A 70,313-nucleotide genomic window follows, 5' to 3' on the forward strand; every position below is an offset into this window, starting at 1 on the left:
GCAGGTGGGTGCCCGGCGCGGCGGCTGCGCAGCGCGGCCCCGGCCCTGCCGGGCACGCTGGGACTCGTAGTCCGGCGGCCGCCAGAGCCCGCCGCGGGCACCGGCACCGGCACCGGCTCCGACCCGGCGGCACCGGCAGCAGCGGCTCCAGCTGCAGCAGCTCCCGCAGCAGCGGCCCTCCCGCCCCCGGCCAGGCCACCCTCCCTTCCCCTGCCGCCCTCAGCCCTCTCTGTTTCTGTCCGCCCCAAGCCTGCAGGTGAGGTCCCGCCTAACCCACACAGTCCCTGTCGCCTTTGGCTTGGCACGATGCAGTCTGAGCCTTCCCCGTCACCCGCGTGGCTCACTAAAACAGGCTGCGCTGTGCCTTGGGTGCTCTGCCAGCCGCGGCCACCGCCCCCGCCCCAAGCACAGCTCTGCCCGCACGCCCTGCATGCGGTACCCGGTCAGCTCTGGGCACACTTGTCGCCAGCTGATCCCAAAGAACGCGGTTTGCTCCTCTCAACACCTGCTGCAAACTGAGCCAGCCAAACAGGTCCTGCAGCAGAAACCTGCTGGCCCTCACCCTGCACCAAGATGTGTCACCCCAGGGAGCCAGTTTTGGAGTAGAGGGTGCTGGCCTCTGAGACCATTTTGATATTTTTCCTTTCTTCTGGTAATTAGTGTTGGCAAGTCAATTAATATTTGTTCTATTATTCTAGTAAGGTTAACCATTGGTTGAAATTATATGTAATATTATTTAAGTGAACCGCTTTTAATTAAGCATGTCCATAAATTAACTTATCAGAATGCTTTCACTGGGTGTTGTGACAGAGACCCTTGGTTCTGGGCATTAAGTGATGAGTCACAAGTAGCAGAAAAGCTGTTCTGATGATTGGGATGTCTTTAACTTTTATTTCACATTGGCAGGAAAAGAAGACATTGCCTTATTAAGAAGCAGATGCTGCACTAGAGTTGAATTTTCCTATGGCAAAAAAATACAACTAGGAAATGCCAAACCCTGCCAAACACCACAGGTGTCTGTAGCAAGACTTAGAGCAGAAAATTCAGGCTAATATGAGGGGCTGAAGAGTTTTGCCACTGCTGTTAAGGAAAACACCTGTATACACAATAACGTGCAGAGTGTAAAATCCTCCAAAGCTGCAGTTACCTGCTTGGAACCTCCTTGCCTTGAACTTCTTGTAAAATGGGATATCCAACCATAAGTTAACGGCTTTTTTGCCAAACATCTAAAATGTTATCAGATCAACAGAAATGGGAAATAATCAGATCCATTTATTCTGCAGTCTTTTCTCTTTCCTTTCCTGCCTTGAAGCATTCAAAGAAAACAGGGTTTGCATCTGTGGTTTCGTTTGTTCAGCCCCAGAAGCATCAGGGAAGGTGAACCTAATTGCTATGAAATCTTCTGCTCTGTAACTTGGTGGCTCAGGCTGAAGAGCAACTTGTTGGTTTGGTGGTGGGGTTGAAGCTTCCCTGCAAATGGGTCTCATTCAGCCATGAGAGAGAAATGTGGATTTAATTATTGACATGGATCAAAACCTCTTTTGGGATTTAATCTTGGTCTGTAGGATCAGGGCTTGAATGAGTCACTCATAATTATACAAATACTGGGAAAGGGAAATGTATGCTATCTACACAGAGTGAAAGTTAACATTAGGGTGTTTGCTTTTTGATAAACTCCTACAAGTTTTTTCACTCAGATTTTCCTGTCATGCCTTAAAATGTATTTATTAAGTTGATATGAAAGAAAATAAACCCTCCCATGCTGACTTTCCCATCTGCATGCTTTATATCTGATGACAAATTCACTCCATATCACTTTCTGTTAAAAATGCAACAATCCTCTGCAAGGAGTATAGAGTTTGGCTGAAGTCAAGATTCTGCTCTTCTTGGCTGTGGTTTCATGTTTCTTTCTTCCTTATACTTCATGCATGGACTTTGCAATCAAGAAATTAGAAATATGATCAGTTTCTGTTTAAGAAAAGGTGCAGGTCACCTGTATTTATGTGGCACACCAACAAAACCATACACGTTAAATAGATTAAATGCAGATGTACAAGATGATCTTTCATTCTTCCCAAACTGCAACATTAGAAGACAAATGTATTCAATACAATTCATGAATCTGAGCTCTGTCCCATGTCTGGGCTGCAGGAGATCCCCTTTATGTGCTATGCCTGCTGTGATACATCTACATCAAATGACTGTGGCCACCTGCACTGACCATATTTCCCATGTGTGGGATTTCCCAGGCTGGCACATCTGGGAGGGCAGGGTAAGGCTCCAAAGCAGTCCTTTTTTTTCCCTGGAAGAACCTTTGCATAACATTTTGCCCACCTAGCCTTTTATTTTATTTTTATGTATTTGACCTGTTGAAAGAAGTGCAGTGGCAGAGTAGACTACCTAAGGATATAACATAAAAGGGGACAACTACTCTAGAAAAAAATTTACTCCACTCTGGGGGATGCTTTTGAGAGCTGGGATCCTGTGGATCCCAAAACAATGCATTTCCTGGCTCAGCCTTCCATACACCCAGTGACAGTTTGTTTCAGAGGCTCTATGGTGAATGCAGCATGGATGTTTGGCATTTTTTCAACTCTGTCTAAACCTGCCTTGCCAGCAGGTTGTACCAGTAAATCATTAACAGGGGCACCCAAAAGCAAGTTTTATTTTGCCAAACTGTTAGTAGCCAAAATGTGGTCAGTTGTTTCAAAATGTTTGTTGCATTTTTAAAATAAAAAGCCACAGGGGCTGTTGTTTCCATCTGGTTTCCTTATGACACAGCTTGTAAGACTTTGCTTAATTAATTCCTGCTAGAACTGGAGCTTGTCTTCTAGACAACATCTGGACTTGATTACTGGGTGGTGCATGTTTTGATCTCTTCCCTTAAAGACCAGATATTAATCAAATTCAGTGACCTGTAAATAAAACCCCCTGGTTCAATTCCTGATCAGAAAATTTTAGACCTAGGGTAGAGAAAATAATTGACTCTTGCCCACATGTAAAATTACTGAATTGGGGAGATACTTCTGAAATGGCCTTGAAAGAACATTAATCTATGTAAGCAGCCTTTATTCATAAGATCTTGATGGTTCAAGCCTTAAAATGTTGGCCAGCAGCATTTCAACTGGTCAATCCCCACCTATATTTGGATTGGAAATTTTTTATTTGCATTGCTTTAAAAGATAATAGGATTTTCTTGGACAGTTTTATAAGGTGAGGTACAGTAAAACACTAAATAACACTGTGGTCAAGTCCTCTGTTATTTCATCCAAACTTGCTTCCTGTGAACCCTTCTACATCCTTAGCACAAGAAATCTTGAATAAATGCATTTCAATTTAGACACTGCATTTGCTATGGCAGCAACACTAATATTAAATATCTTATGTGTACCAGTTAATTTGCAGCAGATACCCAACTGAACCACAATTTTCATTTTGCGGGTATGGAAGGTGAGACACAGAACCACATCCCTCTTTGCTGCTACTGGAAGAAATATGATTCCTCACACATTATTTGTTTTAATCTGTCTCATTAAAAAAAAAAAATATATAGGATAGAGGGTCAGGCATCACTTTTTGTTATCATCTACTTTACTGACAATGTCCTTCCTGTCTACATCCCATGTGAATTTCCTAGGCACGAAGATATTTCTGTCTCAAGCCACATACTTCGAACCAATATTCTTCATTTTTACCACATCAGCACTGTCGAGAGTATGTATAGTATGTTTTAATCAGTGTAGGATTATGTTGGAGGCTTTTTTCCCTGCTGTGCTCAGCTCAGTGACCAACAGTGAGGAGCCCTGTGCTGCATCTGCTCTTGCTGTGCATGTGCATTGTTTCAGCACCAGTGGAACTTCCACGGCTGTACAGGTCTTCTAGTCACATTATAAACCTTAAAAAAATTGTATACAGAATATTGTTTACTAACACGTGGTGCTTAGTAGGTAGCTGAAACATCCTCAAAATCCTGATGATTAAGCACACACTAGCATAGAGGGCTCCTTGGTGCTTGGATTCAGCCTGCCCCGGGAGAACAGAAGCGCGGAAGGAGCTCTGGCCCGGAGCTCCCCAGGAGCAGCCGCTGTGTCCCCATCCTTGCTCCCTTTGCGGGACAGGGAGTGACAGGGGACAGGGACTGACAGAGCACTGGAAGCCTCTGCCTGGCAGCGCACAGAGGGAAGCTGCATGTTTTGAACAGAGAAGAAACAAAAGAGCGGGCAGAGGTGAAAACGAGGAGCCTGAAGGGGCCAAAGAAAGAAAGACACTACAAGAGAGATCTGGAGCGCCGAAAAGGGACGCATGAGTTGGGCGGCCCCGGCGCTTTGCCCCGCGGGGGCAGCACACAGGCGGTGTGCCCGGCCGGAGGGGCCGCCACAGACCCCAGGGGCTGCCTCAGAAGGGACCTCGATCCAGCGCCCTAGCGGACAGGGGCACCCAGCCTGCTCAGAGCCCCTCCAACCTGGCCTTGAGGACCTTCTTGGCCGGAGCCTGGGCTGGTACCTGGACGGGACTTGGACCGGGAGCGGGACCAGCCCCGCCCAGGCCCCGCGGCTCCCAGCGGCCCCGCCCTCAGCCGCGCGCAGGCGCGGGCGGGTCGGTGGCTCCCGGCGTGCGCGGGGCGCAGGCGCAGGCGCGGCGCTGCTGGTCGGGCTGGGCGAGCGGGGAGCGGCGGCCACCCGGGTAAGGGGAGCGGCTGCGGCGCGCCGGGACGGGACGGGGGTGCCGGGCGGAGTCGAGCCGAGCCGCAGCGAGCCAGGCTCCGGCGGGCACAGCCCTCCGCCCGCCGCGGCGGGAGCCCGGTGGGAGGAGGAAGACGGGGCTGGGTTGACGCCCGCCCGGCCGGACCCCGGCAGCTCACGGGGGCCGGAGCCTCAGTGGGGAACGGGGGGGTCCGGCCGGGGCGGCGGTGGGCCCGACAGCGGGGGCCTGCCCGGGCAGCCCCTCGGGCGGTGGGCGCAGGGCTGAGGGGCCGGGGGAGCTGCGGGGCTGGGCTGGGTGTTCAGCCAGCGCCGCGCTCTGCTGAGCAGCCCGAAAACGGAGAGTTGGGAAACTTCGCCTGTAGAGCTGGTGCCCGTATCTCTTTCAGTTTGCTGCCTGTGTTTCCACGGCTCGCCCCGCGCTCGGGTCCCCGCGGTCGGTGACGGAGGGATGCCTTTCCGGGGCGGGGTGCGCTCCGTGCACCGACACCGGGCCAGCCGCTCCCGGAGCCTCCCGTGCGCCCCTGCACGGGGCTTGTCCGAGGGCTGCGCGGAGCTGTCGGCGGCCTGTTCTGAGCCTGGCGCTCTGCGGGTAGGCGCGAGTTGTGTTGAAATAAGTGATGTTCTAGGGAGGCTGCCGTGTACTTAAAGTTCGCTGCAATGTGGTGGATCAATCCTCGTAACTAAAGTTTGGCTGCGGTGTCAGGTGTAGAGAGCTTGAAAGGCAGCCAGTGATGTAAGGGAGGACCTGAAACTGACTTGTACTCGGAAGTTTTCCTGAAGTAATAGAATGGAAATGAATTCAATTTCTTCTGCTGTTCTGTTCCAGGCTTGTAAGTTTTGGCCCTTTTCTGCAATGGATAAAAGATAACTGAATGTTTCAATAAACGTTCAGGGAGCTTGCATCTGAAGTTTCTTTTTGACTAAGACACCAGCAGGCAGTTCCTCCAGGAGCAGATACTGTATATTAATGGGCAGCAGGTTTCTATCGAAGAACATCCAGGTATTTTCTGAAAAAAGTTATACCTAAACATCCCTCATCCTGGCCAGTCAGTAGCTTCCTGCATGTTGGGAAGGAGAATGGACAGCTGGAGTGGTGATTCCTGACTGAGGAACTTCTCAGGGCACCTGGGATTTTTATCTTTTCCCAGCCTTGTATTTATTTGGGATTGTAACACCTGCCCTGCAGCAAGTTTGGTGAGCATGCCTGGAAGTGCCATAGGTGTGCTGAACTGCTGCCACTTCCATGCCCTGTGCAGCTTGCCAAGTACTGGCTTTGGGGCTCCTGGCCCTGTCACCCCTGCTGTAGCCTGGGCTGACTATGTCTGTTTAGCCCTGCAATGTATTCAGGAACAGGCACACAGGAGTAAGTTTTTATGGGACAATGCCAGCTGGGCAGCTTAGCCATCACTCAGAGCACCCTGTCTGCAAGAGAGCTGTGTCCCAGTTAGGTGTTATTGTACACAGGATGCATAAAAGAGCAAAGTGGGCTTTGGTTGCAGGTGCCCTCTGATACAGAGGAGGAGCTTGCAGGAACTGGAAACACAGATGTGTTCAGATTTCTTTCCCTATGGAAGCATCTTCATGGTCTGTGTAGTTACTCTGCAGTAGCTGCCTGCCCCCCTCCACTCCCTGGGTCACTTTGTGGACAAATGTGAAATTAGAGAAGCTCAGTTTGCCATGTATAAAGCTTGGTAAAGTGTTTCTTTGAGCAAATGAAGCCTTGGGCTTGCTTTTCTGGGAAAATAGCCCAGAATAGTTGTGTCTTCCTGCCTGGAAAACACAGTTTACCCCGAGAAGTGTGGGCAAAGGCGAGCTGCCACCTGCTGGCTCCAGGAGGCTCTGGGCTGGGGGATGTCTGCTCCTTCCCGGGGCAGGACAACCTGGATCCTGTGCCCTACCCCAGGCTGGGGCTTTGGAAGCCTCAGGTGGGTTTCTAAAAGCTTTCTGCTAAGACAGTATTGGGCTGTTCAGCAGACTTATAAGGCATTACAAAAATATCCTAAGGAACCTGCTGGGATTATGGTAATATTTATATTTGCTCATTTTTCTCCTTGCTTTAGTAAGTAAAGATAGCTCTTTCAAGTGCAGTACATTCTTCATAAACAGTTCTGTATAATCTTGCACACTGGAAAATAGAATTGTTGCCATCGCAGGGGTTCCCTGGGGAAATGCTCAGATTAGGCTCCTCCAAGCAGCTGGGAGGGTCTGGGGCCCTGAGTGGTGCAGGAATGCTGACAGCCCTGCACACCCCCTTGCTCCAGACCCCTGTGCTCTGCTGGGGTCACCCAGAGGCTGGGGGGAAGGAGGCTCATGAGGAACAAATGAGATTAAAGTGAGCTCTGAATGTGCTGGCCAAACCCAGCTCAGTTTGTTTTTCATGATGTTGCTTCTATTTTAAAATCCAAGTCACGGAAGCCATTTACAGTGGGCTTTAACAACACTGTTGTTTCCTGTGGGCAAGTTATATCTAAAGAGTTTCTCCTGTTTGCGTCCCAAGAAATTATGTTCTTGAATATAACAGAAATTTCAGGGGGGGCAAGGGGTGGAGTTTTTGAAAGATAATTGGAAGCTTGCTATTTTTGGAATCTTCTGGTTTTTAAAAAATATACTTTCAGAGAGGAGGGGAAAAAGTATTTTGACTTGTGCATAAGAAGTGTGTGAAAGTTATTTGACAGTTTTTCAAGTGATTATTCAGGTAATGGCTTATAAAATGGCATAAAGTAAAGTTACTGTTGTTTTCTCATTTCTTTAGTTCTTCATTGATTTCCCAGGCCTGGGAATAATGGCAAGAGTTTTTCTCTGTGATGTCCCGCAGAATTTCTTCCTTTCTGATTTTTCAGCTTCTCTTCTGCTAGACAAACAGGGAATTTACATTTGATGGACTGGAAGTGATAGCTTTCTTTCCATTTCTCTAAATGTGACTATGAAGTTGCTGGAGTGAAGAACTTCATGTTACAGTTATATATCTGAGAAAGAATATTCACTCTTTGGACTTTTATGCAATGTTTTCATGGTAAAGCTAAGAAGGATACTTAAAAGTAAAGTAGTTCTGCTCATGAAAAAATGGCCAAGTATTTGCAAAGCCAAAATTGATAGTTACAGTTTTTCCCATGATTTTGCATTAAGAACGCACATATATATCTATATATGTGTGTGTGTATATATATATCTGTATATATATCTATATAGATATATATATAAAATGTGCCACAAATATTCTCAGGCCAAATATCTGCTCCTTCTAAAAGCTTGTAGTTTGTTATGCATGTGTCTCTATGCTGAACTGCTACAGCAAGTGATGGAAAGCAAATAGAGCACTAAGTGTGTTTAATGGGAGGTGAAAGGCTTGTTTGATTAGATTAGGGCTTTAGCTGGCCTTTATGCCCTTTTTAGGCAATGACAATTCCTTACACTATGTTTTAAAACCTGATTTTTAGCAGGTTGTGTGTAAGTGTTGTATATGCTGTGTTTGCTTTTGTAGGGAATGTTTCTAAGAGTCGTTACCACACAATCTCAATGTGCTCACCAGTGCTACCATCATACAATTTGAAGGTGTCTCACATTAAGGATGTTTTCACATTAAAAAAAAAATCCCTGATAGGTATTAGAAAATATGAAAACATAAACTCTTTAAATTTGTATTTGCCAGGCCACATGTGATTCTCTTCTTGCTGAAGTGAAGCCTCAGTTACAGAAACTGGATTTTTTTTGCTCTGCTGCTTTATTTTTCACTTTTGTGTGTGTTTGTGTGTGTGTGAACACTGTACCTGAGGATTTAATTTGGCTTCTTTGGTCGTATACAAACAAGTGAGACTAAGGGCTGTGACCTGAAATGAATTAATGTATTACAAAGGAAGAGTAGCTTTCCAATATGAAACATCCCAATGCAGTAAATAAAAGGTAATTATTTCTGGATGACAGCATTCTGTGGCAATTAATGAAGAGGAAATGCAGATGATGTTGATGAAGATAATGTATAGTTATGCAGTACAAGTCTCTTTCAGAGTAAGGACAGCATTATTCTGCAGCTTACTAACCATTCTGCTCCTTATAATTACCTGTTAAAACTGCACCTTTTAATATTTGAATGCAAATGGACATGCAGAAATGTGGTAAATAGCAGTGTCTTGGTGCAGGGCTCTGATGGTGCAGCCTGGTCACAAAGGGCGATGTGTAATGAGCTGCAGGAAATGTTTTTCTCCTGTGATCCTGTGTAATGGCTTGAACTGCAAGGAAGGGCAGACCATTAAGGCTCCAGGAATGAGAAGTTCACATGCAGATTGTGTGGCATCAGCTAATTGTCCATCAGCTGCTTGCACCTGGAGAAACAAATACTGCCAGACTATGAAAACTGTAGGAGGTGGTTCTCCAGGCCACAGAGTCACTCCTTTAATTACTTTTGGAACTTAGGAAAACATAGGTGTGCTACCCTCTGCGTTTTCTGCAGCCAGTAACTTGGATGGCCCTAGCTCTGTAGCCTCTTGCAAAAGGTCTGGGCTCTTCCAGCATGATTTGGTTTAGTTCAGAGGAAGCCAGAGTTCTTTTGATGTAATTTACCACAAAAAGGAGAATTCCTCCTAATGTTTGAGAGAGCTTTGCAAAGGTTAGCTTAGGTCCCATCAGTGTCAACTGTAGTTCACAATGAAGATCATCTGTTTATATTAGCAATACTTTTTTAAAAGCAGACATCCTGAAAATAGCTGAATATATTCCTCATTCAGGTGTAGATGTTGATAGGACCTGGAAATTCACTGTTCTTGCAAAGGCAGTTGTTAAAGCCAGATTAATGTTAGAGGTACACTTGACTGAATGGTGTGGATGAACCTCTGTGTGCTCAGGTCTGTTTAGTGTCTCTGAATTAAAATGTCACCATATGTAACTGTGGCAGCCAGGGAGACCTTTCTGGATGTAAACAGCTGAGGTGGAGGAATCCTGTGTGAAGGGTTCCATGGTATAGCATGTATGTATATACACCCTGCCTTTTCCTGCTGCTTAAGAGGCAGTGACTAAATTGATCTGGTTTTGAAGGACAGTGTAAGTGTGGATTTGAAGTAATGCAGTTGTATTTATGGTGTGAGCATCTCTCCTTGGATAGGGGCTACTGGAGAAAAAAATATTTTTACTGTGTACTGGTCTGTGTTGAGGATTTCAATAGAGCCAAAAAAAGGGTTTAAGGAGACTAATGAACAGAAATGTATACATTTAGCTTTTGCTAAATTACCTTTTCTTTGTCTGTGTGGTCAGCTTGAAGCAAGAATTTGGCTGAACAGAAGGAGAGTCCTAGAACTTGTTTCAGAAAAATGAGAGGAAACAACTTGTCTGCTTGAACACTGATGGGATTAACTGTTTTTCCAAGACAAATGCTCAAAAATTGTGGGTGTTAGAAAAGATGTTCCCTGCCCTCTCCTTGTCTGTGAGAAGTGCTATAGAGACTGTACATTTTGAAGGACGCTGGTTTCCTCTAAATTCAGTTTGTTCTTTATTTTTAATTTTTAAATATTTTTTTAAATTTCAGGTTTTTTATGGTCATAGGATTGACTGGAGTCCTGCCACTTAGAAGCTGTATTTCCTATGCTTTTCATCAAGCTATTGTAATTTTCCTTGGACAGAACAGAATGTTGTTTCAATGTGTAGTGCTATAATTAACTTGGAGGCAAACTTCCTTTGTTTCCTCTGTAGGTAATATGCAAGGGTATGAGTCAGTAATAACCAATTACCTTGTTTATAGGAAGTTATCCTTAAGTGCCCTTGAACTACTGTAGCAACAATAAATGTGGAGCATCTTAACTCTTCTTTTGGCTTCATTATGTGTAAAAAATGAAGGTGTTAAACTGAACTCATAAATAGTAGGATCTCCTCCCTCCTGGCCTGCTCTGTGGGAATTATGGCTTTGGTGTTCTTGTCAAGAGGACTGGGTATTGACTTTGATTTGAAAAGAGATGTAGCTTAATTAGGTATAGTTTGATTACTGATGGACAGAGGCATGTTGGGACAGGAGTCTCATCAGTGAAGAAGCACAGCTTCCATGTGCTCCTTGTCAGCTGAGGGATAACAGATACCAGTACTGGGTGACAAAGCTTTCCTTTCACAGGTGTACGTGGGGGCTGAAGATGCTTTGTGGTTGGGATAGTTACCTTAATTCTGCTTATTTTCTCTTAAGTTTTTCACAGACCTGGATAAGAATTAAGACTTGGTTTTGAAGTGCTTGAGCAACTTGCTACTGCCCAGTCATGACACTACCATTTCGAAAGGACTTGGACAAGTACAAAGATCTTGATGAGGATGAAATTCTTGGCAAACTTTCGGAAGAAGAACTGAAACAACTGGAAACTGTTTTGGATGATCTTGACCCCGAGGTAGGCATTAGCCAAAAGAAGTTTTATTTTTTTCATTTGTTCCATTACTAGTCTAAAATAAATTGAGACTTTGTACAGTATACTTTTGGACAGAGTCTTTTTCATAGCCTGTGGATGATCTCACAGATATATATGTGTATATAATGCTTATTTCCTCTTTGCAAGGTGGACACAACTGCAGCCAAGGAGAACATAAGAAGGGATAGCTGGGAGGAGCTTTCCGGGATTGATTTATAAATAAGAATTGCTGTTGTTCATGTTCTTGAAAAGAAAGTTTATTTAGAAAGGCCTGTTTAACTTTCCTGTTTCCAGCGCTGTCTGGTAAACAGCCTTTTTGCATCCATGTTTGTTTTATTTTTTCTGCTGTGGAGTTTGATGGGACTAGGAGGGTGCCAACTTCTTCTAATGACTCCTGGCCTTGTATCTGGTAGCTTATATCTATTCCTGTCCTCATGCTGACTTTGTGAAGAGAAGACAAGTAATTGTAAAGCTCCTGAATGATTATGTCAGCATGGGGTACTGAAAAAAGAATATTGCAGCTTTCTGCTACAAAGAGCTGAGTTGTCCTCTACAGATATTGGAGCTAATTTCAGACTTCAAGACTTGTGTTTTCACCTCATGGTTCTCTCTGGTTTTGCTTTAACAAAACCAGGATTAGTTTAATCTTGATGTTCAGGGATCAGTTCAGAATATTATGATCACCTGCTTTAAGGTGCAAGATATTACTGATATTTTAAATGCCTTTGACTTTATGGATGTTTTAACAGAGGAGAACTGGCAAAAAGGACTGGTTGTCTTTCATGGCAGTCGGAATTCCTACACATTCTGGTCATTCTGTACTAATATCTTTTTTTTTCCTCTTTAGTTGAAATATGTTGATATTATCAAAGAAACATCCCACCTTGAGTCAGATCAAAACCAGAAATACTGTGTTAAAATAATGTGTGGAGTCAGTTGTCTTAAAGACTTAAAATCACATGGATGTAAGTGACAAGAGGAAATAGTCTCTTGCTGAATATCTAAACTGTAAATAGCTGAGTTTAATTTAGTACTGCTCATTTAAACAGTGCTGATTCTAGCAAAGAAATACAAAGTAACTGGCAAATTGAATGCTGGGAGCAATTGCACTTAAAGAATTGCTTCTGTCCTACTGAGAGCACAGCATGCTGTATTTTCATTATATTCTCCATGTCCAGATTACCTTGTGTCCTTCCCTGCCCCAAAAAAAGGGAGTTGACAGGGGAATCAAAGATTGCCTACAAAAGATGATGTATCAGGGCTGAACCTTGCAGAGAGGGAGAAGGAAGTGGGAAATGAAACTAAGCAGGTGCTCACCCAGACTTCCTAAGCTTTGCTCCATTTGTTTTGCAGAACGCGCTGCTGCCTGCAGGCTTCCGGCAGAAGGACCAGACTGCCAAGAAGGCCTCGGCTCCCTTCGACAGGGAAAGGCTCCTGGCATACCTGGAGAAGCAGGCACTGGAGTACAAGGACAGGGAAGACTATGTGCCTTTTACTAGGGAAAAGAAAGGTAACACCACCCCTTCCCATGTGAGTGCTTATGAAATCTCTGAAGTGGAGAAGCCAGAACTACTGTGAGCTGAGTTTGACTGAAGCACTGGCAGCTGTAGTGCTTCTAACTTGCAGCATTTCCAAACGGCTGCTACTGTGCAGGGCCAAGAGGTTTCCTGTTCAGGCATTTGTGCTGCTGGTGTGCTCTTTGTGTGTAGCACAGGAAGGAAATAAGACTCAGAGATTTCATCATAAATTGCAAAGTTCTGATGGGCATGGTATCCTCAAAGTAAGAGGTAACTCTGATTTATGTCAATAATGACAAATGCTGTCATGGTGCCTGTGGCTTATGCCTTGTGTTGAATACAGACAGCAACCTTTGTAACACTGTGTTGGATTAGAGAAATTGAATGATGTTGTGGTAGGCAGTAATGTTTGAAGATGATGTAGGCTGACAAGGCCATACAAGTGGTGTATGCAGTCATGGTGTTTTTCTAGCATCCTTACAGAAAGGTTTAATAAGACTGCATAGTTACTCCTGACTAATTATATGGTTAACATCACAAGTTTTGAAATCTGACAGTGGTTTGTGGTCTTTTCTTAAGGGTTTGAAACCCTTTAATTCTGCTTAATTCTCTGGTGTGAATCATTGCTTATTTAAGAATTGAGTCTTCATTCATCCACTGAGTTTGTGTATATGATTGTGGGGTTTATTTGGTGAAAATTTTATTTGGGGTATTTGCATTTTCTCTTCCTGTGCCAGGTAGCTTTACCTGACAATGCTGGTTCCTCCCTTTTTTCTTGAAGTAATAGAGAGATTGTGACTTTGCAGTGTGCTGCACTGTGTATGAGGGACTTCCTTCACAGAGCATATTTTGCTTTATTTTGTAGTTCAACTCCCTTTGTGTTGAGAGAGAACTGTGGCACTCTTTGCTGACAGCAGAGTGGGAGTTTGGTGACTGAACCTGTGGAGTAACCAAGGGCAGGACCATGCAATGTATTGACTGTAGGAAGCAGAGGCACTCATAGCAGCAGTGCCATTGTACCCTGCTGCTGCCAAGTACCTGTCCATGTTGTGTTCAGCTGTGCCTGGCTTCTGCTGCTCTCCTGACACATCTGCCAGTCTGTGTTGGAGACAGACTGATGGTTGAATGTGATTGAGTTCAGTATATTTTTGGGGCTCACAGGTGATTGGGGAATCCTTGAATTCTGTGCACTGCTCCATCAGGGAGTGAGCTGGGCAGGGAGGATGTGCTCTAATACTGCATGTTCTGCTGACTGCTAGTGCTTTTCACATAGATGGCTCTCTAAAGTCAGCTTACGTCTACATGCACACATAAAAGTATTTGCTTGGGTAGATAAAATCTGTGAGAATCTTGCAGAGAAACAGAAGGGTCCAGCTGTAATGCAGAGCTTGGTTAAGAAAGATCAAATGTCATTTCCTTTATGTAATAAAATATTACTAAATAGTCTGTCTGCATGTTGCAATGAGTCATACCAGTGTAGTAAAATTTCCTGTATCTTGTAAAAAAAAAAACTTGCTATTTAGTAACTTCTGTCATTTATTTGAGTGCTATAGGAGAAGAGAAAAGAATATAAAAGTGAAATGTAGATTACTTTCATTAAAGCTAAACATTCATTAAAACAAATGTTTAGTATCCAAATTGATGCTCTGTTGGGTGGGCAGGAGGCAAGAAGGTCAAGGTCATGTTGTAGTAGGTGAGGGATAACCTTTTCCCCTCATGAAAGTATTATGGTTCAAATTTGACTTGCTGCCACATTTGTTGCCATTTTGCAGAAAAATGGCAAATGTAAATAACTTAATCTTTTAAATCAAGAAATTATGATAAGGATCTAGATGTAGAACTTGGAAAGGGCATAGGGTGCAACTTAATACTTGAGTAGTTTTTTGTATAGAGGGCTTGTATCCTAATGTGTTTTTCATTAATATTAAAACAGACCAACAGACAACTAAGCTGGGTTCTAATTTTTCACTTCTAGAAATACATGTTATGGAGAAACACTAGCAAGTTGTGGAATAAGGATAGGTGAAAATCTTGCTTGATTCTCCTCTTAACTTAGGAGAGATGTGACAAATATAACCTTCAGTTCCAGAGGTATTGGGAGGATAGAGATGGATTGGAGCTGCAGCTGGTTTTTTTGGTGCCATTTTTTAGGTCAGAATTTGCTAAAATATTTCTGTGTCCCTGGCTGGTCTCGTTGCTCTAACTTGTTCCAGTTATTCATTTCGTGGAGCAAGAAGAGGAAAAATCTACCCTTCTCTTTCCTTTTTCTGTTTTAGTAGAACTGATGTCCTGCATGGCAATTTGGTCTGCAGATTTATTAAAGAAGCTTACCCTAGATTAATTTTAAATATCCTGTCTTGCTACTGATTCTGGTAACCTTGTTTTCCTACTAGAGTTTGAAGGAAAAGACTCTCTTCCAGATGCCCCAAGTACCTAATTTTGGGGTAACATGTTATTAAAATAATGTTGCTACTCTTTCAGTGATAGATGATGTAATTGCTCCAGGTCTTTGGAACCTCTTTTGTTTTATGCTATGGCATGTCGAAGAGCTGAAATAATGTAAAGTCTCCTGCTGTGGTGAAATGAACAATGCTAAAGAAATGTAAAGTTTTATCCCTAAATTATACTGTATTCCATTTTCCCAGTGCCTTGATTTTGTTTCTAAAAGCATCCTTAGAAACTTACTTTATTTTAAAAAACGATTTAATGATTTAAGTCACATTCTGTTTCAATTAATTGTTGAACCATACAGTAAACCATTGTTCAAGAGATTCATGAGACCAGTATGGTAATAATTGCAACAGAACTAGCTTTGTGTCTATGTGTGTAAGTAAGTATGTCATAAAGATTTTACAGGGTATACTGCAAGGAACTCTCATCCAAGCAGTAAAGCAAGGCTTCAGCACTGAAGGCTGTTGCCCTCAAGTGTGTTCCACTCATCTGACTGAGTCTGACCAATCCTCCTCCTCCTCCTCCTCCCTTCTCTTGGAACAGCAGAAGACAATTATTGCTGCTGAGATAAAAACATATCTGAGATTGTAATGTACTTTGTCCTGTATAGTGCAAGGCATTAGCTAAGTGCTGTGTAAACTAAGCTTTGCATTTGTAGCCTTTGCACTCTTCTAATTCTGGCTCTCACTTCTCTTTGCATTCCTGCAGGGGTGTGTTTCTTCAGTCTAGATTTGCAGTTCGTGTAACCTCTGCTTTAGGCTTGGTTTGGTTTGGTTTTCCCCTTCTCTATCACCCAGAAAGCAGACTGAAACTGTAGCCACCTGGCTAAAGCTCTCTTGTTGGCACCCTGCTCAGTTGTTGCTTCAGATCACCATTGCCTTCTGTTGCAGCAGGATTTGGGATGCTGTGTTATCTGTTTGCCATTGAATCACTTTAAAGTCTTTAAAGGAAGTGTGTTACATGTTGTGAAGTGAAACTAATATCCTGTAGGAGCTTTGCAGAAACAGCTTGTCAAATTGATATTCTCCATACCAGAGCACTAGAACAAAACAACATGTGATACTCAAGTCTTAATATAAAACAGTTTTCTAATTTACTGCTATGTGGCCTGTAATCAGATCAGATAGCAGATAACAGCTCTGCTTCTGCACTAAGACATGGAGGAACTCACTTGTAAGATGAATTAAAAACATTAGTATAAAATTGTGCTTACAAGGGAATTGATAAACCTAAGTCTGTTACATGGTAAGAACTAGAGATTGATGAAGTGTGGATTATATAAATTTCTGAGCTAAGGAAAGTTTAAGGAACATAAGATGTAAGGAATATATCAGATGTTGCTCACTTTTCTTCATTAAGTCAGTGATGAGAAAAGATTGTATTCAGTTGTTCTCGGGTAGCACTTGATTTGTTTTCCCAAATGGAGTACCCCCAAAGTGGAATTTAGACTTTCTTCTGCTGTGCAAGGTGTGGCTGCCTGCTGCCTGTTAGTGTGGGGTGTGTGAGAATGGTACCAGCCATGTGCAGTGCATGGCCCCACTGAACAGACCTGATTTCTGCAAGGTACTGAGTCCCACCTTAAATACTGTGCATCTGTGTGGGAAATGTCCAGGGCACTTCCATAAACACCATCCAGTGTTCCTGCCTGTAGAGCAATACAGCTGGGTGGAACGTGCAGCTGAATGACCGTTCTGTAGCAGAGGAGGTCTGTGACTTAATCCTGGATGTGCATCATCTAGCATGATGCTTAAAGGCGTGGAACACCTGCCTATATGATTATTACAAAAATGATGTGAACGTCCCTGAAATTTGCCCCTTCATGTTGTATTACTTCATATTTGCATTATGCTGGCTGGCTGTAAAGGAGCTGTCATGTTCCTTCATGTAATCGAATCCCTGCTATTTGGAAATGTTCCACTCGAGGGCCAGGCAAGCTGAACAGATGTGTAGTGGTTTTTGGTTTTATTTAAAGCTTGCATTAGGAGGGGGGAAGGGACTTGCTGAACTGTGTTGGCAGCAGGCCTGGAGTGAGATCATTGTCCCCAGAGACACAGGGGTCTTACCCTTCTGGAAGTAAATTCATTGCTAGAAGGGAGTGGGGAAGGACCTACTTTTTTATGTGCATTGTAAACCTCTGATTTCTGTTCTAGGACGAGATGAGGCCAATGAATGAGAAATTATGTACACAAGGGTGTGACTTGTTTTATAACAAAAACTGCTCCTGACCCAGCTCATGTGACTGGAGTTGGCTGCAGTGAACATTTCTGGAGGGCAGTGGCTTTTAACATTTTTACTTTCTTAAAACTGGTTACAATTTCACTCTCTTTAGGTTTTCTAAAGAGTCAGGCATGTATGGATAAGTTTAGTATTACTCTTAAAAAGCAAATGTTTGAACCAGATATTTCTAACCTATGAATTTAAGAATTACTGAAAAGCAACATCAGGAAAAGTAGTTATTTTTTTGTGAGCACTGTGGGATGAACCAGATGGAAGGCTGAATTAGGTTAAAATACATTTTTGACAAGTTGCTTTTAATTGAGATTAATTTCTTTTTCCTGGTCTCTTCCTGCTGCACTGATGCTGCAAATAGGATGTCTGAACTAAGGCTCAGGTGCTTGAATCACACTGTCCTCCTTCCTCCAAAATCCTTACCTTTTTTTACTAGCCCATATTACTGAGGGAAAATAACACAAACATAGCTGCTGAAAGGCTTTTGATCATGTGTATGCTCCTCAGGGTGTTTCATGGATTGATGAAAAGCTTGTCAAACATTCTCTTCTGTAAACTACAGTTTAACTTAAAGGTTAATCTCTCCCCAGTAGGTGATGCTGGTAAAATAAAATGATAGAAATGTATTGCATCATCTATATCAAAACAACCTGAAACAATTGATACTTAAGCCTTCAATTTATGAAGAAAAAATGTGTAATTTCTGAAGGTTTGCTTTTAATCCTGAATCAATTTATGAAGGTTTTCTTTTAAACCTGAATCACCAACAGTTTCTTTTGCACTGTCCATCAAATATGAGGTAATGCATGTCAGCTGCACTTAACTACTGTTTGGAATCAGTACAGTTATGTAAGGAGGTTTGTTTTCTGCTTCTAAATATGGATAATGACCATTTACACAAGTTTCCTAAGAGATAGCAACCCAGGAACAAAGATACCGTGTTGCTAGCAACAGCTCTTGGTCATCAGACTGTGTTGTCAGAGAAAAACCTGATGTGCTTCTCTGTAATCTGTGCTAGTAGGAATGCATGAACTTCCTTTAAAAGGAAATGACCACAAACTACTGTAATCTAGAGAAGATATGGAATACATGATTTTGGGTTTAGTGATGCTAAACTCCACCTACTATCACTGTAACTGGGACATTGGGACAACAATGATTCCTCTGTGGAAATACTTTTTATAGCTATGGGTATGGCAGAGGGTGGGCTCCTGAATTAGGTCTGAGACTTCATAGGATGCTTATCAACACCACTTCCTACCCCAGGAAATAACAAAAGGAAGCTGGAACTCCTTTTCCATTGCTCTTTCTGCGGATAGCTCAGGCAACTTGGAAAGTTTGAAAAACTTGAACCTTAAATAGCTGTTAAGATTTGATTCACAGTTGTGTAGGTGGGAACAATTTCTCTCAAATGCATCAGCACAAGAGCTTTTGTTTGCCATGTTAATTTGTCCTGAGCCTAAGCACCCCTTGCCTGTCCTGGCTCTTACCCAGTGGAAGACTTCTTCGTTCTGAAGGACCAGTTCTACACCATTCACAGCTGAACTGTTAGAAAGACTTTCTCATATTCTGATTTCCTACCCTAAAGGTGTATGCAGGAATTATGATAACTACACAGACCTCTACCTAATTCATGTCTTCTAAAATAGGTTTTCCTATTACCTGCCTGTAATAACTTAAAGGTTGGTGCAGAATGTAATATTACTCCTGGTTCTTTTGCCATTGAATCGTCGATGACCTTCCTAAGTATCATTTTAGAAAACTGTGTCACTGGCAGAGAAATCCGTTACCATGTTCTGTGCTGTTCACAAACCATGGCTTTCTCACTCAGCTTTGGTTTTTTGCTTCAGAATTGAGGTTAACATCTGAAATCAGAAATACCATGTATGGTGTAAAAACTGCAGTGAATACTCAGGTGTGTGATTTCAGATAACTCTGTGATATTCTCTCTCTGACAAATTCCCATTACAGTTCTGCCTGGGACCCTTTTACCCTTGAGTGGAAACTCAGCCTTCTCTACTGATACTAAATCTTTCTTAGAGTCCTACTGTTCAAAATGTATAATGCAGGTCTCTGTGTTACTTTCTAAGGAGAAAGTAACATGGAATCATGATCCAGAGGCCTGGAAATTCATTCTTGTTTATACTCTTTCCTCATCTCTGACTTGCAACAGCAGAAGAGCCCTTTATGTTGTCTATGGTTCTCCTTGTATTCACTAAATGTAATATGTATTCTTTAAGTACATAGTATCTGAAACATAAATAGTGATATCATACAAAGTAACATCAGACTTTCCATTTTGTTTATTCTAGGGAAAATATTTATTCCCAAGCAAAAGCCTGTACAGTCTTTCACAGAAGAAAAATTCTCTCTTGATCCAGAGCTGGAGGAAGCCTTGACCAGTGCCACAGACACAGAATTGGGTGACCTCGCAGGTGAGGATTTTTTGAAGGATGGGTGGGCTGGTACATATTTAGAGAAGGAAGATCTATAATTAATGTGGTGGTGTATTGATCTGACTACAGGCTGTTGTAGTTGTGATAGAAGCTGGATTATGTTGTTAGCCAGTTTGCTTTAAGTGTTCCTCTTCGTTGATTTGTGATAATTTGTGAGGAAGTTAATTATTTTGGCCTGCAAAGGGTACCTGATTTTCAGACTCAAAACCTTTCAATCCATTCCTCAGACTGGCTGGTTTTTGATGTGTATGTAACTGCTTTTTCTTGTGTTTAACAATGTGTTTGTATGGGCCTGTATTCCTAAAGCTTCATTTTTGTGATTGAGCTGCACTTTTTAATGTTGGTGCTTGGACCTTGTGAGGTCAGAACTTTCTAAGACGTGAAAGTTAACTAAAATGTCTATAATTAATTATTTTTCCTACTTTTTTTCCAAATAATTAAGATATTGAATGGCTTTTTATACTGATAAGTATTGTACAAACATCAGGTTTTGTTATTTAAAGGAACCCTGCATCTGAGCTGAATTAGTCAGGAGCAGAAAAAACTGTTTTTTGCTTTTTTTTTTTCCTTTTTCAGCAATACTGGGAATGTCCAACTTGATAACAAACAATCAGTTCTGTGATGTAGTGGGAAGCAGTAATGGGATTGACAAAGACAGCTTCTCAAGTAAGTGTGTACACAAGTGCTAGAAAAATCAATTCTCTGTACTGCACACAGTTCCTATAGCATTCACCAACATTCTTTTATACTCTTCAGTCTTAGACTGGAAATGTGTATGCCTATAAAATGGCTAATTGAGTTCTGGCAAGAGTGGAATTGAAATGTACATACACTGAAGTGTCCTCTGCATTTAAGTCACTTTTTGGTGAAAAAATAGGCATAAGCATGCATTGTGTGTGTTGGTTCTTAGGTTTTATATTTGTGTTTGTAATTGAACTCCTACGTGCTTTCTGGGGAAAAAAAAGAGCAGAAAGGCTGTGAGGACTTTTGAAATTGAAAATAATTGAACTTTATGAAAATATGGTCAGGAGAGGACGGTATGCTTTTTTGGTGGGGGGGAGATGTAAATACTGGTGAAATGATCTTTAAATACAGTAAATATTTAGAATGTGTATAATTTATTCACAATGGATGTGTGCAACCTGTTTGATTACATTTAAATGCCTTACTTTTCAGATATAGTAAAAGGTGAAAAAATGTTGCCTGTTTTTGATGAACCACCAAATCCCACAAACGTGGAGGAAACACTGCAAAGGATTAAAGATAATGATTCTCGTCTGGTTGAAGTTAATCTAAATAACATTAAGGTAACCTGAATAATAACATTAAATAACATTAACATTACCTGAAGGCTGCAGTAAATATGCTGCTTTTTCTCAGTAGAAGACACTTGTAGCTGCAAAACTCTCTAAGAGACCATGATAGGCTTATTCTAAGTACAGCAGTCTTTCTGCTGAGTGTTGCAGTGTGTATAAGCTCAGAACCTGCAGCTAAACCAATAAGCCATCTTGGTTTCTCTTGCCAAATGTGCATTTAAAAAGTCTTAGACTTTCTCACTGCAGCCCAGATTTCTGTGGCTGCCAAGCTGGCAGCAGTTCCAGCAGCTCATTATCATGGAGTTAACTACTTTGTTGAATCCTTTGTCCTTGATGAAGAAATGTGCTCTCAGTTTCTATTGCAAGCAAAGGGATATTTGTCCCTTTCATCCTTCTGATTCTTGTACAAAAGGGCTGGTGGAAGTTAGGGCAGCTTCTGCTCCTGAGTCATGTGTAAAAACACAGTTGTGTTTTTACACATGACAAGCTTTTGTATATTTGCTTGAAAGAAACCAGAACTGCAGCACCCCCGACTTGCAGTGCAGACACCAGAGACAGCCTTGCCAGCAACCAGGGCTGCTTGTTCCCCTTACTAAATTGGGGAAATAAAATCCATGGTTTAAGAATACTGTGTAACAGGTACATGCTAGCCAAAGTAACTGCCTAAATAGGCAACATCAAAGTTTCTGATACAGTAAACTGAGACATTTGCTATCCTAACTAATTCTTTAAAATTATTTCATTTAAGCTCGGTTGCTACTATTATGTAAAAATTATTGCTTTATGGAATTGGTGACTCTTACAGCCATTGCATCTTAGGGTAGGTCTTCATGTGAGACTGCTGGAGACCAGTGGTAGTTAATATTGGTGGGCATTTTGCTGTAAAGAGAATAAGATTGTGGGAGAAGTTGAGGGGATGTGATAAACTGGTGTATCTCAAGAGAGTGAAATGCTATTTTTAATTGAAGAACATACCAATTCCTACGCTGAAAGAATTTGCAAAAGCCTTAGAAACCAACACACATGTGAAGAATTTCAGCCTGGCAGCCACCCGAAGCAATGATCCTGTTGCTGTTGTAAGTACTCATGATAATGGCTTTGAGTAGCGTGCAAGGGGAGTTAGGATGGAAAGGCAATGGTAAGGGATTGAATTTAATCCAGTTTAAATGATCAGGGATGAAAATATTTCCATTCTGCTACACTGTAAATTATGTTTTCTTTAACAAGCCTTTGTTGTATCTAAGTTGGTAAATGATTACTAGTAATTTAATATGCAGCAATGCTTCAGATGTGTGAGGGAGAATTCTTTTTTCCAGTCCCTTTCCCTGATTTTTCATTTTGCTAACCTCCTTCTGTTTTTTCTTTCTTTCCTAATTGTTTGGTTCCTGCTGTTCATTCCAGTAGCCAACAGTTAATTCAAAATTAATTTGCAGGAAGCACATTTGAGGACTTAAAAACACCCATAATATTTTTCAAATAGGTAGAGTTTTAGTTAAAGTTGTAAAATATGTGGTTTTTTATCTCCCTGCTACCAAAGATTGGCTTAAAATATTGGTATGTAAAGCATAATATTGGTCAAAGTATCTAGCTTGATACAATTGAAACTTAAATATAATTTATTATGAGGTTGTTTTTTTCTATGTTGAATTAAAACTGTACCTTATTTAATTACAATAAAGAGGTAAGAAAACAAAACTAATTGTTTTGCCAGGACAGTCCTTTGCACTTGTTTTAAATTCAGGTTAGGAAAAAAGCAACTAGTGTGAAAGACTCTATTAAATGAACAAATAAGCATTTGAAAGCTTTGGGTTTAGGTCAATTAAAAAGTTTCTTTTCAGCAGGACTAAAATGTGTAATAAAAATCTATAAAGTCTTCTTTTCTCAGGTGTGGTTTTGTTGCATTTTTTGTATTGTGACTTGATAAAAAAAATTTCAAAGGGTACAGTTTTTCTGCCAGTAAACTAAGCAGTTAGCCATTCCTGTTTTCTTCCTTTCTCAGAAATAACATCAGGTATAAAAGTGCCCTTAGCTACATGCTGCTGCTATGCTTAGAGCTTTGAATTTTAGCTTTTCCTACCAAACCTGTAGACAAAAGCATTTTCCAAGTCAGATCTCCTGTTTACAAATTAACCATATCTAATTCTCCTCTCAGTTGACTAATGCCCTTTCTTTGGCCTTTGCTTAGCAGCCTGCATTGCTCGTTGTGTGCTGTGAAGGCTTACAAAATGGAATTGGTCCAATATGCTAATTTCAGACCATTTATATTCTGTGTAGCTTTTTAGTTTGTAACAAGAGAAAGACAGGCCTTCTCTTGACTGAATGCTACTTAAGAAGGCAATGTAGATAATGCCTGGCTAAAGAGTCATCCCAGTCTCAGTAAATGAAAGCTTGCAAAGTTACACTTGCATTTCTGAACTTGCTGGTTCCATGGAACTAGTCAGTGGAAGTGGTTATTGCTGTGTCCTATGAGGGACTGCAGCAAAATTCAAAAGTTTAATGATGCTTTCTTATATTCAAAGGCTCTTGCAGATATGCTGAGAGTAAACACAAAATTAAAAAGTTTGAACATAGAATCAAACTTCATCACTGGAGTTGGAATTCTGGCATTGGTTGATGCACTGAAAGACAATGAAACGTTGACAGAGATAAAAATTGATAATCAGGTAAGTGAGGTGGTGGTGGTACCATAGCTAAACCCAGCAATCCTAATTGACTGAATATTTTTACAAGACAGCTTGTGATAAGCACTTCAAATATTTTATGTTTATCTAACGCCATCAACAATTGCCCTTAAGATTGTCAGAAGCATCCAGCTGAGGTTGATTTCTGTGCTTCCTTGTGTTTTAAAGTGTACAAATAAATTTTAGGACCTTCTGCCTATTTGATTAACTAGAATGAAGCCAAGTGTTTATTGACTGATATGGGGAAAGTATTTTGATCTCTTTCAAGATGAGCACACCTAAGCTCTGTTGTCTTTGTGTACCTTTTATTTTAACAGAGGCAGCAGCTGGGCACAGCTGCAGAAGTAGAAATTGCCAAGATGCTTGAAGAAAACAATAAGATTATCAAATTTGGATACCATTTCACACAACAGGGACCTCGAGCCAGGGCAGCTGCAGCTATCACAAAAAACAATGATTTGGGTAAGACCTGTCATTAATTGACTGGGTGTGTGGCACAGGCTTTAAAAGTGTCTGGTTATTCCCCTTCTCTCTTGACAAAACCAGGATAGCACAAGATTAGTAGATCAGTTTCAGGTTTCTCCTGTGCTTTAGTCCTGCTTTTTTGTTGCTGCTTGATGTATTCTGTTTTGTTGCAGGGGTTCATGCGGGGAGAATTTTTAGCATAGTCTAGAACAAGATCATTCAAATTTCTTGTGAGTTATGGGAAAGGGAGTGAACACAATAGTTTTGATCACCCAGTTGTATTCAGATAAGATTAATTTCCTCTTTAAAAGCAGTACTTGAAATTAACAGTGTAGGATGCCCTGTTCAATGCCAGTATCTCAATGTCAGTGGGATTGCTTGAGCAAGGCAACTGAACAGGCTGTCATGAACAGAGGCTGGGACTGGGTAATCTCTCCCTTGGTGGTTCTGTTCATGCACAAGTAGCTGATAGCAGTGGCATCTTTATTTGCTGCAGTCAGGTTTGCTGGAGCTCATCAGTTAGAATCCTAATTAAATTGATCAGCAGAAAATTAGTTAACATAGCACATGAACGGAAATAATTTGTATAATAATGTCAAATACTTGAGGCACTCAGCTACAAAATAATGTCCATCTATTCAAGTAGAACTTAATTTTAAAACTCTATTTATATTAATCTTTTTGGTGTAGATGCTTTGTGGTAACCTCTCATCAGTGTGAAAAGGGGCCAGGCAGTTTAGTAGTAGTCACAGTAGTTAAGGACTGTATTAGAGGGAATGACACAGGAAGTTGGAATTTGGTTTAAAGATCTGATTCCTCTCTGAATAAAGGTTAAAGTGGAAGAGAACAGTTCTGAAAGATATGGATGAGAAACTAGAATAGAGCACAGAGAGATAAGAAAGGCACTCAGACATTGCATATCTGTTTCTCAAAATAGATCCTAAACCAGTTGGGTTTTTTATCATAATGCTTCAGGTGTTTCAGAGCTTTTTAAGGTTTCCTCTTTCACTAGTTCTCTTACTAGTGCTTGACTGTTCAAAATCTATGCTTCTATTGATATCTTGCCTTTTTTCCTTTGCTTTCTTAGTCTGGAGTATGCGAGTAAAAGTTTCTGCAAATACCTTTTCATCTGTCCAGCCCTGAAGCTACAGAGGTTACTCTGAATACCCACCTGGGTATTGAGCACTGAAACCAAGATGTTTGAGGTCTCTAATTTCTCTCTCTGTACGTTCCTTCTAAAAAAAAAAAAAAAAGTCTATATTGTTTTCTTTTTCCTTGCTCACACTGTGTTGTACCATTTCCCTGTTCTTTGTGTACTTTTAACTGCATGATTGGAGAAGTCTAGGGCTGGAAATTCTGTTCTTGCAGTTTGATGAAAGAAGGTATGAATAACTTGCCACCTACTTCCCTTGGAGTGAATTTGAGAACACATTCACTTCCTTCTTATATAGATGTGCTTGCTTCACTTTTTTAAACAAAATGGAGATGTCCTTTATATTTTGTCCTTTATATGTCCTATAAGACCTTTAATGCCAGTTGCTTTGTCTGCACAGAAAAGGAAAACATAATTTGATAGTGTGAAAAGAAAACATCAAAAATAATACAAATGTTGAGGAAAAGTCCAGTCATTCAATCAATATTGCATAGTCTCAAATCTTAATAACATGTGAGCTTTTAGTTATTTTATTCACAAATTTTTATTGTTCTTGCATTTTCTGACAATTGAATGTTTTTATTAATAAATGGAAGGTTTCAGGCTGATGATTGTAACATCTGTGTGTGTATTAATTGTGTTAGATCTACTGTGAAGCTCTTGTAGTGTTTCTTTTGAAGCCGTGTAAATTAAATTCACCTCTAAAAAACTGCAAAAACTGTAAAAAAAGAATCCTAGCTAAATCTGCTTATCAGACATAAGATGATTAATGTTTCCCACAAGTCCTTCCTTGGAAATATTTGCATCTGTGTGTGAATAAGACAATAAGCTCAACTTATTTGCTTAAAATGCTGTCTAATGCTAAGTGTTAGCTACCTTAATTTGTGGTACTTCATGTGACAAAGTAACTGTTCATGTTACAGAAACACAAAAAAATAGTCAAAATGCTAATATAGCAAAACTTCTCTTTTTTGTCTCCTTGTTGCAGTTCGGAAGAGAAGGGTTGAAGGAGACAATTAGCAAAGCTTCTGCCAGAACTGTGGAGTCAGCACGGACAGCACCGTGGGCTTCAGCAGTCTTGGACTACATTGGCCTGGGTTAGAAGGGAAAAGACTGGAAACCCCCTTCCTTTTAAAGCAAAGCAATAGGATCATCTGCTGGTATGCAGCACGGTTTTGGGATGGATGGAGACACAGGAACTGTGCCACTCTCTGTACCATAGGTTTTGATGGGGTTTTTTTAAGAACTTTTTTTTTGTATTTCAAGACTTTGGCTGTGCTTTCTACTAAAAATGTAATTGCAAATCAATGGTATAATTTTCTGTAGCCAGAGAATGGGACTTTTAAGATGATTGGGCAGATACTGACCCAACTGAAACGTTTGTAGGGAAATCTGGGGGTGTGTATCTACCAGGAGGGGTGTGTATATTCCTGACAACAATGCTCTAGAGAAAAGGGATTCTTCACCCAGCAGCTGCACTCGTGTAGAGCAGTTCAGCTTTGTTCATCTGCACTGAAGAGAAATCTTTTACAGCAATGTTATTTGTAATTCTACTGGTTTATTTTTTATTTGTTCTTGATACTGTAATCAAGTTCAAAGACATCCTTTTAAGCCGAACAAAAATAAATTTGCTAAGGACTTCTCCCAAGGAATTAGAGGGACTTATACAAAAATGGAAGCCCTGGAAAACAAGGAAAAAATTCTGGGGCCTTGCAAAATGACAGTTTTTCTGTTACATCTAAATTCTTAAGGTCTTTTTCTAAAGGTCCCATAACTGTGTCTTGCTTTGTATCTAAACTAGATACGGTTTTAGACTGATTTCATGTGTTCATCAGCATTATTTAGTTTATATTCTTTGTTTAAAAATTATTATTTACATTCATAAGTATCAATTTCTCTAGAAGTAGTGGACATTCATATTTAAAATTCTGTGTAACTATACAGGAAAAGCAGCCTTAACTGTAGGACCACTGGCCTAAGTTGCATTACATTAAACTATTTGTACTTCATACAAATCTAACAGTTTTCAATAATGAAGTAACACTTTTAAGGAAGGGTTTTTCCATTCTCTATCTGTCTTGATGTTGAAACACTACCAAAGACATTCAAAACCCAACCAGTAATGTCATGTCAAATCTTTAGGGCATAGTCATTTTTAAACTGTTTAAAGTTCTATAAGCAAACTATTAAGGCAACAAGAATCACTTCAACCTCTGTACATAATCACAGTACACTTTGAAATATGAAAATCTAGGAGCTTTTCCATGTAGGTCTGTTTGGACTGTCTTGTATTAGTTTGCTTGGAGATCACAAAAATGTTCTACAGGACTGATTGGCTGTATTTATAGCAACAGAGAATTCAACTGACAACTGTTTTCATCCAAAGATCATAATGTGGTGAGCATTTATGTGTAGAAAACATATGGGACTGAGAATTTTGCATCAGGTTGTATATACTATAAAAACAGAGCAAGTCTCTGACACTGTGCCCACACTGTCATTTGCTGCAAGTCTTGGTTTGGATCTTTATAAAGACAGACTTTATTCTAAAGGTGGCTTCAAATTTTACTGCGACTGTACAGAGAATTTGGAACTATAGTGCCTTCAGTGGGGATGTGTATAACTGGTTTATGCTCATGGAAGAGCCTTTTCTCCCCCCTACTTCTAGATCGATGTTTTATTAGAATTACAAATAAATAATGTGCTCTGAAAACCAAGTTGGAATTAGTTCAGTTAAAACCAAAGACCGTAACCTCACAACAACACCAGAACTGTTCTGATGAGTATCAAAAAGGGCTTCTTTTGGTTTGGGCTCTGTAAATTTTCAAGAACTTTTTAGATTTTGAAATAAACTTTGAAATAGTTCTAACACAATATGCATACAATCAGAAGTTAAGGGTATTTTAACAGACAGACACTGCTGTACAAACATGGTCAAAGCATGTCATGTGCTGAGTTGCCTAAAGCTGTACTTTACTTTTGTTTTGCTAGGCACCATTATCATTTTGTGTCAAAAAACAGGCTGTAATGTCTTCCTTCGTTTGTTGAAGGGCTGCATGTTCACAGAATCTGTTCACATATTGGGGTTCTATGATGAGCTGTTTTATCACTACCTAAAAAGATTAGGCAGTTATCTCCTACTTGAAAATGAAGGAGAAAACTGAAAGGCTGGAGTATGGAAATAATAGCCCAAATCCCTTTCTTGCTTTTACTTAATCAACTTTGGCTGTTTAATTATTTATATTCCAATCAAAAGCAGAGCCATTTAAGTTTGAGCTCTCAGGTCTCCTGTCACAAATGATAGTTTAACTCTGTAGACAACAGAAATTTGAGTGCTTGTGACTTTCAGGACAGATACCTAACAGGCTGGGCATGGAAAACAATTTTCTTCAACCAGAAGGGTTTAATCATCCAAATTGTAGCAAGACCTTTGGTGTGGTGCATGGAACAGTTAATAGCAATCACTTTTGTGCCTGCAGTGTGTATCCTTTTTGGAATAAATGAAGAAATTCCGTCTGTAGCCAGGAATCTTCAACAGTCTCAACAAACAAGGTGAACATTGATGTAATGCCATTGAGTGTGGTGAGATCTGCGAATGATTTCACTGATTGTGAGTGCTGGGGTGGTGTTACTGTGATAGCCAGTTCCCATAAACACAAGGTCTTTTTCTGAAAGAGATACTGTTTTCTTACTGATTACTTTTCCTGCTTAATGCAGAAATCAAATGACTGCATATGTTGATTCTGTTGGTTCCGAGCTAAGCATGGAAACATAATATTTCAGAGCAATTACCTATTTACTCTTGTATTTTTAAGAAATAGCCTCACTCTCTCTGCAACCTGAGTAACCCTGCGTTTGTAAGCTACAAACGAGCAAGTGTTCCATTTAAGTTTCCATTGGGGAAGCAGGTATTGAGTATTTTAGCATATCAGCACTATATGCTGTCAGATTGTAAAACAGTTACTAATCTTTGGATGATTAAAGTACTGTATTCTTGTTGTGGTTTCGGGGTTTTGTTCGTGTGCAGTTTTTAGTAGTCGACTGAGTTGCTTGAAGCCCTCGTGTCAGTATGAGAACACCACGTTTCCTGCTCGGGCCGGGCAGGGAGCGGCCCGGTTCCGCTGCGGGGAGCGGCTTTCCCTCAGCGCAGGGCGGGGCCACAGCGGCACCTGCGGGGCCCCAGTGAGCGCCGCCGGCAGGGGAGGGCGGCTGCTCTGTGCGGGGCGCTGCAGGCACGCCGGGAGCGTTGTGGAGGGGCAGCCGGGCACCCACGGCATTGGCCCCGGCCCCGCGGTGCCGCTCCCCGTCCGGGCCATGTCCCCTCACGGCCGCGGGCGCGGCTCCTTTAAGAGGAGGTGCCCCCTTTGGGAGCGGCCCCGGCCGGGCTGCGGGCCTGCGCGAGCGGCGCTCCGTGTGACGTCACTGCGGGGCGCCGCTGAGCCCGCGCTGCCGCCATGGCCGACATGGCGGATCTGTTCGGCAGCGACGCGGACTCGGAGCCGGAGCACAAAGGTGTGGGCAGCTTCTCGCGCTTTCTCTCTTTTGCTCTCTCTCGCTCGCTCTCTCTCTCTTCCTCCCTCCCTCTGCCCGGGTGCCCCTGCCGCGGGCTGCGCCGCCCGCCCCGCCTCTGCCGCGGCCCCCGAGCGCGGGCGGTAGGGAGGGAGGAGCCGCGGCCGGGGGTCCGATGCCTGCAGGGAAGGTTGTTCCGCCGCGGCCGAGCCCCGGAAACAGTGGAACACCTGGTTTAGGTCCCTGACGTTTTAAAATTCTTGTACGCGTTCCTGTAAATTACTGTTCAAGGCAGGAAATTTATTTTCCTGTTGGAAACCGCATTCACCAGGCACTGAGGAGTAGTTCCATTGTCATAAACCTCCCTGCGTAGATGACTTGGATTCAATAGAGACTGACAGTTTTGGGTTTGTAGGATTTCATAAGCCGCATCTATCTAGTTACTTGTTTAAGCTCTCACTATTTCAGTTGTTACCTTCGTTTGTGTAATTCTTAATTCCATCTGCAGTTTTCGAATCTTAGGTCACAGCTTGTGGTTTGAAACTTTGTGGGCCATCGATCATTTTCCATTGTGCCTTTCTTTAGCTGTGCTTTTATTAGCAGCCCATTTTATTTTACTGTTCCCGCGAACTTTGTTGATCTTGCTGGCCGTTCTCTGTAGGTTCTCTCAGGGGGTTGGGTTGTGTTTTCGGGGTTTTTGTGAAAGCAACGCACACACATCCTCGGAGGGGCATCCTGACCGCTGAAAGGGTGGTGTTTGTTTTTCAGACTCCGATTCCGGCTCCGACTCCGATTCCGAGCAGGAGAATGCCGGCTCTGGGAGCAACGCCTCCGGCAGCGACAGCGACCAGGACGACGACAGGGAGGCCATAAAACCCAGCAACAAGGAGCTGTTCGGGGATGACAGCGAGGACGAAGGGGCGTCCCGTCACTCGGGGAGCGACAACCACTCCGAGAGATCCTACAACCGCTCCGAGGGCTCGGGGCACGAGGACAACGAGCAGTCGGACGGCGAGCAGCACAGCGCGTCCGAGGCCGCGCACGACGACGACGAAGACGAGCGCGAGCGCGGCTCCGAGGAGGGCAGCCATCGCTCCGAGGGAGACGGCTCCGAGAAAGCGCACTCCGAGGATGAGAAGTGGGGCAAGGAGGACAAAAGCGATCAGTCGGATGATGAGGAGAGGCAGCAGAACTCTGACGATGAGGAGAGACAGCAGAACTCTGACGATGAGGAGAAGGTGCAGAACTCGGATGAAGATGAGAGGCCACAGGTGTCTGATGATGAGGAAAGACTGCAGAACTCAGATGAAGAGAAAATGCAGAACTCTGATGATGAGGAAAGGCCACAGGCCTCGGATGAGGAGAAGATGCAGAACTCTGACGATGATGAAAGGGCCCAGCGTTCCGAGGAGGAGAAGATTCAGAACTCTGATGATGAGGAACGGGCCCAGCACTCTGATGAGGAGGAGCAAGAGCACAAATCTGGTAGGAATTAATACAGAAATAATGATTTGCTGCTGGTTTGGTCTCTCTTTACTGTTCTGTTCACATTGGCCTGAAAAGATTGAATCTTCAATGTAAGGGCATTGATTTCATAGTTTTTAGCTATAGTCATCTTTGCAGTTTTTTTGATGCAGTGCTTTCAGAGCTTATTAATAGAAAGGAATTTTTAAATTTGTGGACCAAAATTTTTAATTTGCTGAGAATAATTATGCTCCTTATTAGAGTCTGCAAGGGGCAGCGATAGCGAGGATGAAGTTCTGCGAATGAAGAGGAAGAAACCAATTGCATCAGATTCGGAAGCAGAGAGCGACACAGAAGGGCAGAAAGGTAAATGCTGGGGGGTTTGTGGGGTTTTGGGTCCTTTCATCCTCGTCTTGAGCCTGCCATTCATCAGCTGCAAGGCTTGATAGATTTGTTAGCATTACAGTGTCATGGAAATAACTAAACAGACATCAGGAATTCTGTGTGGGATGCACATGCTGATTCTCTCCACATAGCTCTGGCAAGTTTTCTCTTCTGCAAATATTCTTTCAGGTATTTTTACTGAATGATATTGAAAAGCCTCTAATCAGCAGCCCAGGGAACCTGTACTATGTTTCATGGTGATTTAGCTGGCTGAGGAAGAGATGTTTATTTTCTGAGAAGTAAAACCTCCATAATGCGTAATGAAATTTCTTTACTTCCGTTCAGCTACTTCAATAATCCTTATTCTCTTGAATAATCCTTATACTCTTCTGTTTCTCAACTTGATTTCCTTATTTGATAAATAAATCTTGCATTAGGCTGTGTGTGCATATATATGTGTGATTTAAATGGTAATTTTTCTGCTGAAGAGCATGCAGATGTCATGGACCTGTTTGGAGGTGCTGATGACATTTCCTCGGGGAGTGATGGGGAAGACAAGCCACCGACCCCAGGACAGCCCATTGTGAGTGGACTTGACTTTTGAGATAATTGCCATGCCATTGCACTCTGAAATGCAGAACACCAATTGAAGTGGGTAATATTCTAGTTAAAAAAAAAGTAGTGACATTTAGTAGCATTACAGATAATTTTGTCCCAGCTGAAAGAATTATTAAAATTTTATGCATAACAATATCAGATTAATCTGCCTTCCCCCATCCCTGCTCCACTTTCTGAACTCTAAAAAAATATAAAGAATAGTTTGATTGCTACCAAATAAAATACAAAGCCGTAGGTGTCTTTGGTGCCTTATTGCAGCAATTTGAGAAATACTTTTGGTTTTATGATAATTTTTCATCTTTTATTGATAATAGATCAAAATACCTTCTTTAATCTTGTAGAAAGTGTCCCCCAGTCTCCAGTGCTCAGCCAACTCTGTTGGCTCCTTTGCTGTTCTTTATTGTCTTTGGTCTCTTGAGTTTGCACTGATGCTTGAAGTCACTTAAAGTGCCACATGACAATGCTGAGTTGAATTCCTTTCAATGGAAATGCCTGAACTCTTTTATCCAAATCTTCCTGACCTCTCTGTGCCCATGAATGACTTTTCTTTAAGCAAAATGTAATTGTTAGAGCAGCAGTAGCCAGATAGATTTTTTCACTTATGCTCCTGTTCTTTCTTTGTCACTAGGATGAGAATGGGCTGAGTCAAGAACAGCAGGAAGAAGAGCCTATTCCAGAGACCAGAATAGAGGTAGAAATACCAAAAGTAAACACAGACTTGGGTAATGATTTGTATTTTGTGAAGCTGCCCAACTTCCTCAGTGTGGAGCCCAGGTAATTGCACATTAAATACAGGATTGATAAAGTCTTTTAGTGTTTCCCTATATTGCATTTGTTTAGTATGTGTTTACTCTGTTTAAAGTTGTTGACATTAAGATGCATATTTTTGGTTGTGATTAATCAATAGTAATGGCTGTTGTTTTTTAATCAGGTAATTTTAGTATGAAGGTGGGTTTCAGCTTGACTGAATAACTTATTGTCTGTAAAAACCAGACAAAAATGTAGTTTATTTGAAAGCACATGCTATCAGTTGAATTGTAAGCATAAGTTTAGGCTCTCAGAGATGTGAAAGGTGAATCTACCGACCCTTATGCACTTTCCAGTGATTAAAAACATCATTTTGAATTTCAGAATAAGGCCTTTTTTATTCATGTTTGTTAAATGTACTGTTTATGAAGAGGCTGGCTAGTTGTTTTCCTATTCATCTAACCCAAACTGAAGACATTTACTGGAATGCCTAAGGAGCAGCAAAATCAATTATTAGAGTTGTTTGTGATGTTAGGTTTGGCCCTAAAGGCCTCCTCAACACAGTGCTGTTGAGTCTGAGTGTTCTGCTGAGCAGCTTTCTTTCTGCCTTGTTCCCAAGGTGCAGTTTTGGCTGGCAGCACAGCCTTGCTGGAGTCACACCTCAGCTCAGTCATTCTGCTGGGCTGGGGCTCCAGGCTGCTTCAGGGGAGAACTGTTCCAAATCTGGGTAGTGGCTGCTACCTGTGAGAGAGTTCCTGGTGAGCTCTGGAGGTCAGACTGGACTGAAAATAGAATTGTACAGTTGCACAGTCCATCACTTTTACCTTGAGCAGGAACTGTTAGGAAGGAGGTTAGGGAAGGGGTTCCCTGCACTCACTCACTTGGTTCTGCAAACACTTTGTGTCATCAGATTTTTTGATGGAAGAGAGGAAAAACAATTTCATCTTCCTTTCTCTTTGGTTGGTTTTGAGATTGAAATAAAGGAAAAAACAACAAAGATTGTGCTCTTAGAAAATCCCCAATTCACCTCATATATTAGATACTTCTTTCATTTTATTTTCCCTGTATGATCTCATATACTTTTTGTTCCATGCTTAATCCTGACCTCATCATGCTGGCATAAGGAAACAGAATTTTTAAGGCAGACTTGTTTTCTTCACTTGGAACCTTCAGAGAGTATGAATGTTACCCTGTAGCTGATGGTAGAGAGGACACTTGGGTCCCCAGGCTGGGAATTAGTGCAGTGAATTTCCTGGCTGCAGAAAGGGCTGTCCCACACTGCAGTGCCTGCTGTTGTGGGCAGGGAATAATCTAAGCCCCTCAAGCACCCGTTAACTTGCACAACTCTGCAATAATCTGGATTAATTTTCTTAGAAGAATAAAGAATGTGTTGTAAAATTCGTTGCAGACCTTTTGATCCCCAGTATTACGAAGATGAATTTGAAGATGAGGAGATGCTTGATGAAGAAGGTAGAACCAGGTTAAAACTCAAGGTATAATACTAATTTTCTTTTTGTCTTTTACACTCACCTAGGCACTTTCCTTCAAGGTCTATTTCACATCTTTTGGAATGATGTTTTGAGTTTTCAGATTATGAAAGTGTGGGCACTGAGGAAAGTTGATCTATTTTAGTCATAAATTTTTAAAAAGCTTGACAGCTGTGTTTCACCTGTAAAAGCAATACTTTTCACCTTTATTTCTTTGTATTATGCCACAAATTATCAAGCCTTTCTAACTGCAATTCTTGACCTATATAGGGTATATTTTACCACAGTATTCCTTAGGAGCTAGAAAAACTCTTCTGTTTTTTCCCCTACAGGTAGAAAACACAATACGATGGCGGATGCGACGGGATGAGGAAGGGAATGAGATCAGAGAAAGTAATGCACGGATAGTTAAATGGTCAGATGGAAGGTTAGTTTGCACCCTTTGTTATTGTAGTAATGCAGTTGTTCTTGCAGTGACATGCAAAATTGGAAGGTCAGCAAACTTTGACATCAGTTCTGCACGGTACAAATTATTTTAGTCTCAGTGCTTTGAAAGGTTTATGCTCTGCTTAGTTTAGATTGAAATATAATTATTGGCTAGATATAAAAAGGAAACATGAAGGCTTTCTCCATTTAGAAATGAGGCAAAAAAATTGACTGCAATGGCTTTATCAAGTTACTGATGTGGGAATCTCTTTTAAGCATGTCCCTCCACTTGGGCAATGAGGTCTTTGACGTGTACAAGGCACCGCTACAAGGAGACCACAATCATTTGTTCATCAGACAAGGGACTGGCCTGCAAGGACAGGCTGTATTCAAGACCAAGTTAACCTTCAGGTAAACTGCTGTTCTATATCAAATGTTGATACTGTTTTTGCAGTTAAGTGTTGTTACTAGTTTATGAAGATTAGATATACCAGTTTGTAAAGCTTCAGAGCTTCACTGGTTAGTAACAATGTGCTATTTTCCAAACTCAGTTTTTCAGTAAGATTTATCCTACATTAGGTGTCTAAGTTGTGAGTGTTAATGTGCCATTTCCTGCATTATGTAGGCTATATAGGTTTTTTGTATACGTGTTTTAATTTGCATTTTTACTTGCAAGTCCTCATTTGAATCAGAAAAAATATTACTATTCCCTGAAATTAATCTATTGGCTGAGGTAGTACAGTTGCTATGAAGATGGCAACTGCTTCTTCAGATACTGATGTGTGCTGTGAGGAAGATGTATGTTTAGGTTGATAAGGGTCAAAGGTGGTAGCATACTAGCATCATTAAGGGTAAAAAAGGCCTTAGAGATCTTTGAGTCCAGCTGTTAATGTCTGGACTGGTGATTTCACTGAGAGGACACTTGCTGTCTCCAGCAGCTGTTACAGTGCACATAAATACTTTTTCAAAAAGAGTTGATGCTTTTACTTTTGTGCTGATGAATCTCTGAATTCTCAAGTATGCTGGCCCCACCATTGTCTTTTGAGGATGGATATGTTCCTTAAAGAAGTTTTTAACCCCTAGCAATTTTTTACCAGGCCACACTCTACAGACAGTGCCACTCACAGGAAGATGACTCTGTCTCTGGCAGACAGATGTTCAAAGACCCAGAAAATTCGTATTTTGCCAATGGCAGGCCGTGATCCAGAGTCTCAGCGCACGGAAATGATCAAGGTATTGTGGCATGGAACTCTCTGATCTGCTGATTTAAGCTTAATTATCACAGCTGTAATAGAGCTGGACATTTTTGAACATTCTATGATTTGTGAAAAACAGTAATGTTTTGGTGTTTTAAGCAAGAATTCCAAGCCATGGGTGTGGCTTGCTTAACCTGGCAGATGGCAAAACAAGGAGAATATTTGCAGCCTTTACACTGCTGTGTAAAGAGCTACAGCAGTTTTACAGTGCTGTGTAAAAACCTACATACGAGGTGCTCTTGAGGTGGTTTGGGGGTTTTTTATCCCTCAGTTCATTGCTTGTGTGTTTGTCCAGAAAGAAGAGGAGAGGCTGCGGGCTTCCATCCGCAGGGAGTCGCAGCAGCGGCGCATGCGGGAGAAGCAGCACCAGCGGGGGCTGAGCGCCAGTTACCTGGAGCCCGACCGCTACGACGAGGAGGACGAGGGGGATGATGCAATCAGTCTGGCAGCTATCAAAAACAGATACAAAGGTGGCATCAGAGGTAATCATAAACCTTAACAGCATGTCATTAAGGCCTGTGTGATTCAGCAGGGTAATTGCACAGGAGAGCCTTGGTGAGATAGGATTTTGCCAGTTCGTTCGATACGTGAAGAGACGTCAATTCAGTTCGTATAAGTTTATTTTGTTTACTCTGGACTTAGGTTCTGCAAACATTTCGTGGCACTGAATATAAGTAATTTTTAATATTCTCTCTTCCACACCAGTTTCAGATAAACATATTTGGTTTTTTATTTTTTTCTGGAATGTGCAGAGGAACGTGCTAGAATCTACTCTTCGGACAGTGACGAAGGCTCAGATGAAGATAAAACCCAAAGACTACTCAAGGCAAAGAAACTTAATAGTGATGAGGTAAGAGAAGGACTTTGTTCTTAAGCTGCTAATTTTTAATGAGGAACATTTCCTTCACTAAATCTAGTGTTTAAACTTGGGACTTGTGTGGTTTCATTTACGCCATGATAAATGTCTTATTTGACTTGGCATGCTTTCCATGGTAATTAATCATCAATTTCTTATGCACTGCATTAGTTCACAGACCTGAGTGATTCCCAAAGGAGGACACTATTGTTATTGCTGATTTAAAGATGAAAAAATTTATGCAGAGTTAGGTAAAATGAATATACCAAAATTATTCAAGGAGTAAGAAGACTTAATATTTGAATCCTAGTGCAGTGTTACCTAAGTTACGTGGTCCTCTCCTGTTTATTATGGAAATAGTGGAAGCTTTTTCACATAGTATTTCTGTTCTTTTTAAATAGAAAAGTTAAAAAAACTGAGTTGAGAAGACTTATTGTCCATTGCTAAACATATATTTTCCATCATCCCAGCATCATCTGAAACATTGGGCCCTGATCAAATTAACTGTTAGCTACAGCAGTAGTGCTGTTTCCTAATCTAAAATGGTGTTTTATTGGTTTGTAATTTATGACTGCTGGGTCTTATTAAATGAGTCTTTGTGACCATTGCATTTGAGGATTAGTTCAAGTCTGTCACTGCTGATACAGCACTGCAGTGTTACACAAGGAGTAAGCTGCTCTCATTTTCATTTCTGTACTGTGTTTCCTGTAAAGTCTCTGGGAGGCCTCACCCCCCAGCCCCTGGGGTGTTTTCTGTGTGCTGAATGCCGGTTCTTGGTGCTCTTAGAGAGTCAGCTGAGTTATTTGCACTAACAGGTGTTGTAATGTGAAGTGGAATTAGTAAAAGTTAGTTTTGTCTTCTAAAGACATAGATTCCTGGCTTTTTCTTATATCAGAAAAATTTAATATATCAGAGAATATAACAGCCATAGTGAGCCATGTAGACAAAACTGTAATTTTGTGAGCCCTGTGAGCATTTGTTAGTAGAAATTGAATTGTTTGTTTTTAAGACTCTTACTAGATGTGTTAGTTCATGATACAGCAAGGTGAGGACTTGTCAGTTCCATTCTCTCAGAAGAAAAGGTCTGATCAGCAGCATTTCTCTGCTGCTTGAGGAGCTGCAGCCTCCATTTTAAAGAGTGTCTGGAAGGTAATGCTCCTCTGGGGCCTTGGAGTGGTGCTGCAGTGTCACAGAAAACCTCAGCGCTGCTCCAGTTCTCCTGCTCAGTCCCCACAGGGGGAGTGTGGTGCTCAGTGCATACCCACACACGGGGAGCTCTGGCTTCCTTGTACACTCACTTGCTTTTACCTGCTGTCAGTCAACAGCCCAGCACAAATCTTTGTGCTGATAGCAATTTGTTACCGTTACTGCAAATGTCAGTCTGTCATTAATAATATACTTTATCACCACACAGCAAGTAGTTTCACAGTTGCTGCAGTTAATGGGGATATTCTGCTGAACAGGAAGATGACTCACTGAACAATAGCCCAGCTAGATTACAAGAGAATGTTTGTTCTGAGGAAGAAGCTATCATTGAGATTCCCACCCCTGTTAATTTCTGTTTTCCCTGCTTAAAATTCCTTCGTAACTGCGATTCTCCCGGTACGTACTGAACACGTTCACATAACATCAAATGCTTTTGGATGAATAGTTGTTCCTTGGAGTTCTGAAACACTAAAGTTCTAGAACTCAATCTTTCCTCCTTAAAATCCAAGCAAGTTGCTTTAAAAAAAAAACAAACAAAAAACCCCAAAACTCCACTTCCAAAACCAACAAATGGAAAAAGGGATGAGGTTACTTAGGCCTGAGAGTATTTTTAAAGATACACTTCTTTTTCAACCATAGTTGAGTTACCACTTGTTCCTCCTGTCACTATGGATGAGTTTTGCATGAACAACTCCTGACTTAAAATGTTGTTTGGAAGGATGATTTAACTGAACTGGTGGAAATGTACATGGAGCAAAAATCAACCTGTTGACTCCATGACCTAAAAACTGAAGATCGGCCCTATAAAAGTCTTTATGGTATTGCTTGTAAGCAGGTAATTGACTCAGTGATTTGAGTTCCTTTGACCAGCTCTTTGAAGCCTCATAAACTATAAACTGTTACATTTCTTGCACTGTTAACTGGTGTTGATTCTGAGTGCCAGTGACTCCTCCTAATTTTTTTTTCTTTATGCCAGAGAGCAGTTAGTTTAGCTTTGTCTTTCTGATGAGCAAAATGGCTGCCCACTTCCTGAATTCCTTCCTTGCTTCAGTAGCTGTGATTCAGGCCATACAGGTATAAATAGTCTGAAAACTTGGCAAAGCTGCAGGAGCTGCCTGAAGGGAATGTGTCTGTATGCTGGAGAATCACTGCTCATGAGACCTGCTGGGAGTGCCCCTCACATGCTGTAAATGCAGATAATGCAGAGAGGGACTGTGTGCATGCCATGCTCAGGCAGAGCAGGTGTGGATGCAGGGCCAGTGAGGGGATGGAGCTGCAGCTTCCTGGACCCTCCTGGTCTGGAGTGTGACACTGGGAGCAGCCACTTAGTGCTGAGGGCAAGGATTGGCACAGAATCAGCCCTGCTTCACAGTAGCAGAGAATGGAAAAACTAGAACTAGTAATTCTGCTATTCTTACAAGAAAGACTTTGAGGTCTTTTTGTTGTTGGTCTGTTTTTTTCCTACTTGAGCTGGAAATATGGTAGTTTATTTTTATCCTTTTTTTGCCTTTAGGAAGGTGAACCTTCTGGAAAGAGAAAAGCAGATGACGATGACAAAGCAAGTAAGAAGCCTAAGAAATACGTGATCAGTGATGAAGAGGAAGAAGATGATGATTAATATTAAGGAAGCGCAGCAGCTGATTTTTTTTTGTTGTTGTTTTTTCTATATATATGTTTATATATATTGTACAGTTCTGTTAGAGCACAGATGTAAGTAACCATAAGGGGCTTATTTTGATAAAGGAAAATTCCTACGTCTGCGTTTCTGGTGTGAATAAAGTTTTTTTGACTTCCTTTGGCTCTTCAGAGTTTTGTCTCATGGCAGCAAATGTTGCACCAGGGATCATCACAGTGCTGATTTTAATCTTGCACAGTGCATTTCAGTTTTGAGAACTGCAGTAGCTGGTTACCAAGTGAATTGGTCATTAACTTAGAGAGTTCATTAGGAGAAGCCGTGCTAATCTCTGTGGAATGCTTCAGTGAGAAGTTTGCCCAACAAGGGTGTGATGATAGAGCAGGCTAAGGACATACAGTGGTACAGTGCAACTCTGTTTCTTCCCTAGATATTCCTTGTTTCCTGTTTACTTGACAGTACATTGCTATGCTGGTATAATTTGCTGACTAAAAATATTTCTTGCCATGTTTGAGTAAATCATTTTAACTGCATGAACTTCACAGTTAACTGATCACATAAGGCATTTATTTTTCATGCATTGAAGTTCAGAATGAATATCTGCATCTTGCCAGAGCAGTAATAATAATAATAATAACAATAACAACACTAATAATAGTCATGTGCTAGTGATGTAAATGTCAGAGTAAAAGCATTTATTTCAACACAACTAGCAGAGCTGGAAGTCTCCTTTAAAAGGTGAAATGAATCACAGTGCAAAAAATGCAACATGACAATTGTGTCTCAGAATCTCATGTAATTCTTATGGTGCCATTTCCTCTTGTTTCTGGTAGGTTTTATAAATGGTTTTGTTTAGCTGGGTTGTCACTGGAGGAGAATGTTCTAGACAGAAGCATTGCTGTGTTTACACTTTTTAAAAACACCTTATTTGACAATACAATACCAGCTGTAAAACAGTAGAAGAAACAGCTGAACTTTTCCACTCTTTCTTTCAGAGATGAAATACCATGTGCAGTTTTTCTCACTGATGAGAGACCATTCATGTGTTATCTGTGCTGCTCTTTTGGCTGACACAGTCCTGCAAGCCTGAATGTGACTTGAAGTTAAGAAAGCAGAAATAGCTGAACTCCCCTACAAACAAAACCTTTGAGTTTTTGATGCTGTGCAAAGTTTATGATGTGGATTTGTGTTACATCAGCTGAAATAAAGTAGCTGGTAGTTATTGAAGAGGGACTGGTCCCCATCTTTCTCCTGCCAAACTGAATTTGGCTTTTTTTCTAAAACAGAAGGGAGAATGTGCCTCAGTGAGCGTTCTGCTTGCGACATTCCCTGGCTCTTAGAGCTTTCAACCTGCACATCTTGCTTTGGACACCTTTAACTAGGGTAGTTGTTTGCCACAATGCTCTGCCTCCACTTCTGTCTGGAAGGCACAGGAGCATGGTGGCTGCAGAGCACAGAGCTCTGCACGTGTTAATGGATTCTGCTGAGCAGCTAACTGCAGTGGAGACTGCGAGTAAGAAAAGGTGAAAAATTTCAGCTTGGAAGTCTTAGTGCCTGAGAAATTTCCTTTTTTTTATACCTAAATACTTATCTGAGAGTTTCTGTGCCTCTTTAATGTGCAGATAAAGTCCCCCAGCTGCTGGAATTTTGACCCTGTAATCCTCTTAGTTTAGACCTCTGCTGGGAGACTGGTTCCTTACATGAGGTTACCTGCTCTCCAATGGTAACCTCCTCAGGAAGAAGCCAGCTGTTCAGGAAGGGACTGATTCTATATGGATGTAACATGCTGTACTTTCACATAAAAGCCTCACAGATACCTCTAAAACAACAAACTTGGCATATGGAAACACAGCCTCATTTCACTGGTAATGTGTTTACTTTTATAACAGATTAATGGAAATGTTGGCTATTTTTATTTTTATTGCACTCCTAAGAGTGAAAATGTTTTAATCACTTTTGTGAGTTTGATGCTGACTAAGCCTTTACTAAGTGGTCCACTTTAGCTTCCAAGAATGAGGCTTTTTGTGGATTACAAAGATGAAAAGAAGTCATTTTTTACACTGTCGTCTTTTGTAAATTGCTCTTTTAAAGTCTTACTTAAATGTGGACTTGAAGAAAGTGTTTTCTCAGCTTAAATTGGTTTAACAATCATCTTGTAATTAAAGTCACTTGAATGAACTTAGCCTTATCCCCAGCATTTTTTCAGCTGTGGGTCTAATGTGTGGTTTCATTTAACCTGAAGACAGTTTTTGCTCTCTCTTTTCCCAGCCTCCCAGTCTGTCTGTGGATGGAATGAGGTTCATAAAGCCCATTTTAGTGCTGCTAAGTACTTATGGTGTCTTGGTAAAGGATTCAGGTGTGTTGCACAGAGTCAAGAGAGCTCATCCCTGACCTCTCACTGCCTGAGTGGGCACTGCTGTGAAAGCAAAATACTCCTGCTTTTTAGGAATGGAGGGGGGCAGACTCCCCGAGGAAATGAGTTTCCTCCTTCCTAAGCAGGATGTGCAAATGGAGCTTTCTTGGGAAGAAAGGCAAGTATCTCCAGTGGAAGGTACAGGAATTGATTACGAGATGTTCTCTAAAGTTACCAGGACAAAATGGTCTTTATTTCAGCACTCAGGGCAGTGTGCAGTTACAGGCTGTGCCTGGTCTGTCTGTGTCATTTCAGGGCTGGACTGAAACCTTCCCAGGAATTTGCCAAACAAGCCAGGAAGCAGCAACACAGCTGCACAGGGCAGGTTTGAATAGGGCCTGTCAGAGCCCAGGGATGTCACAGGGAGCCAGCCCTGGCACTGGGATGTCCTGGGAGTTTGTGTAGCCTTCAGGTCAGGGAAGAGCAGCCCAGCTGAGCACAGCACCCTGAAGGCATTGCTACCCACCGACCCAAGTATTCCATCATGGAATTACATCTTCAAATAAACCCAAGGGCACTTCCTTCTCTTGCAGTCATGGATAGTGGGAATATAGAAGGAATATATTGACTTTTATCTTGACAGCCAGCTAATTTGATCTGGCTGCCCTTACTGTAGACATGATGGGTAGGATGTTGCTGTGAATAAAAGTGTTTGTTGGGTATTAAAATAACCACATCTAATTTTAAATATCCTTAATTCCAGTGAGATGAAAAAAATATGGGGCAGGGGAATGAATATTCAAAGATATCAGGTGTTGTCCTGTAGTGATTGAATGAGCTCCAGAGTTTTCTGCAGCTCCAACTGCCCCTGTTCTTATCACAGAGGTAACATCTGTGCATCTATTTAGGTTATTTATGGTGCTTGTCTGGTTGGTAATTAGGTTTGTGTCTGCTGTGACTGGTTAGGTAATGTTTTCCCAGGCTCTCCACTTGCAAATGGCTGGTTTTGTTTTAGAATAAGAGTGCTGTAGAGAGCTCCCTCAGAAGGGTTCCTTCCTCCTTCAGCTCACATCAGCGGGTTGGTGCTGCAGGCAGGCAGCTCAGCCCACGGCACTGTGCTCTCCCATCATCCCAGGGGCTGCAGTTTCCTTTGGAAGCAGGGGGCTCACAGCTGCCTTGGGTGGAGGCTTTTCTGTCGTGAGCTGAGTGACTGATGAGCTGTTTTCACAGCATGTCAGGGCACAAGGAATTAAGAGCAAAGACGTGGAAGTTTCACACCAAAGCCCTTGTTAAGACCCTTGCTGACAGTGAGCTCTGGGAAGCTCCTCAGGACAGGCACTTGCTGCAGCTGCAGGAAGGCTTGGGCACATGGAGTCCCAGGGGATCCCAGGCTGGGAGGGAGCCCCAGGGATTGGTGAGTCCAGCTCACTGCTCCTCAGAGCTGCTCCAAACTCAGCCATGGCACTAAGAGCTTTCAAACACTGCTGGAGCTCTGTCAGGCCTGGTGCTGTGACCACTTCCCTGGGGAGCTGCTCCAGTGCCCACCCACCCTCTGGGGGAGGAACCTCCTGCAGTGTCCAAGCTGAGCTCCCCTGACACAGCTGCCCCATGTCCTCGTGCCCACCTCCCCAGGGATCAGCCCCTGTGCCCCTCGAGCTGTGGGGGGCTGCACAGGGCTCCCCTCCATCCCCCCCATGGCTCTGCTGCCTGTGGGCCACTTGCAGCTGGGCATCACTTCAGGTTCATTCCCAGTTCACTGCAGGTGAGTCCAGCTTGGGCTGTATCTCTGTAAACAGCTGCTGCTGCTTTGACAGTGTCCTGAAGTTCCTTCTCCCAAAGAAAGCCTTGTTTAGAGAAGTCAGTCCCTGGAGAAGGTGGATTCTTTCTGTGCTAAGGAGATGCTGTGAGCTGTTGGTGGGTTCCCTTTGCTCATAGCAGAAGAACCTTCCTGTGTGAGTCAAAATTCATGAGGGGTACATAAGGAGGGATTGGTGTTTTATGAATACCATCCCCAGGTTTTTTTTTCACATATAACCATCTATATATATATGTATATATATGGATATATATTTTTTATATATTTTATATATATTATGTATATATATTAATGTATATGGAATGTGCATTTTCCACTTCTCATGTCTCTCATGGTCAAAACTTCCTTTAAGCCTACAGATGAAAATACTCACTGGACATGATTGCAAAGTGACCACATTTAAACTGAGAACATTTCACTAATCTGTGGATATGTTACCCTTTTGCAAATCCTGTTTGATCTCCCAGAAATAAATAGGATTATTCTGGCTCTCAGACTTTCTCAAACACTAAACTTGAGTAGCTGCTGGCATACAGCAGGCAGCACCATGGAAGTGTTTGTCTGCTGAAGAGTTAGTCCTGCCACAGCACAACACTGCTAGATACTGGGAAAATAAATTCCTGAATGCTGCACTGCCAGCCTGAAGACTTGAGTCACTTTGTAATCTGGTACTTTGCTGGACATCAGGGCTGCTGTTTTCCTCAGTTATTTACTGCCTCTGCTCCTGCTTTTTCTTGGGACAACTTTCCCTTCAGTTTGCCAGCAACATTTTTGAGTAAGCTGGATTATCTGAGCTTTTTCAAGCCATTTAAGTGTCCTTAATACATGTGCAATGCCATTTATTAGGGGCATTCTGGATTTCCACGATGGGAATTACATAAATGTGCAAAGCATTGTGACTGCAGTGTGCCCTTACAAATACTGACACCTCTGCATAAGTCCCACACTGTGTGGAGCAGCATTTTTAACTTGATTTCTGGCTCTGAAGTTACTTGCCAGAGATCCAGACTGGCTGGAAGGCTGGGAAGAGGCTTCTGTTGGAAAAGCAGATGAGCTCATGCTCATCTGTTAAGAATTGAGGCTGTGGGTTGGAAAAGGTTGAGAGTGCTGCCCTGGATGTTTGGGACAGCTCACAGTTTGGATACAGCACTGGGTATGACAGTATTTACAGCTGACACTCACTTTCCTGCACAAAATACAATTCCCAGAGAAGCTGGAAGGAAGCTTGTTTAGGGAAAGAAATTATTTTGTGTCATGGGCTCCTTTTGAGCCTCTCTTTACCTCTGTATTTGTTTCCCTTCTTGCCTTCCTTTCACAATTTATTAAATCTCTTCAGACTTTCCTGGGTCAGACAGGTTCTGCTGTTACACAACATCATCCAAGGTGTGCTGGCAGAGCAGCTCCATTGCCAGGGGTCTAGAAATGACATCTCCAGCTTTTTGACACAGTTCAGTGTCACCCTTGAGCTGTGTGAGAGGATCTCTGGCAGTGCTTTAGGACTGCTGTATTGCTGAGCTCTGAGCAAACATTTTTTTCCCCCAGCAGACTGTGACTGTTAAATTTAGAAGAGTATGTAGCCTTTCCAAAGTTATCAGAGATTTTAGGTAGATTGGCTTTTCAAAGGACTTTGATCTTGAACAAGTCCAGCTTTTAGCTTCTTCTTACACCACGTCATTTCCAAAACCTGAAAAGCTTTAAGATTAAAGGAAACCTGAAATTAAATAGGGGGGGAGAGTCTTGTTTTGGAAGCAGGGAAGGTGCAGAACTCCTGGCAGGTGTTTGATCTGACAGAGGGGCTCTGCTGGGTGAAGCTGGGTCTGTCTGAGAGGGCAGCTGCCTTCTGCAGGACCCAGCTGCCCTGGGGCAGAGCTGCAGAGGAGGGGAGGGTGCAGGAGGGATGGGTGCAGGAGGGGAAGGTGCAGGAGGGGAAGGTGCAGGAGGGGTGGCAGTGCCTGCTGTGGAGGTGTGTCAGACCCTGGCCTCTCCCACGGGCCAGGCTGCAGCCCAGGCTCAGAGAGGCACGATGCTCTTTCTTGCACTTGAGAAAATGTGGCAATTAAGGAAGAGTGGGCTCACAAATGAAAAAACCCCAGGCATGCCCTGGCTTTCTATGAACACCCTAATCACTCAGGACACAAGCTGTCTGCCAGAAGGATGTGTTTTTCAAGTCTTTATTCCAGATGGTTCTTTCCAAACCATATAAATATATGTGGTTTAAAAGTGGCAACAAGGAAGGCTATAAAATAAACTGGAAAATTTGCATTAAAAAAAAAATAAAAAGAGGAATACATACTAATGCAATTTAGGCTGGAAAAAAAAATCTGTATTCAGCAAGGGAGGCGTGAGGTCTCTGCCTGTCCCCACAGCCCTGAGCTCAGGGAGGGAGTGGAGCAGCCCCAGGCAGGAGCTGGGTCAGGAGCTCCTGACTGAGCCCGTGCAGCTCCAACACGTGCCTGCCCTCCCACCCCTACAGCCCGAGCCTTCCACCCCAGGCTGTGTGCCCGCCCTGTGCTGCTGCTCCTGCAAGCCAGGGCTGCACTTCTGCTGTTGCCTGAGCTATGGTGTGCTCAGCGTTTCTCAGGCCAGGTGTAATTTTATTCTGCTCCAAGACGGTTTATGGGAGGGGTCCTGTGAGCTGTGACCAGTGCTGGGGTCTGGCCTGTGTGTGAAAGCTCCCTGAGGCTCAGGTGTGACTTTGGGGCCACGGTGTGGCATGGCAGGGCTGGTGCTTGCCTTACAAACCCTTTAAAGGTTTAGAAAGCAGGCAAATGTTTGCTGAGATGCAGAGAGTAGCAAATCTCTAGAGGCAGAGCTCTGCAGTACAGAGTGCTGAGTGCCTTGGTCACTGGGTTGCTTGGCACGAAACACCAGTGGGGTTGAGTTCACAGAAAAATAGGTTTGCACATGGACCTCTGTCCCCTGAGACAGGGTGAACCCGATCTAAGCTTTTCTGACAGATTTTAACCTGTGCTTTCACAGGGCTGATTGTGCTGCTCAGCTGTCTCCAGTTTCCCAGAGGTTTTCTGAGCTCACCTTTTGCTGTGGCTTCAGTCCCTACATTTTCTACATTCTGCAAGCAAGGCAGGGCTGCAATTTTCACAGCTGCTTTTGGAGCATTTCCTACATGTGGTGGCATCTCTGTCGTTCAGTTGTGGACCACCAAGTGCTTGTCAGCTCCCATTTGCTCAGACCTCTGGATTATTCCTGCTTCTGGAAAAAAAAAAAAAAAAAAAGGTGCCTTTAGGCCTTACAGCTGGAAGTTCTGTTGTGTGTCTGTATGTGGGGAGTCTGTTTGTGCAGATGAAGAAAGGCTGCACATTGCATGAGGTCATTCAGAGGTGGGAGATGAAATATCCTTGTGCTTTAGTGTGACCTTGAAAATGCAGAGCTTTGATGTGAAAAGCTGAGATTGCTGCTTTGGGCCAGCTGTAACTCGTTCATGTTGCTGTTCATCAGTTTGAGGGTTTCAGAAGGGAACAGGGCAGATTAGGAGAGAGCAGCACAGAAAACTCTTGTCATTGGGCAGTTTTTGGTTCTTGTGACTGGTTTCCATAGCAGGGAAACAGGCAGCTTTGGCTAAACCTGTTGGGTGTGACTCTGGTGTGCTCCAGAACGATTCCTGCACTTCACAGCAGCGCTGAGCAGTGTCAAACCTCCTGCTGCCAGCGAGAGAGTGGATGTTGTGCCAGGCTGTTTGTGCAGAGAGGAGCTGCTCTGGCAGCTGAAGGGCAGCTGGCAGCTCTCCTGCCTCGTCATGTGTGCTGGCAGGAGCTCCTGGGCTGATTCACCTCCCCAAAATAACCTGCTGGGCCAGGGTGTTCTGGTGAGCCCCATGCACCTCAGCGGGGCCAGGGGACACAGTGAGCTTCCCTTCTGCAGTGCTGCTGCATTGTTCTGTGACAGATGAGCAGTGCAGTGCTTGACTCTCACAATTAATGGACAAATATCATGTGTATAGGGTAAGAAAAGTGTTATAGATTCATAGTTGTGCTGTACCCCTCGCGTGGTTATCAAGGGACAGCTGGGCTTGGGACACCCGGGAGGGCTGGCTTGTCACTGTGGTGACACCTGACCTCCACTCAGGATCTGAGGAAGACATCTCCACCACTGGGCAGTGAAGAAGGGGTTGATGGACAGAACTTTGGGAGGGGTTAAAGGGTTAAAAAGGGCAAACCTCCATTGTGAGGGGGCTGAGCACATGGCGGGGAAAATCTTTCACTTTTTACTTAATTCACTCTTCTGTTGTATTTCTGATAAGGTTTAATAAACCTTCCTGAACTATGAAAAGTGAGCAGCTATTTCTCACAATTCATACCAGAAATGAAGGGGATTCACGTTCTGAGCTGTAGATCCCAGCACACACTGGGAGTTCTCTTCTCCAAACCTTGGGGCACAGGCACTGCAGTACAAACCTTCTGGGATACAGGTAAGTGGTTTAGGTGTCAAGTACTGAGGGCACTGTGTGCAACTGCACCTAAGAAAGATCCTTGGTTATCTTCCCTCTGTGGGTGTCCCTGTCACCTGTCTGGTTTGGCTGGGTCTCACCACAGGAGCAGACTTCCCATCCACAGGTCTGACAGTGGGACAGGCAGTGGGACAGACTGCAGGTCTGTGTTTAAAGGAAACACAAAGCTGATTCTATGTTACTTGCTTTTAATACTACTAATTTTAAGGCATAGATCAGTCCCTGAATTAGTGAAACCCCCCAAAAAGTCAGGGAGAGCTCCAGGAGCAGCCAGCTGTGAGGTGAGGACACCAGGGGAGGTTAGCCACACCTTGCTGCAGAGCCAGGCAGGACTTCACCCCTTGGAGAATGACCATCCCTAGGGGAGGTGGAACTCCCAGCGAGAGTTTCACCCTGAGCACTGAAAATCCAGCAAGTTGTCTGGAGAAGGAAGGATGTAAAAGTCACAAGGCAGGAGCCAAATGTCTCCTGTGCCTGTGTCACCACCCCTCATGTGCCTCCTGGCTCTGCTGGAGTGGGAGTCACCAGCTCTTCATCGTGGCCTGTGTAGGGAGAGCAAGTGGGAATGAACTGCAGCCTGTGGGAGTAGTTCATGTACCAAAACGTGACTCAAGGTGCAGCTCAGTGCCATGTTTGCTTTAGCAACAAACCTTCTGACAAAACAAGCCAAAGCCACTCGACAAAACTGTTCCTGCTCCAGCAGCTGGGTTTTTCCTCTTGTCACTGACCTACCTGTGGGGCCACAGTGTAAGTGGGAGTACTGAAATAGTCAGAGTAAGGTTTAAAAAAAGTATAGGTTTAAACAGAGGAAAATTTGTTGCTGAAGTGATCTCCTTCAGTGGGGAGCTGCATGGTCCCTCAGCATCTGATACCACTGCAGAGCAGGAGAGAGAGCACTGGCCTTGCAAGCGTGTCTGAGGAATCTGCCTCCGCCCTGAAACCAGGGGGAGGAGAGGAGGAACTGTATTTTTGGCACAGCTTACTTTGTGTGTTTACATTTTCTGCTGAGATGAATCGCCTGTAATGGCCAAATATGAGTGATTCAGTAAATTTGGGGCTCTTTTCCTCATCTAGCCTCATGGTAGCTTTGCAGTGCTGCACAGAGATGCAGATCTGGGGCTGTTTAAATACTGCTTACTTTTCAGTGTATCCCACTCCTCCTGGCAGTGTGTAAACGTGTGTCATTGTGTGCTGAGCCTTTGGGTTCATTGTTAGGGTAAATTGGCTGTAATTGGCCGAGCAGGCCGTGCTGGAGTGCCCCAGCATCCTCGGGGCAGTGGTGCCGATGGAGCTGGGGAGCTGCAGCTGGGACACCCGCCCAGCAGGAGCTGGGATACCGGCAGGGATGACTGAGTGGGTCGGCTTAGCTGAGCCCCACGGGGCCTCATCAGGGCTGCAGTGCTGCTCTGCTTCCTCAGGTGGGTGTTCTGGAGCTGCTGCTGCACTTCCCCCTTGCAGGAATCCCTGTCCCAGCCCGCAGTGCCAGGCTCCCTCTCTGGCAGTGTGTGTGGAGCCAGGGCACTGCAGGGATTCTGCTCTGGCTGCTCAGCCAGCCCTGAATCAGGGTGTCCCTGCCAGCCCTGAATCAGGGTGTCCCTGCCAGCCCAAGGGCTGCCTGAGCCAGGCTCGGGGGCACCGAGAGAAGCACAGCCGTGCCAACGCTCAGGGTGCCACAGGGTGGGGCAGCTGCTGCCCAGCTTGGGGAAGGATGGTTCTAGAAAGCTGGGCCACCTTCCCACAAGGCTTCCTGCTGCACAGGTGTGCCAGGTGAGCTGGGGTGGGGGCTCCTGTGTGGGGTCACCTGTGAGAAACCAGGCTGGAAAAGGAGCTGCTTGTGAGTCTGGGGGTTGCAGGACAAGGTGTGAGGCACAGGCAGGCACCACTGCAGACCTTCCAGCTGTGCTCCAGGCATTCTGACCTGCAATTTACTACCGAGATGCCACTGAGACAGGATTTCATTTTTCTCTTCTTTTAGTAGCTGAACAAACGTGTTTCTCTCAGGAGAATGTGCTGCACTAGGCAGAAGGGAGTTACCTCTCTGGAGAGACACCAGCCTGGGCAGTGCCAGGTTTTCAATGTCATGGCAAAGGGTTTGAAGTGAGGTGGAACATGCCACCTCTCTGTCATGGAGCTCAGCAGTAAAGCAGCATCCCCCAGGGACGGAGAGTCCCGGGATTGGTTCTGGGAAAGGCGGGGACGCTGCGGGGCCGGGCTGGGCACACACAGGTAACAGAGCCCAGCTGGGCAAAGGGGAAACTGCAACTCGAGAAGGTCATGTTGTGCTGCTCCTCTGCTTTCCCAAGCTAAGGCCTCTCCATGTCCCTGAAAGACCTAGGTAAAGCTAAAGTTAAGTCAGTCAGATAAATATTTATAGTACAAATGTTGGAATATAATCCTCGAGGGGTCTGATTGCTCTCTCTGTACTCCAAAATGTACTAAATTGGGGAAATAATAGTGCTATAAATAAAGCCATGTTTAGCTGGGTCACTACCTTGGGGTGTTTCTGGCCCTTCTCTGGGGACTGGAGTTGCAGCAGTGAAAAAATTAGCAGGGAACTGAAAAGCCAGTGGAGGGTGATCCCTTTGCCAGCCATACTTCATTTGCAGGGCTCCTCAGTTATGCAATGATTCATCAGTACAGTGGCAATCAGGTTTAAAGTCCACGTATGTGCTGCCAAGTCATGGCAGCAACCAGGGCAGCCCTTGCACAGGCTGGTCAGACCATTTTGTTGCAGATTTCTCTGGAGAAGCCTTGCCCATCAGATCTTTTGTGTTGTTTGAGGTGGGGTTTTTCTAGTTTCTTATTACCTTGTATTAGACAATACAGCAGTGCACAAGATTTGAGGATTCAGAAAAGAAGTAATAAAATTATTATTGTGTTTTTCAACTGCCAGTTTCCCACATTAATTTACAGAGACATTCTCCAAAATAGTTAATATCTATACACAGAAAAAGTGCATCTTTGTCTAGTAGAGGAGTTTGGTTTTGCTCTTTCTCTTTATGGGAGCAAGACTTGGTGCTGCTGAGCATGTGTTTCTCCTGGACCAGGCTGCTCCAATTTCAGTAATACAGTGGGGAGAGTCTGCAAGAACTGAAACCAGCTTGCACAGAAAGTGAAAGGACCAAGCTTTCCTAAAGCCACCGTCCCCAGCTCTGTGGGAAAGACCTGCAGGTTAGTGAAGTTCAGGTGCATGCAAGCCTTGCTGGGAAGTGCTGAGTGTTTGATTTGGTCAGAGATGCCCCCACGGCAGGGGGAGGCTGGCTGGGGATGTGGGGCTGTGCCTGCTGCCGGGGCTGCACCAGCCTTGCTGCTGGTACCAGCTCCAGGAGAGTCAGGAGGGAGCTGTGGGAAATGGTGCTTGCCTTGTTTTCTGAGGGGAAGCCAGTGTACCTGCAAGAATTCTTCCTCCATCCCTTTTTCTGCCTGGTAACTCGATCCCATCTTGTCTCCTTCATGTCATTTCCTTTGTGCTCGCTGGCCCCAAGCAGCCTCGCTGCTCTAACTCCTGCTCCTGTGTTAACTCTGAAACTGAGTTTGTGCAGCACAGCAGCCTGTGCAGGAGTGCAGCAGCTTGGGATGAGCAGGTATTGGTTATCCTGCACATGACACCAGCCAAAGTCTGCCCAGCTGGTGCACACACCACGCTCTGCAGACAGTGCACGGGCTGTATTTAGGGCCAGGGCTATATTTATGGCTCTGAAACATCTGACAGCCAGCAGGTCTGGGCTGTGGGTGCCAACAGCGAGCTGGAACTTTCTCCTGTGCTTGGGCTACACACCCAGCAAAGAATTGGTTCTGCTGGAATTTATGCTGAATTTTTTCTCCTTGAATTTTATGCTCCAATGCTGATTTTCAGCTTCTCTGTGACAACAGGAACTCTGAAAGAGAAGGAGTAAAATCCCTTTCCTTTGCCAAATGTAGTAGCAACAATGTGCAAGAAATCAGTGGACAAAGTGAGGGGTGTGAGGCCAGGGTTCCTGTGGCCAGCAGGTCCCAGGATGTCTGAGTGTGTGTGCACCTCTGACTGTCTGTGACCCTCTAAAACAGGGACCAATCTCACCCAGAAAGAGAACTCAGTTTCTCTACTGTAAATCACGTTTGCCACAAGTTTCCTCTATTGTCATCATTCATCTTCACACCTACCTTCCTGCTCTCTTGTTCCCTTGCCTGCTGTTCCAGATCCTTCTTTTGTGGTTGTGGTACGTGGAATGGGTGGCTGCAGTCACTGCCCAAACACCTGCTGAGCTCTGGAAATTTTATCACACAACAGTCAGCATCATGTGGTAGGGCTAGATTATACTGAGACAAAATCATGGGTTGGTTTTTTTTTTTTTTTTTTTTTTTTTTTTTTTTTTTTTTTTTTTTTTCAAAACAGCCCTCCCACAGAAGTCTGTATGAGTCTGGCAGACACTAGAGCTTGAAAAGTGCTCCATGAGTTCATTTTGACTTCATAATTTGTATCAGCATTTGAAAAAGAGTAAATAATGCTGCCTCTTCTTCACTGAAGAGCTTTCAGCTTTGTGCTTGACAAGTGCATTCATCTGATCATGTCCAAGAAGACTTATTTTCAGGTGATTTCCCTCTGATTCAAGCCCTAAAGCAGCCTGGAGCCTGATCCCAGAGGGCCTTACCCTGCACTGCTGGCTGCAGCAAACAGTCATTTCTTGCAAATAATTAAAGCCCTGTGGAGCATCAATAGCTGGGGTGCTGATATTGCATTCAGATGAGAAGGAGGAACTGTAGGTGATGCAGGACAGTTACTTTGAAGTATTTGTTCTCTCTCTAAAGCACTTTCTAACTGAAAGGAGATGTCTATCAAATCTCCCTCTTGCCAGTTAAATTTAGGTCTGAAATTGCTGCTTCTGTGGAGTTTCAGGAGGTCCAGCCCTGACATCAGCTGTTGCTCCAGTTGTGCTGAGGAGTGGTGCAGGCTGAGGCAGTGATCAGACATGTCCAGCAGCCCAGACCTGGCATGTCCTGCCCACTCCTTAACTGCAGGTACCAGGGCAAGAGCTGGAATCAAACCTTGCTTTTCTCAGCCTGTTCCTGTCCCTGCTCAGGGCAGCCCCTGCTCAGGGCCCATGGCCACACTTTGGAAGAGGTTTCCCTGAGCATTTACTCACACCTGCCCCTCACTTCAGGAGTTTGAAGCTCACTGACTGCATCTGGAGCCTCCTGCCAGAGCCAGGGCGTGTGCCCTGCCTCCCCTCATCAAACTGCTCTTTTGGAGGAGCTAAACACTCACAGCTTCTGCTGCAGGAAAAGCTCAGCAATCATGGAAAACCAGCCTTCAGCTGCACTCCTGGGAATGGAGATGGCTTAGCCTGTCACGAACCCTTAAAAGCCCTGGTAGTGCAGTGGAAGTGGTTTATAATAGCAGGAATTCACTGGTTAATAAATTTCCCCTTGCTTGCCCTGACACTAATTCAGTGGCCTTCAGCTGCAAGGTGCCTGGTGCTGGCACCAGGGAAAAGCAGCTCAGGGTTCCAGGGATGTTGGTGGGGTCACAGTTCTGAGAAAAGCATCCTGGCTCATTTCATGGTACAGATGGGTCACACACAGCTTGCTCAGCCTCTGGTTTCCTTCTGGAGTATAAGCTGTACATAAGGAATAACAACTGGGATAATTTTAGGAGAGCAAGTTTAAAAAAAATACATGGGAAAGAGGGGATGACTATAAAAAACACTTGCAGGAGACAGTCTTAGAGTGGCAGGGAGAAAAAAGATGTTTTAATAGGCTTCTCTGATTACCACTACTGACTCAATAGAACCCTCTGCTCTGCCTAGTGAGGGCAGGTGAGCTCTCCTGACTTTAGCAGTGACCTACCCATGACATCTTTTCTGGAGGCTGGAGCCAGGCTGGTGTTCCTGGAAGAGGTGGGAGGATTCAGTTATTTATGGCTAAGCCTTTTCGAAGAAATTAAATGGTACTGCATCAGAATAACTCACTGCATCTCACCTGGTATTTATCCTGTCATGGAAATAAAAAGTTAAACATGTAATCAGAAATTTCAAAAGTAGTGTTTCTTTTGTTAGCTTGTTTTGAGTAAGCACTGCTCTTAGAAACTAGAGGGTCAGGAGGCTGCTGGTGTTCTTGGAGAGGTTTGTCCATCTGCAGCCTGGAGAGGTGCTGCAGAGCCCCTGGGACAGGCAATGGATCCATCTCTGAAGGATGGCTGAGCACAGCCACAGGAGTGTAAGGTGCAGCAGAGGAAAAACAAATGGAATTCTCTGGAATTCTCTCTCTTATCATGCTGAACACTGAACAGGCTTTGTGCCCTGGGTCCTGCACAAGCTGAAGGAAGGTGGCCTCCCATGTCCCCTGTGGCTGGGGGGAAACACCAGCATGCTTTGTCCATGTGGTCATAGGAAATCTCTTCTTGGAATAGATGTAAGAGCCCTTGTTCTGCTCTGCTCTGTTCGTGCTGTGTGCACGAGCCCCTCCTTGGAATGCTGTGCTGTTTCCTGGTGCTACTGGAAAGCAGTTTCCTGCCACTCCTGGAGAACAGTTTTCTGCCCTGAGATAACCAGGAGCCCTTCACTTTCTCTAGATTTGTCCACACATCCGATTTCCCAGAAGGGCCCACATGGGAGCTGTGGGAACTCAGGAGGCTGTTGGTGTGCCAAATTCTTCCAGGGGCCTCTTCCAGCAGGAGCAGGACAGGCAGTCTCTGCTTAGCTCATGCTGGAAGAGAGGAGGAAGAGGGGGAAACCAGAATACAATGTCTGTCTTTTCTCTCCTTCGTTTACATGTATTTTCTGGATGGGTTTTCCTGCTCTGACTCACCCTCAGTGAGCCCTGGGTGCCCAGTGTGTGATTGTTCTCTGCTGACAGAGGAGGAAGGAGGCTGCTGTCATGTGCCCTTGGTCAAATGGCCTCTGACATTTCTCTTAACTTGTTTAAACAAATACATCTCAGAACCAGTTCTCTTTAAGAGGGCAGCACACAAAGGTTAACTCTGTGTGTGCTATGAGTACTTTTATGTGATATTATGCTTTTTCAAGGAGCCATAGGTATGTTCTCATTGAACCTGAGCTCCTGAGTTGTTTACCAATATGTAGCTCCATTGCAAATAAGTTAATGTGAATGCATTTTCTGCTGGTTGTGGAGTTTATTTTGTTCTTTAGATTAATTATAATGAAAATATTCTGTTTGTCTATCCAGACTTGTGGGTATTTTCACTCCTGCTTGTGAAATTGGATAGATTACATCATGATAATATTTTCTGGGTTTTAAGAGGGTTGTGACGTGGAACTATTATAAACAGACAAAAATTACCAAGTTACCTCTGACAGTGTTTAATAGCAATGTCTGTGTCTTTTGTTACTGCAGGCTTGTAGTCTGCTTTCTCCCAGTAAATTCACAGCACTTCAGTCTCATGTTCATGCATGTCTTGGAGAGTAAAAGAAGTCTCACCTGTGCAGGAGCAGCTGGGAATGAGGAGAGATGTTAGGAGTTGTTTTCTGTCATTTTGGTTTCACTGACCACTTCCAGTCTACCCAAGGGAGCTGCTGCCACCTCTCCAGGACCTCACAAAGCCTGGATGTGAGGAGCAGCATGCTCCAGCTGGAGCCCCCTGCTTTCCATGCCTCTGGAACAACACACTGAGTTTCCAGATGACAGGCAAAGGGTTTCAAAGTGAAATAATGCCCAGGCTTGTTCTGTTCCTGACATCAACCCCCTGAGTTCTCTCTCTGGCATCTCAGACATTTTGTGAAGCTCAGTAGCCTGTGCTGTGCCCTGTGTGCAGCAGGTTTGCCAAGGGCTCTTGGAAAGTCCCTGACAAAGACCTTCCTTGGTGTGCTGAGATAGAGAAGTCTTTTAAGGACTGGAGTTAGCTAAATTGTGATAAGCTGCCGGAAGAGATTTTTGGGTTGCATTGAGCTCCAGGGAAAAAACTTTAATCCACAAATCATACCCTACTGAAGGAGGTTTTGTTTTGCATAGCTGGTCAAATAGCAGTTTGTCTATGTTTCCATTTCTGTTTAGAGCTTAGGAAAAACACTGACCTATTTGAGCCCTTGAAAGGGCTGTGCAGAGTCCTACAGAAGGAGAGGCCTTCTCCCTCTGAGCAAGGAGCCACTGGAGCTGGTGCTGAGTTAGGTAAAGGGCAAAAAATGGCTCAGTAAAGGTGCAAATTCAGCTGATAAATTGGGACCTGGAGAAGAGAACAGTGCAGAGAGCTGCTGGTGATAGATGGTGGTCCAAGAGGATATTCCAGTTTTATTCTTGCTTTTGGACTAAGAGTGCTACTAATCACAGAAAGTTACAGCTTTCCACTGAAGTTCCTCTCACCCTTAGCAGAAGCCCACAGAGGTGTAGATTTCCCAGTGTTTGAGGAGATGCTTCAGGAAATGCTCTCCCCAGGCACATCAGGTGGGGCAGGTCCTTAACCTGTCAGCTCTGCTGAGGCTGTCAGCACAAAGCCAGTCTGTGAACCAGCCTGGCAGTGCTGTGTGACACCCTGGGCAGGTCTGGCACAGGGTGTGCTCAGCCTGTGGGCCATAGCTTGTGCTTTTGCAAAGATTCTGCATTTAGTAGCTGTGTTGTGCCCACAGGACCAATTTCTATAACGTGCTGACATGCCATGCTCCTGTAGGAATCTGTCTCTTGACACCTCTCTGGTGCCCACTGACATGACAGGAGAACCTTTGCAATGATCTCCTTGTGTTACCATTATTTTTAGCACTGAGTTGCACTTTCTTCTCTGCCAGGTCAGCAATCCTTCCCACAATGCATCCTCATTCTTGCCTCTTTTTCTCCCCAGGCAAACATGACCTGCAGGCTTTCTAGCTAACAGGCATAAATCACTGCCTTGGGATGACCTTGACATCAGCAACAACTGCTTCTCTTGTTGATTGTCTGGCACATGTGTGCTTGACACAGGTATTCAGATGCTTGAGATTAGAAGAAATCCTGGCAGTGGAGGCAGACAGAGTCTGGATGAGTTCACCCTGCCCAGGGAGCTGCCTGGGGGAGCAGAGCACACCTGCAGAGACCTCCTCACCCCTGTGCTGCAGGGCAGGAGCCACGTCCTGTGCCAGCCTCTGGGGTCACACAGCCCTGGCTGCCTTTGGGGGAGCTGCTCTGCAGGAGTGGCAGGCTGTGCCCCAGGGGCTGCTTGGCACCTCTTGATAGCAGAAACAAGGCAGCAGAGATTCAGGGAGAGGAGTCCCACCTTCCAAGTGAGAGCAGCGAGTTGTTCCTGTTTTCTGGCTCTCCCACTGAAACTGCACTTCAGGAATATTTTTTCTGAGGCTTGACCTGCAAACAGCTTTGCACCAGTGTAGCCAAAGAACTGGTTTTAAACCAACAGAGCACCAATCCTCTCTGGTTGCTCATCTATTGAGAACTGGTATACTTGTGTTTGGCTTGTCCTGGGAGGGGCTTGGACAAATGCCTTCTTCCATCTCCTGCCTTCATAACAGAACCATCAGGCTCCCTCAGGTCTGCCACTGCAGCTGCACAACCTCCTCAGTCAAAATGAATTGGTTTTGGAGCTACTGTTTATATCTTTATACCTGTAACTTTTGTGTGCAGCTGGACTTGCAAAGCTTTCAGCAGCTGTTTTGCTATAAATGTTGCTTGCAAGCTTTTCTAACAAAGACCAGCCCTTGACAAGTGTTTCACAGCCCTCTAATCATATCACAGCATGGAGTGCCACATGTTGGAGGCCTCTCCTATGGCACCAGGTTTTGTAATCTGTGCTTTAATCCTGGTTTCTAGCTGCTGGAGTGAGGTTTCCTGCTCAGGGCTGCAGGAACAATCAGAGCTTGTGTCTGACCCTCTGTTCAAAGCCAGCCTTGTGCCCCAAGCCCTGCTGGTGCTGCTCAGGAGCCCAGCCCTGGCACCCAGCTCCTGCTGCAGCCATCTGCAGGGGCAGCATCCTCAGGCACAGAGCAGAGGGCGAGGCTTTCTGACATTACACAAAACCTTTGTTGAGGGAGGTGTCCGTCTGAGAGGAGAGCTGTCAGCAGGGCTTCTCCTGTGCTGCCTTTGGGACTCAGCGTGTGCAGGGAGCTCCACTCCCGCCAGGAGAGCAGCCACTGGTTTCAGCAGATGGCCTTGGGGAAGAGACCTTATGACTGCATGTTCTGGTTTGCCTTTCTCTGAACCATGGCTGGTGATGCCTCCCTCAGTGCCTGGGAGGGAGTGACGCACGGCAAGCACAGGCTGTCATTGTGGGATGGAGTCACATGGAGCTCCTCAAAAAACGGAGAGAAAAGGAAAACCACTTCATCTCTGACTCCTCCCTGGTGAACAGCCTTTTCAGATAATACATGAGGCAAGGAGTTCTGCACTGAGATTACAGGGTAGTCTTTGCTCCCAGGTATTACTCAAGCTCTTCCTCCTGCTGTTACAGACCCATCTGAAGTGGTATGAAATGCAGCAAGTTGCTTAAAACGTGTCTGAGCAGGCAAAAGAAAGAAAAGGTCTGGTATTCTGGGAAGCCAGCAGATGTAAAGCCTGGCAGGTAGGTATGTCAGGCACACCTCAGCCAGCTCTGTGCTGGTTAGTGCAGGTGAGACAGCACCCCAGCAGGATAAATGGACACACACACTTGGCCCATGGTAACACCTGACATTGCTGCAGGTAAATTTGTGCTGTAACCCCAGCAGCTGTGCTTCACTGAGAGGTGACAGCCATGTAAGTGAGAGCTACTGCATCATGACCTGTAAAACATTGCTATTTTGAGATTGCTGTTCTTGCACTTGTCTTTCCATCCAGTTAAATTGGTGCCTGAAAATATTCTCTAACAACTCTGATTCATTCACTATGGATTTTTTTTTTTTCTGGTAGCTGTTTTCCTTTTTTTTTTTTTTTTCCTCCTTATTTTAACTGTGTTTAAGTAGAAAACTTAGATGAGCAGACATGTTATTTAGACACTGTGAGAGGCAGAAGTACAAAATGAGGCAGTTTGTTTTTCCTGTCCTAGCTAGCCAAGCAATAGCCTGCTCAGTCAGCCCTCCCAGCCACAACTGGGTGCAGCCCAAGGCTCCTACCCCACACCACAATTAGACATCCACATTGTTCCCAGCTAATTGCTTTCTCCTGTACAGAAGCTGGCTTTCTTTGAACTGCAGCACAATGTGACACCAGGCATCACGTTGCCTTCCTCCTCACTCTCCTGTGGCCTTAGCAACCTGATACATATATAAAAAATAATGCCCATGGCTGTTAAAGTCAACACAGCTTTCCAGTGTTTTATGAGAGAATTGGGGAGGGAAATCTGATGTGATGTGGCCTTGCATGAGCCTTCATGGTTCCGTGAACTAACTAGACTGGTCTTCCTCCCTGCTTTCAGGCAAGCTAAGCTGTATTAATCACTTTATCAAGAAATAACACAGTGCAATTGGGTAGGATTTCTGTAGGCTCAGAAACACAGGAGGAAAAGCAGTGTAATCTCAGTTTAAAGCCAGGACTCAGCCTCATCTGGGCTTTAACTGGGCAGACTGGTTTCTGCTGTAGGCAGCTCATTTCAGTTCTCTGCCTTGCCCCTGTGCCCAGGGTACCCTGGGTTAACTCCCAGGGTTTGTTTCTCCTCTGGCTCCCTGTGCAGATGGGAATGGCCACTCAGTGCTGAGGCTTTCTCTGGACTTTCAAGCCTTAACATCTCCAAGTCATCCTTGAGCAACTCTTCCCTCTGCCTGCTTCCACTGCCTTTCTTGCTTGGCTGCAACATGTCAGGATGTAAATTAATGTCCCATTGTGCCATTGTCCTTGGGCTTGGTGCTGTATTTGCCATGTGAGAGCTGCTGGAGTGTTCAGAGTTCCTTCCAAAAGAAGCGTTACCCCACCATGTACTGTTCTGGAACCAGCTGGTGCCCTGTCTGTGTCCCAGCCTGCTCTGGCATGCACAGGTGAGATTAGAGCCTTTGCACTGCAGGTCTGAGCCTGGTGGGGGATTTGGTTTGTTTTGAAGGAATTTTGAAGAAATAACTGTTATTACATGGCTGTCCTGTGAGTTGTTCTTCACCCCAGAACAGCAAATGCTGCTGCAAGTCCCTTCCTCCACAGGGTACCTTGAATTGACCCCCAGGGCCCACAGTCCTTCAGGACTCATTTGCATCTCACAGCTCACAAATATGCACCAGTAGCTGCTGTTTGTTCCAGTGAAAGAGGGAGTATTTCTTCCTAGCTCCCTGACTTTCCTGGGTCTCTGTGCAAATCCCTGACTCTGCTCTCCAGTAGAATAAGTTATGGGGATTCCCTGATCTGCTCAAAATTTTTCAATTTGGTATTGCCTTTCTTTTAGACTGGGTCTCTGGCGCATTTTCTGTTTCTTTTCAAAAGCAGAAATAAATTTGCCCCATTTTGCATGAAATGCAAGTAGCGATGCAAGTCCCTTACAGAACAAACTTGTTCCAGCTTCCTCCTAAGAAGGATTGATTTGGATATACAGAATAACATTTCACCACTTGGGCAGGGAGTGATTGGGCAAAATTCTCAGAAAATACAAGCACCAAGCATCCTTAACCTTGTGAATGAAATTGAAAAAGCAAGAAGAAACCTGTGTGTCTGTAGCACCCCCAGCCTTCTCCCAGGCAGTTCTGGGCAGCATTTTCCTGGCCATCCTCTACCAGATGAGCTGGCTCCATGGCTTCAGCTCTGCACTTTTCTAAGGCTGAGTGTACAGAAGTCCTCACTCAGCTGTCTGCTGTCTGCCCAGCTGCATGTGTCCCATTTCAAGTTGTGCTGAGCTAGGTGCTTTCAGATACTGGCAGATAACTCATTCTGTATCTTGTGTATACTCCAGATTTGCACCATATTAAATTAATTTCATCAGGAATTATTGCCAAGTCCTTCAAAATCTCACATGAAAGTTGCTTTGAAAGCAACAATAAATTAATATTTTCAGTGGGATGGAATTTAGGGCAAGGAACATGTTGGCTTAAAAGTATTTACCAAGGAACCAAGTCCCAGAGGTGCTGGCCCTGTTTGATGTCAGTTTGTTGCATCACTTTATCTAAATTGAGTTTCTGCTATCTCTGCTTCCTTCTGTTCCTGCTGGGGCACAGTTACTGCTGTGGTTCCTGAGAACCCCTGGCAGGTTGGATGGCACTGCCCACTGAGAAGGTTGTCACAAACAGAGCTTAGGAAGTAGTACCCTAACAGACATCACCCCACAAAAACTGAGGCACGTGTGTGGGAGGGATTGGTTGGGTCCTGTTGATGCATTGTGTGTGCTCAGTGGTGGCAGAGCAGCAGAGAGACTCTGTGCTTTCAGGGGCTGTGTCACCACCCAAAGGGCCAGCCCCAGCTTGATTCTGGATTGTGCATGGTCAGGGCTGAGGTGAGGATGTCTTCCCCCGGGGCTGTTCTCACAACTGCAGTGAATAACTCCCCTAAAGGGAATTACCCTGGGGCAAATGCTGCCCCCCACAGCAGGCACTGTGTTCCCTCAGCAGAGCCTTGGCCACAGGACAAAGGGAGTAGGAAATGGTGGATGGGACCTGGAGCAATGGCTGGCACTGGAGGGGCTGCTCCTGCTGGGTGGGTGTGTGGGAGGACAGTGAAGTGGAGTCAAATTGAAAGCTGCTTTTGATCCCTTATAATGATTTTTTGTGATGTCAGGTATTTAGTGGTTTTCTTTTTTAAAATTCTTTTTTTTTCTAAACATCATAGTGTTTTAATGTTGTGCTATGTAACTGGGTATATACAACAGTGATTGGTTTGGGAATTTCTTCAGATCTTTAGGGATGCCACAGTTTCTTACTTGACAATATAATAATAAATGAGAGCCCATCTTGGCTGCAGGCTGTGGTAATCAGCCAGTTTTGCTATAAAGCTGCTCCAGCAGTGCTTTGAAGCCCTGCCAGCTGCCAGAGCCCTTCAGCTCAGCCAGGGCCCCCACGAGGTGCTGGGAGCTGCAGGTTCCTGTCCCTGATGTGGGGCTCTCAGACCACGGGTGGCAAATGTCACACACAGCACACTTCCAGCTGCATCCCCTGCCTTCAAAGACTCTGTCAAGAAGCCCTATGTAAACACTGCATTTTTGTAAAACTATTCCAGATTAGCCTTCTTCTAGAAAGCAATATGAGTGAATAAACTAGGTGACAATGGTCTGCATAGAAAAGTGATAAAACTCATCTGTGCAGTGAATGTGAGTCTGGATCTTACTTCAATCAGACATTGGTAGGCTCTGATTTTATTTTCTTTTGCCTGTGACGATCAAAAGAGATGGATTATCTCCAAATCATAGATCTTTGAGAGGCTTTGAATGGTTACCTGAAGTTTAATTTTAAAGAAATACAGGAGACTGCTCAGAAAGACACTTTGCATGGAAAACACACTTGGAAAAGGCAGTAAAGAGGAGGTTAGGAGCCAAATCTAAGGAAACAGAGAATAAGATTCCTGAATGATTTGTCCATATGCATACTTCTAGGAGCCTTTCAGGAATGACTTCAATATTTAAGCCCTTTTTCCTGTAGTACTGAAAATCTTTGCTAACACTTCAGCCCTATCTCCTTTATTTGTTATTTGTAACACATGACTGCCTCTACTATATGTGCTTTCTCCTCTTAAGTAAGTTACACCTCATAAGCATTCAAGATTATATCTTTAAAAGAAAGTATAATATCCCAAAGAACAAACATAGCACAGCATAACCTTTACCTGGCTGGCTTTGAGACAACAAAGCTGTGAAAGAGCTCTGGTGTTCAACAGTAACTACAGTGGAATACAAGTCGTTTTGTGAATGCTTTCTTCTCTTTTCATAGAATGGTTTGGGTTGTAAGGCACCACAGTGATCATCTAGCTCCAACTCCTTGCTGTGGGGGTTGCCATTAATGACTGCTTATCTTTTCTTTTTTAAGTTATGTTTCTTTTTTTAAAAAAAGTTTGACTTTAATAGTCAGCATATATCCCTTCAAAATGTTGTAAAGGTACCTTCCAGCTCCTTCTTACACCAATAACTCTGGAAGCTATTGCTTTTCAGCTTCCCCATCAGTCACTAGCTGGACTGGCATGGACATCTTCACCCAAATGCCAGTGGGATCACAGTGAGAGGCTTCTGTGGCTGTTTTTCATTATGTTTAACCACATCACCACCCCTGTGAGGTTACAGCTTGCATGAGATCAGCTTATGGAGGAAAACCAGCTTTTTGGGGACAGAAGAAAGCACTCTGAAAAGTCTACAGAGTTCTTGTCTGGAAGTAGAAAGCTGTAATTGTCCAATTTCATCTGCAATTTAGGAGTACTATTGAATTTCACAGTGTTCCTAAGCTTTCTCACAATAGCACCCACTTGTCACTTTTCCCTATACCTCAGATTGGCTTAAAGTCCTATGCCATATCATTTTGTCAAAATTTTTCCATAAATGGGCTCTGAGGTGATATTGTTCAATGTCTGCTGTGCATTTTTCAGTCAGGTCTAACAGCAAGATTCCACCCTGCTCTAAGCAGATCTCCCTCTAGATGATCCTTTCCTCCACCCACTGGTCATAGCCAAGGGGAAGCTGGACATTCTGCACATTTGTTGGGAATCTGGAATGTCTGGAAATCCAGGGCTCCCCAGGGTTTCAGTGTTCCAGGGGAAAGGACAGTGAGCTGCAGGTGCCTTGCTGTCTGTGGAAGAAAGAACACTGGATAGAGGCAAAGTGGAAATGGAGATTTGACATGTCAGCAGAGAGAGAGAGTCCTGTCGTGTACCTTTGTCTGTGGTCCAGTCCTGCTCTTCTCTACATCTCCAAGGGGATGAAGAAACATGAAACTGAATTCCTCCTGATTTTACCCTCTTCTCCTGCTCCTTCCTTGCTCTCCTGCATTGGTCTGTGTCAGGAGCAGGGCTGGGGTAGATTGGCTGCTGGTCTGATCAGCCTGACCCGCAGTGTTTTGAAGTCTGTAGCTTTTGCTCCTGTGCTGGGAGTCCTTGCTCATTAGTCCTGTAACACTGGAAGGATTTGAGGTGGCTTTTTGCTGGTTTTGCCTTTAAGGTGAGCCTAAGCCTGCAGGAATTGAAGGGTGCCAATGGAGCAAGCAGAGTGTGAGGGCTCTGGGAGGAGCAGGAGCTGTCCTGGTGTGACAGCACCGTGCAGCGCACCCTGCCTGGGTCTGAGTCAGAGCCTGCTGCTGCAGCAGGGTCTCTGCAGTCACACAGAGACTGCCTCTGAGCTTTGGGGGAAACAGGGTTCTCTCAGCACCTTTCTGTCACATTTCTCCTTCTGCCTCCTGTCAAGAAAGACTGATCCAGCCAGGACAGGCTCTGCCACTCCATCTTTCCCTTTCTGCTGCTTCAGTGTAAGCATTCTCTAGCTTGCTCTGCCCTGTGGGTTTTGCACAGAGCTTCAGGGCTGTTTGCTGGCTCCTGACCTGCTTCACAGTGGAAAATTCTTCCACAAGTGTTACTTACAGGAAGTAAATGAATATCTCCTCTAAATGGTCTGGCTGAGGAAATGGGTCATTTGGTGAAGTACACTGTTTACTGGACAGCCAGTGGCCCATCTCCAAAATATATACTTAGTCTGAAGGAAGAAAAATATCTGAAATGATTCACTTTTTATGTCAGTTTTTAAATGTTATGTAGTTCATTGCAAAAATTTAAAACCTGCATTTTCATGTGGGCTAAAAACTTCCTAGCCTGTTCCAGAAAATTGGTAAAACCAAGTTTTAAATTTCTTTCAGTAAAGAATCCTGGGTGTGTATGACCTGTTGAGGTTTTCTTTAGTTTTGTTTTTTTTTGTTTTTTTTTTAACTGTGTCATGGTCCTCCACATACTGTAACACTTTATAGCTTTGCTATAATGGCTTGTGGTAGGGCTAATATCTCCCAGTGATAAATTGGTAAATTTTGTACTTGTTTTATTCAGTAATTCTAAATGCAGCAGCCAGCTCAAGCCTGGAGCGTGATCTTGGTTTTATTGCAGGGCTGCTTTTGCAATGTCTTCATCTATAATTGCAGTTTCTGCCTGCGCCCCTTTGGTATTTTTGGTGCAGCCTCAGGCTGAAGGGAAAGTGCCTCATTCCTTAACCCAGCAGACATGAATAAGCATGTTGACATGGATCAGTGCAAGATTAGCACTGCTCTGGCTTCAGATTATCTAGATCAGACACTATTCTGTAACGTGATACTATCCACATTCAAAACATCATAATCTGGCAGAACCAAAATGCACCCAAGCATGGTGTTTAATTTTTTGCTCTGGCATGGGTGCTGCACAGTTGCCAGGGAAGGCAACAACAGCTGAGCACATGAGCAGAAGTGCAGCATCAAGCCAGGGCTGGTGCTTTCAGGGAGCTGTTAAGCAGTACAGAAATGCCTGTAGCATTTGTCACGTGGGTGCTTTTGGTAACTCTCAAATGTGAAAGAAAATAGGGAAAAAAACCCAGCAGAAATCTGTAGGTATGGAGGCTGAGCCCCATGAAAGTGAGAGGGACATTTTGGGGCTGCTCTAAAGGTTTGTAGTTGGCCCAACACCCAAGGGTCATCCAGAGCTTCATGGTTAACATTTGAAGCTGTGTGAGAGCACAGAAAGGACCCTGCATGTGTCTGTGTCTGGATCAGCTCTGCACTCTCTATCAGATTTGGCACTATCACCTACAGGACTCCTCATGTTTCCAGCAAGTAGGTGTTTGCACAGGGCACAAAAGCCTTCCTTTTCAATCCAGAGCCATTCATCAGTCTGCTTCAGAGGTCAAATCCCCAAACAGTTTGGTAATTCTACCGTCATCATCTTCATGTGACTTCAGTGCAATCTGATAAAGACTTTTAAGTAAAAGTATGTCCAGGGCTATGGCAAACTCCTCTGAGCAGTTTCATTAAGCAAACTCCCATATCTCTAGACTTTGCTTAACAATTGCAAAATGGTTACCCAGTTAATGTTTATCCTATTGTTACTAAAACTCCCAATTCAGTGTGCCTCAGTTCAGAGAGCAGTATATACGTCAGTAGTAATTGCCACTCAAAGCCTCCCCAGCTAAATTAAACTCAACTGTGCCTTGAGCTACATGACTGAAGGACACATTTTCAAAGGCAGCCAGTCTGTCAAAGGTGCAGTTGCATATAGTTCCTATCACCTATCCCTTTGGATGGGAATTTGAGTCCTAATTTACTTTGTGGTCTTTGAATTCCTAGGGATATGTACCCACCTTAAAAAAAATACATTCTTTTCTTTAAAAGTCCTGCTTGAAATCTCCCAGCTGATGACTGTTTCTGTCTAGCATCTCTGGGTGACAGATGCAGAATGGCACAAACCACATCCTGGCTGGAGACTGCATCACTTCATGGACAGCAAAAAGCTCAGCAGTCATCAAGGAGAAAAAGTTTCAGAGCTGTTCCACCAGCTGTAGGTTTTACAAGCATTTGAAAGTTTTTTAGTACTATGACTTAGTGTGTCTCAAAAGGGAAAGATTTGTGTGAACTTGTCTGTGAGGCAATGAAAGTCCAAGACATGATACAGAGGGGGAAAAGTCGAGTTAATGTGTCTGCCCTGGCTCTGGAGTGTGATGGTGTGCAGGAGCTGGCTGCCTCCTTCACCCTCCTCAGGAGCTGTGCTGCCCCTCGGACCCCAGAGAGCCTCACAGCCTCCCTTGTTGTTTTCCAGACCATGTTTGGAGCCTGCCAGCTGGGCACAGTAAAAAACTCCCTCCTTTTGGCACTGGGCAGGTCTCTGTTGGCACGGAAAGGCAGCAGCACGCCCCGGAGAGAGCTGCTAGGGGTGGGCCTGGATTGCCAGGGTGACTCCAGTATTCACCTGGCTGGAAGTCCTTGTCACAGGGGCTTGTTTTCACAAGGACTTGAATCCTAGAGTAGAAGGAGCAGCTTTGGTGCAGTTTGGAGTAAGCTGGCTGCCAGCAGCCTGGCTGGGAGAGCTGATTCAGCGTGGCCAGCCACCGCCTGGGAAGCCTTGCCCGACCATGTGGTTCCTGTGCTGAACAACTGGAAAAAATTACTGGCTTAATGGATGCAGGCTCACGAGCTGAATCAGCCTCGGCAGGGTTTTTGTTGTTTCAAGTGTTTCTTGTATTGAAATGGCTCCCTGGCCATCTGTGGGGGCTGGCAGTGTACCAGTGGTGTTGAACCAGGAGTGGTGACCGGGGAGAGCAACCCCTGCCCCAAGGCAGCGAGGGGAGGTGGAGAGGGGCAGGTTAAACCTCAGCCCTTTGCTCAGCCCCTGCCAGGGAAGGAGGGAAGGGACAGCCCAGCCACCAGCACATCTCTGCCCTCACAGCAAAGCACAAACTGTGCACTTCTGTGGAGAGCAGAGGGACAGTGAGAGGGTGGCAGCTGTGCCAACCCATGCTGAGTGCTTGGTCCATTAGGGTTTTGTCTGTCAAATGCAGGCGGGCTCTGCTGCCTCCAATCATTGTGTGCAGCCACAGCCACTGCTGCTCTTTGTCTGGTGCAGGCAGCTCTGCTGGGGCTCGGCTGCTGAGGCACTTTCAGGTCACTGTGACTTACAAAGGGAAATGCTTTTCAAACCTCCTCATCCCCTGCCATGTAGGAACAGACTCAGAGATCAGTGGGGTTGCAGTCAGGGAGTGCTCCTTGCACTTGCCTTCCTGAGCTCCTGGCTTTGCCTGGATGCAGCCAAACTGTACACTGACCTCACACAGCTGGGGACTCTGCAAGGCCACTGTCACACAGGCTCAGACAGCAGTGTAGCCAGTAAGACCCAGACAAACATTTCTCTGACCATGTTCAGCAGAGGGACAGCTACAGCTGAAATTCTGGATCTGAGCTTTGTATACAGTAGTTGAGGAAAGTGGTGGATCACACTACAGAAGAGCAGCAGGAATGGTAATGGCAAACCCATGCAAAAGTAATAGCAGCACTCCTCCTCCCACACCATGTTCTGCATGGAACAGCTGAAATAAGGGCTGTCCAGCCTAAACTACAAAGGGCTAAAGAAGCAGAGAACAGGCTTCACATTTGAAGTCAGAGTCTGTCTCCGAGGCCTGTGGGGGATCACATCAAGAAAGGGGCCAAAACTGCAGCAGGAAGGGTTGGCATGAGGCAGGAGAAGCCAGGGCTGTACTGCCTCTCTGCTTCGGGAATCTGGTCTTTGTAGTATGTGCATGGCCTTCCTTTACCCAAGAAATGGGGATAAGAAATAATGGCTGGTTAATTTTCTCCCAACCCTCTACTTGTTTCTGAGCCATTCCAGTGCCTTGGAGGTGGCAGGGAGCCCAGCCAAGCGTTGCACTTGAGCAGCAGGCTGTGTTTATGGTGTGAGGCTGTAGCTGGTGCCTGTGTGTGTGTGCCTGAGCTGATGGCACCCCCAGCACACAGCAGATGCTCTCTGCACACACAGCCATACAAGCTGCTGCCTGCTTCCTTCAGCAAACCAAGAGCAGCTGGTGTTTGGTCTTGTGACTCTGTCAGCGTGGCTGCTGCTATCTCAGGTCTGTTTTAAAGCCTGGCAGTGGGTTGGTGCTGTACACAAGAAGAATTTGATTTTGCTGTCAGCCATCTCCTGCATGGAGTTCCTCAGGGCCATGAGAATTTATGCAGCCAACACTGTGCCTTTTGTGAGTCTCGTGGATTGTAGAAATAAGGCCCAAAGCAGGGATGTGGCTTGCCTTTCATCTCCCAGAGCTTCCTCAGCCACATGCACAGCTTTATCAGCTCTTGAGGCTCTATTGTGTCTCTCAAGATACTTGGTAGCTTGGCAAAGACAGCTCTTTGAAGAGGATATTTCAGGGAAAATTAAGTATTTTCTTGTAAAGGGAGATGAGGAAATGAGGGGTGTCTCCAGCTCCTGTGCCTGCAGAAGGAGACCTCAAAATGCAAAGGGGTGATAAACTCTGTCATGCTGAGCCTTGGTTTTAAGTTCAGATCTGTGCAAAGTTTCATACTGCCACAATTGCCTCTGACTCCCAGCAAAGCCCCTGAAGTCTTTTCAAGGCAGATGGATTGAGTGCTTCTACTGTTCCCTTCAGGAAAGGATCTGAGCACCTTGGATCTGAGGGAGTACTGAGGTTTAATCATTACACCAGTGCTTCCAGTTTGCATTTCTGCAGCATTTTATAAATTGCAGGAAACATGGTTTTTGCAGCGTGCTCTTCTAAACCCCTGATTGAATCTACAGCTAAGGTTGTCTCTCATTTTTAGCCTTGCCAGCCTTGACCATGACCTGGTTGGAATCAGACCTCTCTGCACTCCAGGGCATCTCAGAAGGGTGCTTCATCTCAGATCTGCTTCTGCCTGGATCTGATGGCAGAGGAGCTGAAAGCTCTCCATGCAGATTGCTCATTGAAATGCAAGCCTCATCCCAGTAAAGCTTCTGTCTGCCAGCCTACCCTTTGACAAACTGATAATCCATGATAATAGAGAATTTTATCTCCATTCTTAAACATCATCAGGCATGATTATTAATGTCTTCCTATTGCACAATAAACAACACAGAACCCTCAGCTTTCCTGAAAGTGGAAGGCAGGCAAATTACATCTGCACTGTGGGTGAGCTGTGCATTTGCTGCTTCTGCAATCAGCCAACAAACCCCTCCAGATTTCTGAGGCCAGACTATTGCTGCTGGCAGCTTATCTCCTTACTCCACAGCAGAGCAGGCTCTCGGGGTGAAAAGCTGGGCCTGTTGAAATCCGTGGCAAAGTCCTGCTCATTTTTCTTGAGTCAGGGTTTCTCACTTAATCTCTTCATTTCTGAGTAGGCAGAGGAAAAAATCCTTTATTTTTTGAGTGCCTTCCTGGAGGGCAGCCTGTGTAATGTTGTGCTCTTGTCTGTGCAGAAAGTGTGCAAGGTGTTGGAGGTCCTGCAGTCCTGCCCTGCCCTGAGTGTCCCGTGCTGGAAAG

General features: G+C 44.1%; 2 protein-coding genes across 3 annotated transcripts; both read left to right on the plus strand.

Moving 5' to 3' along the window:
• The first annotated feature begins 4,591 nt into the window (after positions 1–4,591).
• Positions 4,592–29,351, plus strand: LOC103816003 (tropomodulin-3). 2 transcript variants are annotated; one of them, XM_050978524.1, is made up of 11 exons: positions 4,641–4,683; positions 5,530–5,703; positions 10,864–11,059; positions 12,431–12,587; positions 19,587–19,709; positions 20,307–20,396; positions 20,907–21,037; positions 22,015–22,122; positions 23,566–23,709; positions 24,045–24,189; positions 26,334–29,351. In XM_050978524.1, the coding sequence occupies exons 3-11, from the start codon at positions 10,934–10,936 to the stop codon at positions 26,363–26,365; spliced, it is 1,056 nt and encodes a 351-aa protein (XP_050834481.1). In that variant the 5' UTR covers positions 4,641–4,683; positions 5,530–5,703; positions 10,864–10,933; the 3' UTR covers positions 26,366–29,351. The 2 variants fall into 2 exon arrangements, with proteins under 2 accessions (XP_030084145.1, XP_050834481.1); XM_030228285.2 differs by lacking the exon at positions 5,530–5,703 and having other exon boundaries at positions 4,592–4,683.
• Positions 29,352–29,699: 348 nt separating this feature from the next.
• On the plus strand, positions 29,700–40,091 carry LEO1 (LEO1 homolog, Paf1/RNA polymerase II complex component). Its single transcript, XM_009089911.4, has 12 exons — positions 29,700–29,857; positions 30,623–31,339; positions 31,580–31,684; positions 32,191–32,285; positions 32,949–33,094; positions 34,476–34,560; positions 34,887–34,981; positions 35,257–35,391; positions 36,078–36,213; positions 36,532–36,718; positions 36,989–37,086; positions 39,812–40,091. The coding sequence occupies exons 1-12, from the start codon at positions 29,800–29,802 to the stop codon at positions 39,914–39,916; spliced, it is 1,962 nt and encodes a 653-aa protein (XP_009088159.2). The 5' UTR covers positions 29,700–29,799; the 3' UTR covers positions 39,917–40,091.
• Positions 40,092–70,313: the final 30,222 nt, after the last annotated feature.

Source organism: Serinus canaria, chromosome 10 (assembly GCF_022539315.1).
Source record: "Serinus canaria isolate serCan28SL12 chromosome 10, serCan2020, whole genome shotgun sequence".
Lineage (NCBI taxonomy): Eukaryota > Metazoa > Chordata > Aves > Passeriformes > Fringillidae > Serinus > Serinus canaria.

Excerpts from the sequence above, each read along its gene's own strand:
- LEO1 (XM_009089911.4), top strand. The coding sequence starts at position 29,800 with ATGGCCGACATGGCGGATCTGTTCGGCAGCGACGCGGACTCGGAGCCG. Across the intron at positions 31,685-32,190 it reads CGACACAGAAGGGCAGAAAG|AGCATGCAGATGTCATGGAC; the intron begins GTAAATGCTGGG and ends TTTCTGCTGAAG. Across the intron at positions 37,087-39,811 it reads AGAAACTTAATAGTGATGAG|GAAGGTGAACCTTCTGGAAA; the intron begins GTAAGAGAAGGA and ends TTTTGCCTTTAG.
- LOC103816003 (XM_030228285.2), top strand. The coding sequence starts at position 10,934 with ATGACACTACCATTTCGAAAGGACTTGGACAAGTACAAAGATCTTGAT. Across the intron at positions 11,060-12,430 it reads TGGATGATCTTGACCCCGAG|AACGCGCTGCTGCCTGCAGG; the intron begins GTAGGCATTAGC and ends TTTGTTTTGCAG. Across the intron at positions 20,397-20,906 it reads TGACAAAGACAGCTTCTCAA|ATATAGTAAAAGGTGAAAAA; the intron begins GTAAGTGTGTAC and ends CTTACTTTTCAG.